The sequence below is a fragment of the Sebastes fasciatus genome, chromosome 8 (assembly GCF_043250625.1).
Source record: "Sebastes fasciatus isolate fSebFas1 chromosome 8, fSebFas1.pri, whole genome shotgun sequence".
Lineage (NCBI taxonomy): Eukaryota > Metazoa > Chordata > Actinopteri > Perciformes > Sebastidae > Sebastes > Sebastes fasciatus.
The window spans coordinates 28,719,216-28,791,304 of NC_133802.1; the positions used below are offsets into that span (position 1 = coordinate 28,719,216).

The 72,089-nt window shown below is 40.9% G+C and overlaps 1 protein-coding gene across 2 annotated transcripts; it reads right to left on the bottom strand.

The window, feature by feature from the left end:
- Positions 1 to 9,498: 9,498 nt before the first annotated feature.
- Positions 9,499 to 57,670, bottom strand: LOC141773128 (PDZ domain-containing protein 4-like). Of its 2 annotated transcripts, XM_074644820.1 has the most exons (18): positions 56,659 to 57,670; positions 49,972 to 50,209; positions 38,237 to 38,290; positions 36,968 to 37,070; positions 35,690 to 35,942; positions 34,308 to 34,392; positions 31,666 to 31,764; positions 29,794 to 29,856; positions 26,674 to 26,775; positions 22,952 to 23,448; positions 22,042 to 22,234; positions 19,511 to 19,940; positions 18,413 to 18,833; positions 18,229 to 18,299; positions 17,643 to 17,989; positions 16,496 to 16,636; positions 13,806 to 13,918; positions 9,499 to 11,925 (listed from the first exon to the last, which is right to left on the bottom strand). In XM_074644820.1, exons 3-18 carry the CDS (start codon positions 38,258 to 38,260, stop codon positions 11,682 to 11,684), a joined length of 3,186 nt encoding a protein of 1,061 aa, XP_074500921.1. In that variant the 5' UTR covers positions 38,261 to 38,290; positions 49,972 to 50,209; positions 56,659 to 57,670; the 3' UTR covers positions 9,499 to 11,681. The 2 variants fall into 2 exon arrangements, with proteins under 2 accessions (XP_074500921.1, XP_074500920.1); XM_074644819.1 differs by lacking the exon at positions 49,972 to 50,209.
- Between the last annotated feature and the right edge of the window lie 14,419 nt (positions 57,671 to 72,089).

Sequence of the window (72,089 nt, forward strand, 5' to 3'; positions counted from 1 at the left end):
ATCATCATCATATTGTGGGTGCAGCTAAAGCTTCAAGCATAAAGAGAGAGATAGAGGAAGTAAATGTTAAATTAAAAGCACCTTCCTGACTGACTGACAGACAGATAGTGGAAGGAGTGAAGTGATAGAGGCTGTTCTCCTGCAGATTTGTGATTTTTCTCCATCAGGATCAAATTCAGAATGAATATCCACCATGTTCTGTCCTTCTGCTTCTTCTCAGGTGAGGACTGATCTGAAAATGTTAAAAGATGTTAAAGGACAATAAAAGTGAGACAGGAATTATCTCTGCTATTGGCGATGTTCAACCTGGTGCTATGAGCAGCTCACAGCCTCTTTCATTTTGTTAAATTAGCTCTCAGAGGAAAAAAGGTTGGGGACCCCTGGTCCAAATGGTCAATGTTTTTCACTTACTGTATCTTTATTCAGATGTCCTGTTTAGGGCTTTTAATCGATTTAAATATGTAATTGTCATTAATCGCATGATTGTCCGTAGTTAATCACAAATAATTGCAAATTAGTCACACGTTTTTTATCTGTTCAGAAATGTACCTTAAAGGGAGATTTGTCAAGTATTTAATACTCTTATCAACATGGGAGCGGGCAAATATGCTGTTGTATGCAACTGTATGTATATATGTATTACTGGAAATCAATTAACAACACAAAACAATGAGAAATATTGTCCAGAAACCCTCACAGGTACTGCATTTAGCATGAAAAATATGCTCAAATCATAACATGGTAAACTGCAGCCCAACAGGCAACAACAGCTGTCAGTGTGTCAGTGTGCTGACTTGACTATGACTTGCCCCAAACTGCATGTGATTATCATAAAGTGTGCATGTCAGTAAAGGGGAGACTCGTGGGTACCCATAAAACCCATGTTCATTCACGTATCTTGAGGTCAGAGGTCAATGGACCCCTTTGAAAATGGCCATGCCAGTTTTTCCTCGCCAACATTTTGCGTACATTTTGACCGTTATTTAACCTCCTTCTTGACAAGCTAGTATGACATGATTGGTACCAATGGATTCCTTAGGTTTACTAGTTTCATATGATACCAGTATCTTGACTCTAGCTTTAAATCCTACAACCTAAAAATTGCAAGTTAATGCGTTAAAGAAATTAGTGGCGTTAAAACAAATTTACGTTAACACCTTATTATCGCGTTAACTTTGACAGCCTTAGTCCTGTTCTCTGATATATTCTGTTACTAGTTTCTGCTGCAGCGTTTCCACAATCTATTCTAGTATTGCATTGAAATCAAATGTGTGTCACGACTGGTGTGTGCAGCGTAACAGGGATAGGACTCATACGCAGACAATGCAAGCTGACTGGTAGGGTACAGTGATTTACTGCTGGCAAGAGAGTCTGAGTGCATCTAATGGATGGTTCAGGGATGGGAGGTGTTCAGCGTGTTGCCTATTTTATCCGTGTGACGTGCGCAGTTCTCAGCAAAAATAGACATTGAAAATGATCTGTTGATAGTCGCATTGACATCATACCAGCAACATTACACATTTCACATTTTCACTGTCTATATCTGTAGAATATGTCACACACATGAATTTTTTTTTTTAACCCTTTAACGCTTTCTGTTTCAAATTCTTAACCTTTTCTGTCTAAAATAATTATTGTGCCATTATCAGAGACAAACTCAAGCAACGCTGTCTGTGTGGACGCCACACGCGTGCGAGCTGCAACAGTTCAGTGATGGTACGTGTCCAAAGAAGCGTTTTTTTATCACGAGGGATCGCCTCGCTTCCCAGCATTGGACGCTTGATGGGCTGCCACTAGAAACAAGGCACTCGGCACCTGATTGGATGAACACTTTACCTCGTGGGCTGCAGCTCCCAACTTTCAAACCAGAACCAACATGGCGGCTCTTTCTTCTCTTATATCACAAAAATAGTTCACCAAAATGTGTTTCTGAAAACATTTTATAAATAGGCCATGCAGTTGCTAAATCTGTCTGTGTTTTAGATCGACAACAGTTAGTTTAAAAGTTTCTAGGGAGTTTCCAGTGACAGCGAGTCGCACTGTACGCCCCTGATTAGCATAAAGTAAACTAGACCTCAACTTAATACAATGAGGAGCGACCAACGTGATGCTCCGTCTCTCGCCACGCTGCCAGAACGCATTGCACGGCTGCTTCCATAGACAATGAATGGGAAGCGTGGAAAGGACGGAGTCTGCACCATGAGCCGTCACACACAGGTAAAGATAGACGTGTGGCCTTGGCCTTATAGAGGAGAGAACATGGCCTGCTGAAGTGAGCAGGGGCGTCCGAGAATCAGGTCAGGCAAAACAACCAAACAAATAAGAAAGTCCTCATAACAGAAAGAACTGACCATCAGTGTTCTCTGTTCTTATTTTCAACAGCACTGTGTGGTGGAAACACTCGGCTCGTCAGCGCAAAAGTCAAGATTTACACAGGAGCTGAAGGAGGAACTGGTTTACTTAAATGCCACTTCTCTTCATATAGAAGCAGGAAGTTCTTCTGTAAGAACGAATGTGAAGCAGAAGATCTTCTTATTAAAACAGATGATGTCAGAGCTCAGAGTGACAGATTCAGCATTGAATACACAAACAAACCGTCAGGAGGAGGAGATCTGTCTGTGACCATCACACATCTGAACAAGTCTGACGCAGGACGGTACAGGTATGGTTTGGGCAAAACTTTGGTTCCAGAGTCGTACTCTGACTTTGAGGTCAGAATTTCAGATGGTGAGTTTCTACTGAAAGTCTTTTAACCTGATATATTTAGTGTGTTCACCATATTTAGTGAGGAAAGAATGGAATCAAATGAAATTGTGGGAAGAATATGGGTTATTTCAATTATTATAATTATTACCTCTGCCGGCGTTGGTTTGTCTGTCTGTCTGTTAGCAGGATTACTCCAAACGTTTGTGATGGATTTGAATTCTTTGGAGGGGTGGGGTTTGGCACAATGAACAATCCATTCAATTTTGGTGGCGATCTGGATCATGATCTGGATTCAGGAATTTGTTTAAGGATTCCGATCAGTCTGAGCATTAAGACCACAGAGTATAAAACAGGCGTAGTGTAACTGATGACAAGTTGATGCGTTGATGACGAGATGCTGGAGCTGCTGTCCGTCTGCGGTGAGAAAGAAAAAAGCGGTAGATGACGGGATGAGAGACAACGTGGTGTAACGTTATACAGACATAACAAGGCTGATGAATGAGAGAGGCATCCGCCGATACGTTACACGAAACACACCGTGTTAATAACAAGCCGACCACCTCACGGTACCGCCAACTGAGAGCTGTGATCTGTTTTTAAAGTGAGGCACCTTGGCGGAGGTATGCGCTCTCCAAGTGCCATTCTAGTTATTATTTTTATTTAGTCCAAAATGCAGCTCCTCGGCTTTTAACTAGAAATAACAGGAGATCACATATCACCCCTATTTCATCCTCTCTGCACTGGCTTCCCATTAAATGTTGCATCCATTTTAAAACACTGGTGCTAACCTTTAGAGCCTTGCATGGTCAAACACCCCAGTATATTACTGACCTCCTCCTCCCTTACACACCAAATCGGGCTCTTAGGTCTTCTGACCAAAAACTACTGGCAGTCCCCCAAACCCGCTATAAAACCAGAGGTGACCGTGCCTTTCAAGCTGTCGCACCCAATTTATGGAATGCCGTCCCCCTATCGCTGCGATCTCTAGACTCTTGTGACATTTTTATGAAGCAGCTAAAAACGTTTTTATTCAGATAGGCTTTTGTTAATCTGTCAGAATAACTGCTCCACTTTACTAATTGCTTTTATTGGCTGTGTTTGGAACTTTGACTTGTTTATGTGTCTCTGTCCTCATTTGTTTGTTTTGTTGTGATTTTAGCTTGACAGCACTGCGCTTGTCATCGCTACTTTTAATATTGACTTGATGTGTTATTTTTATTAAAGTAAAGCACTTTGTGTTTTTGTGTCTGTGAAAGGTGCTAAGTAAATAAACTTTACTTACTTAGTTATTTGTGATGTATGAACTCTAAATATATTAATGTAGCAAATGATTACCCCACTAGTCACGGACTGTGGCTGAACTGGGCAGCTCCCAGTGTGTCTCTGTGGATCTGTGTCAATCTGAAGCAAGAAATATTGTGATCAGACTGCAGAAGTTCAGACGGTAACTTTGATTGTTCATCTTTTCAGGAGCACTGTTGCCTGAAAAATCAAGTTTCTTCCGTACAGAAACTGAAGGAGGAGAACTCACTTGGGGATGCAACCCTACCGTCTACGGAAGGCAGAAGTTCTTCTGTAAGAACGAATGTAAAAAACAAGAAGACATTCTCATCGAAACAGAAGGCAACCAAACTCAGAGTGACAGATACAGCATTGAATATATAGAAGGATCTGTATATGGACTGTATGTGACCATCACACAGGTGACCAAGTCAGATACAGGATCGTACAGATGTGGTTACGGCAGAGCTTCGTCTCCAGATTCATACCGGGATCGTTTCGTCATTGTCACATATGGTGAGTTTGTTTTATTCAAATATTTCTTCATAATCCACATACAGTACCTTCAGTTCAGTGCACAGACTGATAATGAAAAGCTGTTTTATTGTCATTTAAAATCCCCCAATATTGACAATGTGGAACATCTTTTCTCTCTTTTTTTCTGCAAATGTTTTTTTTTAAATGACCTTACAGCAGCAGAAATTAAAATATGACCAGTTGTTTCTTTTTGTTTTTTTTATCATCAGGATTTCTGTGTATCAGTATTGATTCAGGGTCTGATTGTTTCATTGTGTTTTCATTGATCGCTGCTCCAACCACTTCAAACCCAAACTGGACTCTCTGATCCTTTTCAGGATCAGTCCCATCAGCCTCCACACCAACACCAACAACAACTCAGAGTCAAAGCCCAACATTTTTGATATTTTATAATGTCAAAAGAAGATTTTCTCATTTTTATTAAAGGTGCCGTGTGGAGTTTTCTTGAAAACAAAGTTTCTGTTTACATTCCGTGCTACTCACTAAAACACACTGTGTGTATCCTTGAGGTTTAACAATTGTTATGAATGCAGTTCCCTCCTCATAAAGGTTTTAAAACCTGAATCAAAGAACGTATATTGATAAGAAGTGAAAGTTTCTTCCATTACAACATCAGCACCCAGCAGCAGAGCTATGCTTCCACCGTCTGGTTCCTACTTCTAACAAGGCTTATGAGCCAATAGTAAATCAACGATGGTATCATGTGGTATCACTGGGTCGTCAGTTAGTGTGGAAAAAAACGATAAATGGCTGAGTTTGACAGTAAATGCTTGGAAATTAAAATATGACCAGTTATTTCTTTGAGTTTTTTAGGTTGGGGAAACTTAATATATTTGTTTTGAAACCAAGAAACTTGGTTATTTGATTATATGATTTGTGCAAAAAAAGACTGCTGGTTTTAGGTGTTTGGCCAAAAGAACCAGGTGGATGTGCACCTTAACCCCTAAGACACTGGGTCTTATTTATATATATATTAGGGATTATCTAGGGATTTATTTATCTGTCTATCTATCAACAGCATCTAATTGTTATCATCAGGATTTCTGTGTATCAGTATTGATTCAGTGTCTGATTGTTTCATTGTGTTTTCATTGATCGCTGCTCCAACCACTTCAAACCCAAACTGGACTCTCTGATCCTTTTCAGCATCAGTCCTATCAGCCTCCACACCAACACCAATAACAACTCAGAGTCAAAGCTCCAGTTCAGGAAGTTTCACACCATCAGTTTCCCCTGAAACCACCAACCAGCTTACAGGTACAGTTCATAGACTGTTTGTCGTCCTGCTGGTCAGTGCCTCAACTTCATCATTCATCTGAATGTTATCAATGTTATCAATAGCACCTTTAAAGGATATCTTTTTTATTTAGTAGCAGTTTTACGACTATATATCACTGCTTATTTTCATTTTGGTTTTAGTTTACTATACTAACCCTGCTCCCATGTCCCCCAGGTTACTTCCTGCCTCTGGTTGTCGGTGTGACTTGTGTTTTTGTTCTGCTGGCTGTTTTTCTGCTGCTCCTCTACAAATGGAAGACAAGGAGGAACTTTGGTTTGAACACCGGAGGAAATACAGACGACATACACATGGAGGTGACTTTTCTTTGATTGCTGTATGGTGTTTCATTTTTTTTTTTTGCAATTTCAGACAAATTTGATTTCATTTATTGTCCACCAGGGTGGAAATTTGTCTTCGGCTCACCAAACACAAGAAACAACATTAAAAAGCAGACAGCAGCTAGTAAAAAACAGATACATAGACAGGTCATGTTACACATTAAAACAGTTCATGTCAGTGTCTGTGGCTCAGATCTGCTCAGTCACTTTGTTGAGGTAAGAATATTGATGGCACTAGATGGGATGATGGACTTTTAAACACATTTTTAGTTGCCAGAGGGACTCTATAGCGCCTGGCTGAAGAGAGGATGGGAGCCATCTGCCAGGATGCTCTTCGCTTTCCTTTTCGTCCTTGCTGTAAAAAGTTGAGTCAAGGACTTTTGGGGTTTACTAACTACTTTGCTTGCTACTGACACAATCCTAGAGAGTTTATTCTTATATCTACAGTTTAGGTGATCGTACCAGGCAGGAAGGTGAAAGGTTAAAACACTCTCAACAATAGTTTTATACACTTATTCTAAAATCTGCTGACTGACACCGAGGCCACTAAGTTTCCTTAAAAGATAAAGTCGCTGTGAGCGTCTCTTGAAAATATACTCTGTATTTTCTGAGAAGCTCACCTGGGAGTCCAGAACTGTACCGAGGTATTTAAAGTTTTCCACAGTTTCAACATGTTGGCCATCCAGTGAACCTGGCTCTGTGTCTGGATGTTGTTTTGTGCTGCACATGATTAATTTACAAGCTTTAATGTTCAAAAAACACTTTATTTTTCTCATACCAACTGTGCTGCAGCACCGCTGAGCTCCTGTTACTCTGGCTACTGCTTTATTTCAGGTTTGATGCTTTTCCTGTTTCAGGCATCTGTCACCTATGAGAACTTGGCTCCAGTCTCCACATGTGAAGAGTCCATCTACCAGACCCTCCAACCAGCCAGCACAGATCAGGACCAAACCTACTCTACACTGACAGCAAACAAATGTTAATGTTTAAATCTGGATTTTGTGCAGCTTATAATATTCTGCAAGGTTCCATTTTGTTCCTTTACTGTTGGCAGATATTATGTAAGGGACAATGTACAGCCAGCTGGTCATTGTTGTGAAAGAATCCCCAACAGGGTGATGCTGCACCCCGATGCGAAGCCCTGAAGGGGATTCTTTCACTACAATGACCCGCTGGCTGTACATTATCCCGCTTATTACACGGCTAACAGTCTGTTATACATAGCAACGGCCTGTTATACATAGCAACGGTCTTTTATACAGAAATTACAGACCACTGAACGCTGTGATTGACCAATCAGAATTGAGTATTCAACACAGTCGTGTAATAACTGTAAATATATTTGTATCACTTCTGATGATGCTGATGATACACAGCTGACCATTTCTCTGAGGGTGTAAATCACCTTGATCATTCTGACATGTCCCATCTGTCTTCTGTCTTATTCGTCCTCTAAACTCTGAGCAATAGATCAGGAAATGAGTCCAGTTGTTCAATAAGTCAGACCAAGTTGCATTTTGTAATGAAAGTCAAGAGAAGCAATTATGAAATCATTTTATTTGTCATACTTAATATTTTATTGAGTTTCTTCAAATTAGTGAAACAGTGCCCCTCTAGATTATAATGGCTGGTAAATGTCAGTTCATCTGTGTGGTGAAAGATGTTACTGCACTCTTACATTAAAGACAGAAAATACCACAGCGAGACAACATCATGCAAATGAAACACCTGGGAGAGGTTGCTAGTTCTTTGTTACTAATGTCCTGCTTCTTTGTGTATGAACGTTTGGTGCATTTGTTGATTTGGTTATTGCCCAAATTTAATGTGGATTTCCAACACGTTCTCATCCCAACTCGTCACATACCGCCCCGTGGTGTCACGCCTCTTGGTGTCACGCTATTTCCGGCATCAAAACCACGATAGTTAGGTGTAGGAAAGATGGTTTGGGTTAAAACTACATTTATACAGTGGAAATGATAACGGGTGCCTTGTGTAGCGGTACCAAACGCCGACGGCCGTGACAAAGCTTCGTTATTTGACGCCCTGGGAATGAGAACAGACTGGGATTTCTTATGGTTTTTGGATTCTATGTATATTTGAAGAAAGGTTCAATTTCAACCATTTCACATCAGTCATTTATCCTGTTTATTGTGAGATTCACGATTGTTTGTTTTTTGCGTGCAGGGGGTCTGCTAGTTGCTTGTTGAATTTGTCATCTTTGTTTTTTGTTGTATTTTAGAAATGAATAGCTTTAATTAATAACTATGTATCCAACTTCATATGTAACTTTTGTTGTCTGCCACTATACTAGATGTGAGTATTGATGCATTTGTATGTAATTGTACATTTTTAAAGTTGTGTGTTTTGTTATATTCCACGATCACATTTGCTCTTCATATCTGAGTATAGGTGATAAGCTTTGCTTATGCTGTGTATAATGTAGATGAAACCTGTTTAAGTCTGTATTATCTGTGCATAGTTTATTTTTGATCAAATGTAAGTTCACAATGATCAAACATTTTGTTTTATCCCAATTTAATGTTACATTTGCTAATGTTTTGTTAATTTAAAACACATAAGGCTGATAAGGGAATGTGGAAAAACACATTTCAGCATGAACAGATGGAAATACAGATATAAAAAAACATATTACATTGATGTTTATCAGATGTGCAGAGGAAGTGATATCTGCGGTCTTCAGCAGAACTGTAACAGGAAAAGAAGATACAACGCCATTTTGTCCAAGCAACTCGTCCAACTAGTTTTTCTCAGTTTTCAGCCTGTTGACATTCACTGAACATTTGCTTTGCTTCCTTAAACTTTAAATAATCAATTTGATGAACATGTGCAAATTAATTTATCAATGAATATATATGCGTTATTTCTAAATTAAAATTATATTTAACCTGCTGACTATATATTAAAATGCAATTTGTATTGTGAAAGCTAGGTGTCACTCTCACTACATGTGTGCTGGTGCTTCACTTGAGACGTACCTACCTAAGAGGCTTTGCCAGCACTGGACATGGCAGCAGAAGCAAGAAAAGGAAAAGTGGGCGGTGAATGCAGGAGATTCCAGAGGTGCTTTTCATTATGCTAACAATGAGACATCCTTACCTTGAAAAAGTCTCACTAGAAAAGATTTGTTCGCTCAAAGTTTGTTTGCAGTGAATATTTTAGACTTTTTCTGCAGGTAAAGTTACCCATCATCTGCAAAGAAATTAGCATTAGTGCCTCTAGATGATTACCGTTTAATATATTTTACTTCTCTCGCCTGCTCTCAGACAACCGGACATGTGCTGACTCACTTGTTCCTTGTGACTCAAAGAACAACCAGAAAACATGTGATACAGCTGTTCTCACTCCATTTTAATTTAATTTACTCAGCATTTGTTGCACTTTCACTACTAAAAATGTCTGCACAAGGCTTTGTACACTACAGCACTTTAGATTCAAGAATTATGTCCAATAATCCACAACATTCAATACTTAATTCATGCATTTCATTACTCAATATTAATATCTCATTTTACACAGGTCCAACACAACCAGCGTCTGAAGCCCCAACCACACCGTGAACCATCCTGCTGCTAAAACCCCCCGAATGAGCAACACAAATGTGTAGGCTTAATATGAACAATTTAACATATTAAAAAAAAACATTGTGGTCATACAGGAAGAAATCCTCAGAGAAGAGACAGCAGCAGAAAATAGTAAAAAATGTAAGGTGTCCCTGTTCCCCTCAGGAGTCTCAAAAGGCATTCTGGGAAAGTAATTTACAAATGATGCATCTGTAAATTAAAAGGCAAGTGAGCAAAATTGTCACAAAATCGCAACAAATCAATGAGATCTGACAGTCAGATATAAAAGTGGGGATTCTTCCCTTAATGCTCATAGTGGTTGAATACTGACTGTTGGTCTGTACAATCTCCCACTGTGTGTATCAATAATACTTTATGGCTATTTTGTCAATATGTTTCTGCATCAGCGTCACCACCATACATTTCTGTACATTTATTGTCGTTGGAGAATAAAGTCACTTCGATTCTGAGACATGAACCGAAAATCTGCAAAAGAAAGATCACTCGACCTTCTCTGAATCCTCTGAAACGTTTCTTTTATATGAAAACAAAATACATAAAATTTTCCTCTCAAAGGCTGTCATCCTATCTACATATTCTGTTGAGCATCTTAATGTCCGTACTCGTATCACACTACCATTAATGAGGAGTTTTAACCAGAGGAGGCAGCGGCGAGGATTTCATTGCCCTGCTCAAAGTTTCTTCAGACAGAAAGTCAAGCATTAAACTAGGTTAGCTGTGAGCTAACCAGCTAATGTAGTTTATATCTCAGAAGCCACCAGGAACTCCATTTCATATTTCCTCCGGTCTCCCTCCGTTTGCCCTCTCTGTACATTTATGAGCAAGATCGATCATAATGTCCCGGGATTAGCATACATTTTTTGCTCGAGCATAAACATTTTTAACTCACAGAGACTCGTCTTCACCTCAGTTTGCGCCAATTTGTGTCTCTTTCCTTTTGCAATATGTAAAATTCACCTTGCATTCTGCCTGAACGCATTAGAAGTGACTTGACTTCTCGCACAGTTTTTCAGGACAAGTGTATCGCTTGTAACTACGAGAACTTTCATTTTGTGTTGATTTTGGCGGTCCCTGTGGATAAAAGCGGTAGTGTTTCTGAGCACCAGATTCCCTTTAGAAAACCTCTCATCTCCCGTGCCTCCCTTCCCTCCAGCGGGTCCAGCAATACGGCCTGGGCCTCCAGCAGCGAGGTGTCGGTGTTGGCTCCCAGCGGGGTCCGGCGGAGCAGCGAGGAAAAACTCTGCTCCTGGCCGGAGGAGGAGCCGCTGCTGCCGGTGCGGCGCTCTCCACCTCCTGCCGGAGCTCCGACTGCAGGTTGAAGGCGGCAGCGAAGACGGATCTGGGTTCGTCTGCGGTGGGCTGGTCGCTGCTGGAGGCCCCGCTGAAGTCGGAGCTGAAGGAGGTTCTGATGAACCTGCAGGATTTCATCCGATTTTGCATGGAATCGGACCCGGTTGCACAGATGACAAGCATTAAGAATAACTATATAGAAATAGCAAATCTTCTCGCTGATGATCTTGTTTACTTATGTAGGTCATATAGAGGCATCAGTATAGAGTTGAGACTGTTTCATAATTAGTTAAAAGTTTCTCACAGTAACTTTAGTTCCTTTCAGAGACTTTTTCAGGCCTTTTCTGTGACATTTTCAGCCATCTCCTACGTTTTCTTTACCTGTATCTTCCTCTTTCTCCCCTTTGTCATCCCACTTGTACTTACTATCAGAGACAGTTCAGGGGACAGATTCAAGCAGATCTTTGCCATACACCAAAATGATTCAAGTTTTAAATCTTTCCTCTTTTCATCCACCCTTGCCAAGTCTTTACTCTCTTTTCAACAAGTTTCTATCGTCTGCCCAACTCAAACAAATCTGAAACTGTGATCTTGTACTTCCTGTTTCTTCCCTGTTTTCTCCTCTTCCTCCTCCTCTCTGTCCTCAGGTCACACCGTGGTCACAGAGAGCAGAGGGTTGTATATTTTCTTTCCGTCCGGCGACCTCGAGCCGTGAGCCAGCAGCTCCTGGATGGTGATCCAGTTGTCGAGGATGCGACGATTCCTCTTCTTCATGATCTTCTTCTGGCTCAGTAACAGGATGTTGTTGCTGGGGGAGTCCTGTCGGGGTGGAAACTGGGCGGTCTGAGATGAACGGGGGTCTTCAACGCCTCCAGTTGATGATGAAGTGTCCCTGGATATAAAACCAAAAAATAATACTGATTTAGACCACCGTCTGAATTTTACCTGGTGTGGTTTTACATGGGTTATAGCCTCCGAAGTCCTGAGAGATGATTTATTTAAACATGTGTGGACAAGATGTGCCCCCTAAGGCCTTAAACCCTGAACCCTCGGGGATTTGCCTGACGTCACCTGGTAAATGGTTGAGTGTGAGAGGCTGCAAGGACTTGAAATGGTATAAATATGAATGGGACAGCACTTTGCGGCGACATATCACGTTACCTTGACGACGCCAATTGTGTTGGGTTTTTTTGACGTTTTTTACTGCCTATTTGAACGTCTACCAGGCTCTTGCCTTACGAGACTAGAGGCAACTGTCAAAAACTCCATTTACTTGTTTTTGTCAAACTTCATTAGGCAAAAATAAAAGAACTGGTTGATGAATAAACCAGGTTTCCAGATTTCATGTGCATCGTTGAGCAAAAAATTCCACAATAACTTTTCAGCATATTGTAATTCAAGTGTTCTGAGAGATAACTAGACTTCTGCACCTCCTCATGGCTCTGTTTTCAGGCTTTAAAAAATCTAGCCTGTGACGGGAGACTTTGACCAATCACAGGTCATTTCAGAGAGAGAGAGCGTTCCTATTGGCTGTGCTACGGCTGGTGGGCGGTGCTTGGTATTTCCTCAACTTGATCTCAACATGGCAAACTTTCTCATTTTACAGCTAAACAGTACACTACAAGATGTTTCTGAAAACATCTGAGGAGAGAAATAGGCATTATAGTAACAGAATATTGATTCATATTGGATCAGCATTGCCTAGTTTGACCATTTGATCGGACTTCGCGAGTGATTGACAGCTGCTCAGAGATGGCAGACTCCAGATCAGCTCTGACTGCTTGTTTTCCTCTGGTGTGTGAAAGCAACGAAGGACACCGAAGGCACATGATTTTTTTTTCAGATCACCTGTCTCATGCACTGCTGTCAAGATATAGCGACCGTTTTATATTTATTCCAATCTCGCCTACTGCTGCTTTAAGGCGTTAGTGGGGGACATTGGGATTGAGCCTTAGATGACTGTCTGAGAAACTCAGCCAGTGACCTGCAGGCTTTCTGTGCACAAAAGAAGAAGAAAGAAAATCAGCCTCAAGCTTGTGGGTTTGACTCTCTGACAGCACAGCTTGTAAAATGCCTTCCAGCACCCAGTGAACGACTTCATGCAAGCTTCAGGTTTCATCTTGCACCCTCAGATAAAAAGTAAATAAAGTTTTGAATCAACATGTCACTTAGTAAAGTACAGTGTTGTTCCTCATTTGGAGCCCCGGCCCTTTAAGCTCTGCACTCACAGGTGATGGTAATGATGCTGATTAAGGTCTAGGGTGCACACTGGGTCAACCACCAACAGATGAAAGATGAATCATTGCTTGTTTCAGTATCAGTGTTTCAGAAACTGGGATTTCCATAAATTAAAGTTGACTGACGGATTATTGGTTTGGATCAACGAGGAGTTTGTCGTCGGGATTTTCACGCTGCATGGCATCCTATCCGCAGGGGAAGGTAAGAGGATTTAGTTGTTGACATTAATCTTCAGGATGTGGTGGTGAACACAGAGATGGTAAACTCTGAGCTCTTGAGTGACAAACCACAAAGAAAACAATTTAAAAGCAATAGAAATGTGTTAAACATGTCCTAATAACCCCTCAGCTCTACCAACACCCCTTTGTGTGAATCAAGAGTGACTGGAAATACATTTCAAATATTCCATGACTCACTAATGAAATTTAAAAAAATGTCACTAAAGTTAAGACAATTAACTGTGACTCCATAAAACAAACTGTAAGGATAAATTGGGCCCTATCTTCTGGGTAAAAGTGGACTTTGGTACTGTACTTGTCTCCTTTGAGGTAGTCCAGGCGGCTCTGCATCATGAACTCTCTTCTCCGTCTGTATTCTCTGGCTCTCAGCAGCTGCTGCTTCCTCTCCTCTTTGCTCCAGTATCGGCCCTGTTGGACCAGTTTCACAGACGGTTATCGCTGGTTTCATGAGCAGTTTGTCACCACGTGTAAATAAAAGGTTAAGGAAAAAATAATAATGATGAAGTGAGATGTTAGTAGTTAAATAAGGAACTCACATAGCGAGTGAAATAATCTACATAATATCAGAGGTGAAGTCACACAGAATACCGCTTTAGTGTGTTTATGCAACACCCAAAGTCTGTAAATTGCAGTTGTAGCTGTTTTACTTGGATCATTGTTGAGGTTTACTAATATTTGGGGTTATTCATTTTAAAGGAATCTATTTTATTTTAAAGAGATCTAATTTTATTTGAGCACCTTATTTCTTTGGTTAAATTAAAATAATTTAGGGTATTCTAAAAATTAAAAAAAAATGATTTTCCTTTTACATCATTTTCTGGGGTCAGTTATTTAACCCTCTGAGACTCGATCGACTTTACGGTCTTTCAGAGGCTCTAGCAGTTTCAGTTTTAGGGCTAGAGTGAAGATACTGGTATCATATGAAACTACCAACCATGCTAGCAGTCATACTAGCTTGTCAGGAAGGCGGCTAAATAACGCTCCAAATGTAAATGGGCTCTATGGGTATATATTTCTGCATACTGGGGTCCCTAAACAGTCTTGGAATTACATAAATTGGGTATCACTGTAAAGCTGAGACTCTTGTGGATCCAATGAGCCTAACTGTATTCATGTGTGATGATGTTAGTCCCCATAGTAGCCGTTTCATTGTAGTGAGACCTTTTTTTTTGTAATTTGACCTCACTGTATAAAATGACCTGTGGTGACCTGTAGGATAATCACAGCCTCATGAAACAGGATATAAAGGAGTTAAAATGCAATTAACACACTAATTCAGCAGTAATATTAATCCAGAAACATCAGATTTAATAGTAAAACACTGACAGGGAACATTTTAGTGACACATCAGTACTTTACTTTAACGACTTTAAGTACATTTTGCTAACAATACTTTTACTTAAAGGTCACATATTATGCTCATTTCCAGGTTCATAGATGTATTTTAATGTTGCACTAGAACATGTTTACATGCTGCAATGTTCAAAAAACCCTTTATTCTTCTCATACTGCAGCCTGAGTCTGCCTGCCTCAGAGCCTAATTCAGCCTCTGTCTGAAAACCACTGATTCACAGCCTGTCTCCTCCCACTCTGCTCTGATTGGTCAGCGTTTTCTGTCAATCAAACTTCCTCAACAACAACAGCGTCACCCTCCCCCTCCCTCCCGGAGCAGCTCTCTCTCTCTCTCTTTCTCTCTCTGAGAGAGAGAGAGAGAGAGAGAGAGAGACGAGTGGAGAGATAGCAGCTAGAATAAAGTTTATAAACCACTTTAAAGTTTATAAACCAGAAACTTCACCCAGCGCACGTTACCGGAGGAATCTGATCAGAAATCGGCGACACATGATGAACATCTGCGGTCCAGATTCCAGGTTTTCCTGACGGTTTCTCTCAGGTAAATAATACTATTTATATCTCTGTTAGTTAGCTCAGTGTTTACCTCATGCATCAACTCTGTAAACCGTAAACATACACTCTGTTTTACGTCTGTCTTTACAGATCCATCTGTGAGAAATGACCGACAGAATCATCCCAGAGGAGAGCAGACAGCTGAAAGCAGATGGGAGATACAGAGCTAACCCGTTAGCATGTAGCTACATGCTAACGGGTTAGCTACATGCTACCGCTATGACACGGTGTGTAAACACAGCGACCATCAGGGTGGAAAATAGAAGATGTGAAACAGTAGTCAGTTCATTATTTCTGCTAAAAGATAAATGTATGGAAGATCAGAGTAATGGTATATTATTTACAGTAGTAGCTGTCTCTGTGTTACCATGACTACAGACCACCGGAGCTTAGCTTACCATAGTTTACCAGAGCTGAAGACTTTCTCCTGTACCATGTTAACATAACTGCAGGTGAGATGATTACAAATGCTGTGAATAATTAATATTGTCATCTGTCAACTCAAATAAAGTTTGACTGTGAAACAGAAATGTGTTGTGTTGCTTACAAGTCACTATTTACTACCTGTAATCTGCTACATGCATGACATCAAATATATATAATATATAAATATCATCTGTTTAAACAGTGTAATTACATAAAGCCTTTGTGAAAGAACATGTTATATTTAGATGATGGGAGTACATGAAGACGGTTCTGCTGGTTCTTGGAGACTAACAGAAGGGGCTACTTTGGTCAAGTTCGGTTGTGGATGACACAGAGTGACGCTCTGTGGGGCGGGGTCAGCTAGCTGCGCGTTCTCTAGTTCAACCAACCCATCGCTTGCAATTCTCTAATGACGTCAGAAGAGAAAGGAAAAGCTGCAAAGTGATTTTCGACACCCATTTCCGGACAAACGGAGCAGGAGAAAAAGAGAGAGGATGGTCTTTTATGACACTATGGTGACCTGTAGACACACTGAGGACAGATATTGATGTTTAAAAGACATGGAAAAGTGCATTTTGCATAATAGGTGACCTTTAAGTAAGGATTAGAATCCTTGTTCCCGCTCTGCTGCTGTGATTACTGAGCAGACTCTACCTGTTTCATTTCACTGGCTGCGTCGTCGTCGGTCGTCATGCCGCTGCGTTCCTCTCTGATCTTCATGGCTCTGGCCTTCAGGAGACGATCCCTGACCGGCCGCTTGGCCACATAGCGAGTGCCGTCGCTCCGAATCTTTACCTGGATGCAAAGAGGACAAATCAGTTCCCGGTTGTCCAAAGTGATGCTGGAAGCGAGCGTTTGATTGGGCTTCATGAAGTCATTTCTTCTTCAGCTGCTTCTTGCCCTCAGATTTTTAACTCCCTTAAGTCTTGGAAAGTCCTTTGTGGCAAAAATATGTATTAGTAGAAGTAATATAAATAGTGACAAAGTGAATGCAGGTAGTAGGTTCCAGTGTATGAATGGGTCAAACTCAGGACTATCATCTAGGAGACTGGGGTTTAAATCCTGTGAGAAGTTTATTTTTACACCTTGTTGACTTATTTTCAGTTTTTATTGTTATGAATTTTCAGTCACAGTATGGTTAGGTTTAGGCAACAAAGCTACTAGATTAAAGGCAGGGTTGACAATGTTATCCAGTATACACTATTTGTTATATTGGTACTCTGAAAAAGGGCCGGAAAAGAGCCCTCATCTGTAGCTGCTGTAATCCTGTAAAAACGTCTACCAATCACTGCCTCGCGGTCCGCTTGGAAAGAACCGATTAGACGCCACCCTGCTCGTATTCTACCCTTGGCGTGCACCAGCCTGAACTCAAAGTGCATTGCCACCGCACGTTTACTCAGCCCTGCAGTAGCACTGCCGCAGTTACTTGTCATGAGGTAGCGTTGTTGAGTTGAGGTCCTCTCTCCGCTCTGTGTCTGTGAAGTAGTTACGATGCGGCGGTGCTCGTGCATGTGTGTGGGGGGGCGTTGCCTTGCAAGGAGCCCCGAGGGGAGGGGATTGGTTTAGACAGAGCTCCTGAGGCGATGCTACTTTAAAAATCATGCTACCTTTCCAACATCGTCGACCCTATCTTTAAGTTTAGGATCTTTCATTGGAGAACAGTTGGCCACATTGGGCTGTTTTTTTTAGATTGAATCATATTTAAAAATCTGGTGCAATCTTTCCAGTTTCTCAAGATCACCTACCGTGCCTTTTAATGGGAGAACTGGAGATGAAACGCCTTGCTAACTTCACCGTTTACCTTCCACTCCATGCGTTGTGTTGAGGCAGTTGGTGATGAGTGTGTCATCCCGAGCGGTAAGGCCAGTCCTAACCGCGAGGCGCCTCTATGGTGTTCCTCCAGACCACAGGGGGCGCTGTTCACACTCCTGGGGCTGGCTGGGCCGCTGCTGCCTGTGCCCATCCCCCTCTCCTCGCCCTCGGCCCTCGCTCGGTCTCTGACTCGATCCAGTGGGTCCACCAGGCCCTCGGAGGGCAAGGTCATGCAGCTCTGGTAGCGCTCTAATGGTTGATTGTGGCTGTGGTGTCTTCTAGTGAAATAGGGACTGGACTCTGCACTTCCACCTACGGGCCTGTCGGTGGCGCCACCTGCAATAATAACAATAGTTATAATAATAATAATAATAATAATATAGTTGTCAAAAAGTACCATGAAAATCACATTTAAAGGTACAAATTTGGAGGAACACAGTCATCTTTATAGTCTGTGTTTGTCTCCAAGAAGCATTGGGTAAATCCTTTAGGTCTAGCAAATGTTGTTGCATTTCCTTCCTCATAAAATACTTGTAAAGCCGATTTTTAAACACTAGAGGAACTTTTGCATGTACCTGCTCTGGAGCCCCGGCCTCCATCAGCCACACCTCTTCTTGAAGATGACCCCGCCTCTCTGGTCAGAGACCTGATGATGGCAACAAACCCAGCAATATCCAGTATTATTTCAAATATGTACATGCAGTTTTACAAAGTTGAAATTAACAGACACTGTGTTGAAAACAAAACCATGAAGAAGACCTGAATTTGGAGGGTGTAGAGGGGGTGGAGCTTGAGCCGTGTGCCACATTTCCATTGGCTGTTTCGTACTTCCTGTATGTACCCGGGGAGAATGAGCAGCTGAGGTTGGAGTGGCGTCTCTCTCTGTCCCGCCCGTGACGCCGCGGGGTGAGGGGAGAGTTCAGAGGGGGGAAGTGACTGAGGGTGAGGAGAGGAGGCGGAGACATCAGTCGTCTCCCTCCCTCGTCTTCTTCTTCCTGGAGAGGCGGGATCTGCTCGGTGCTGACCAATGGCGTGCTCCGGCAGCTCTCCCCGCCTGTGTTGTAGGCGCTGGTGCTGTCTTTGTCGTCGGATCGCTCTCGCTCCGGGAGCTCATTGATGGCCGACAACTCGTGACGATGAGGGTCGTTATCTGCGTTATCCTCGTTATCATTATCCATACCTACAAGTAAAGAATTGTTTTCATTTCCAAGGTCAAAGGAACTGACAAATGATTTTGACTAATTAGTCCGTACAAAAAAAAGAGTAAAAAAAGACAGGTTGTGGTTTTACGGGAGGTTATGTGACTATTTCTTGGTCTAGAGCCATGACTATCTGGAGCCTCTACTGGTTGCATGGCAACTTCACAGTGACGACAAGACAAACTATTCCCCTAAAGATGGGGACACACCAAGTCGACATCAAAGAATTAGCGGCGACAAAGGCCACCCGTTGAGTCGCCTCACGTTGCCTTTGTCTTGGTCAAAAAGTTGCGCTCAAACACACCACAAAGATGACAGCCAACGGCCAGTTAGCAACGATTTAACATGCCGAATCGGCGGAAAAACTTCCAACGGTGGCAGACAAGAGCCGACAGGGCGAGACACATCGCAAAAACTCGACCGACGGAAGCTCACCGACGGCCCCAAACTGTCCGACGGCCAACCGTTGGCTTGGTGAGTCAGGGCCTTGAGTCATAAGTTAGAATGAAATGGCATTTCTCAACTTTTGAAAAAATCTTTTTTTAAAAATAGTCCAGGCTGTAATTCACATTTCCACAGATACTAAACAGATCAGACACACTTGGGACTGGGGACTTGGGACTTTCTTTCATACTGTGTCAGTTGTTGTCATGGTTACCTGCTTCAGGGCCTGGTCGCCCCACTCCGGCTGCCACCGTCTCCTCCTCCATCATCCAGGCTTTCAGACATCTCTCTCTGAGCTGCTGCATCTTCTGTGCTCGGAGAATGTTGCGGCACTTGAACTCCAGGTGGCGTAACTCCTCCTCGATCAGCGCCATCTCGTGCTCACTTAAAGTCGCGTTGCGATTCACGTCCACCACCACCACCACCGAAGAAGGAGAAGAAGAAGCTTCCTCCTCTGCCTCTTCTCTCTCTTCCTGGTCTTTCACCTCTGCTTCGACGCTCGACGCTTCTCTTCGTTGTTTTTCGTTGCGTTTCTCGTACTGGCACTTGATCTCCAGCAGCTCCTGGTACCGCTGGCACTCCTCCTCCGTCAGACCCGGCATCATCATCGTCAGAGGGGGCTGGTAGGGATGGTGGTGGTAGAGCTGCAGGTCAGAGGTCAGACGTGAGCAGACGGAAACCAACATCAGGCCAGAAGTCCTGCATAGCTCCCAGTAATCATAAGAATTTAAATCTTATTTTTTTACTGTTGTATTTGACCTTGACATTGATCGTGTTGCAATAATATGAGGATGACTATTTGTGCTTTCAGAAGATATCTATGTAAAATATTTTTTTAAGAATCAGCTGAAACAATCTAATAAGATCATTTTGTGTAATGTTTAAACTTTAGAATTAATATTATAGGTAACACTATAATAACCATCATTTATAGCATTACTAATAGTTAGTAAACATTATTAATTATCATTTCATTGTTTGTTAACAGTAAAATAACTTGACTAAGTTTAATTTACAATCAATTTACCATTTATAAATGATGGTTATTATATATTATAGCAACCAAACTCCCATATTTTGTTTTCAAAACATCCCCTCGGATCACAATCTGTCCTTCCTATTTGTCTTCGAGCTAAAAGTACTGATTATATTCATCACAGAATAATCTACTGATAACATTTTTGGTGTGTTTAATGCCACATACAAGTTACTAGAGAATCCAACCGTTGTCTAAATACAGTTACAGATCTTGGAAATTAGGTTTGCTAGCGGTGTGGCTTTAGGTATTACAATGTCCGTCTGTCAGATGGTCCACCACTTTGCTCCAGACTGAAATATCTAAACAACTATTTGATGGATCCCCTCAGGATGAATTGTAATAACATTAAGCTGATCACCTGACTTTTCATCTTGCGTCATCATCAGCTCAACTTTTAAATGTATCTAATACTTTGGTTTATGACCACATATGGTATCTGCAGAGCTAATAACATTCCCACAGCTCAGTAGGGTACAGCCTCACAGAGTGGCTAGCAGGACTGTAAAGTCTCAGTCTTGTTTCATAACATAAAGTCCAAATCTCTTAATAAAGACCAATGCTGTATAACAAAGTGTCCAAACATTAGTTTTGAAAGGCATTTTCACCCTGCAGTAGGGATTTTATCTCTTTTTATCAAGCAGCACTAAACACAGTGGAAGCTCTGGTCACAGCTCCTGTTGCTATGAGACGACTGACAGCCCGACTGAAGTGCACCACTCTAGATAATAGTCTAAAGGGTTTTTTTCTCAGTGCTGCAGCACATGAGACCACACAGTACATCAACCTGGAAGCCCATCTGAGTCATTTAGAGTTATATCAGTTGTTCAAACAATAAGTTAAGAGTCTATATTTTTGTTCTTGTCCACAAATCCCATGAAAAACCCTAAATCAACAACGTGATAGTGCCTCTCTCAATACTTCCCTCCGTCTGTGCCCCTCAGCCCATTAGTTCCTTCTGAAGACGTATAGTTTCATTTAAAAAAAAAAAAAAAAGTATCACTAATTTTCTAAAACAGCTGCTCACTGTAGTTTTTATCAAACAAACAGGAGAAAATAGTGCATTTGCTGGGGACTATTTTCAGTGGCGGATTAATCCACATGTGGTGCTCTAGTGAGTATTAGTGTCAGCAGGACGGTGTATGTGGGATTGAGTCAGAATAAACTACAGTGTGTGTTCACGGTGATGAAGGAAGATGTCACCCAATGACACAGTGAGGCTCATTGATGTGTTTTACAGATTTTACTAATAATTTTTAGATATTTTTTCAAATTTTTGGGATATTTTACAAATATATATATACATATATATTGTTATTTGGGGACATGCTTCACGAATATTTTTCAAATATTTTACTAATCATTTTCAAATATTATTCGGACATTTTTCGCATATATTTCAATACTTTTTTTTCACATATTTTATTGTGAAAATATAAATATTAGTAAAATGTGAAAAATGTCCCAAAAATATAAAATATGTGAAAGAAAATTGTGAAAAAAGTCCGAAAAATATGTGAAAAGGACAACAATGGAGCTCTATGGCACAGAGGAAGAAGAGAGATCAGGCTGTGATACACAGAAAATACCTGTTAGGTGATACATTCACTGCTGGATTGGCTCTTTTTATGGTAGTTGATGACAATAAGTACAATATAGGATAAAACCAGCCTTATCCTTTAACAAGCCCTCATTTTAATATACACTACCTTGTGGTGGTGGTGGTGGTGGTGGTGGGGGCTGTACGCTGCTCCTCCTGTTCCTCCTCCAGCTGCCCAGTCCAGGCCGGGGAGGGAGTCGGAGCTGAGCTGGAGGTCTCTCAGGTGGAGGAAAGGAGGGGTGGTGTCTCCTCGGCCGTGCCCGGGGCTGGGTCCGAGTCCGGGGCTGGGTCTAGGACTGGGCCTGGGTACAGGAGACACAGAGGGGGTTTGTGATATAATGGTATACTAAAACTGAGTATAATTAGATTATTAGACTTCCTCACAATATTTGTACATTCCTCATGGCTGAAGTCATTTAAAAAAAAAAAAAAAAAAAGGATATCTTGCTGATTACATAATGGAAATTCAGTCAGAACCACTTTAATCAAAGAAAAACTTTATTTCCATTCGCAGTATTATATATTTGTTGGGATGGCTCTGTTCGGGGACCTCCCTGCCCTTCCACATGCATACGTGGATACACGTGCATACATGGAAAGCGTAAGGCAAGAAGAGCACACCTCCTCCTTGCTCTTCCATGTCTTCCATATAAGGAAAGCCAAAGGCAGGGAGAGCAGCAGCAAAGACCCCCCTGGGTGCAGAACAGAGCCGGCATCAATGACAACAGGAATGACATTGATTAAGTCAGACACAGTATTAAAAGGAGGAGCTGGGTTGAAGGTTGGTTGCGAACGGCTTGTAGAGGACGCAGCAAGGGTAGGCAGGCTGAAGCAGCTTAAATAAGGCATTCCAATTGAATGCAAAGAGGGGAATCAGCTGATTGGGCTGTGATATGAGCAGAGCCTGACCTCGTGACCTGCCTGAACTAACGCTACGCTCAATTTTGGAAAAATACTTCTGTACAAATGGACTTCTGACACGACTGGATTTCGATATCTGCCTTTTGTACCGGTCCTACCTGGGGCTGGGTACCGGTCTGAACTTCCTGGTGCTGCCCGGTGTGTTGGTGGTGTTGGTGTTACAGGCACTGGTCTGATCACCCAGCAAGTCGTGTTCAGACGACTCCTCGTAGCGGGTGCTGTCGTCGGTACGGCCCACTCCGCTGTCCAGCTCCTGGCTGTTGGACAGCAGAGGAGCCAGGCTCAGCAGAGGAGGGAGGGGGACAGGAGGGTCTCTGTCCTCCTTCTCTCCTCTCTCTCCTTCCTCCCCATCCTCATCCTCTTCCTCCTCCACGTCCACATCGCCCGCTGCACCTTCTCTACCTCCTGCTTCCCCCGGGCAGGCTAGGCCTCCTCCTCGTCCTTCTCCTCCTCCTCCTCCTCCCCGGCAGAGGCGGTAATAGCCGGAGGGATGAGCGGAAGTGAGGGAGCAGGAGGAGGCTTTAGGGTTTGGTTGGAAGCCTCCTCCTTCCAAAGTCAGCTCCATGTCCTCCTCTGGAACAGCAGGGTTGTCATTCTGGAAGGACGCAGAGAAAATTAATGTGAAAATGAAGATAAACGGAACAATTTTTCTGCTCATTTTCAAATTATTCGGTTTCTAAATGGCTGAAATCCTATAAATGATCATTTTTACCAAAACTAAGGAGACCTCAAAAGTCCATCAAGCAACACCAGTAGCATGGCCACTATGGGGGATCGATACAATACGTCCTTCGCGTCCTCCTTTTGTAAAATAGTTTGTGAAAGTGTTGTTGTGAATGTATTTGTTGTGTATCGGTACTTGTGTGATGTGTGTGTGTGTGTCCTTGACTAAAGAAACCAGGTCACATGGGATAAATATCTTCTCCTCTCTTCATCCATCATCGCTCCATCCCCTCACTACTTCATCTATCTCTGACACCGTTACCTCTCCCCCTCCGTCTCTTTTCAGTCTGTCTGCCGCTATAAATATTCCATTTTACCTCCTGGTTGCACTGATTTTACTGGGTTTAACCATTTATTTTTCACATGTTGATAAATCGACCAACACTGTTATTGGTTAGACAAAAATAAAATTTTAACTCAAGATCCACTTGGTGGCTGAAATTGTAATAATACAATAAAAAAAAAAAACTCATTTAGAACGCCATTCTGAATGCTTTAGCTTTCTCTCTCTATTTCATCACAGCTCCTCCCCTGTCACTTCCCAATTTATTATTTGCTTAGTCGATAAAACATCCATCATCTCCTGTTCTCTCATTACGAGGAGATCTGACTGGCTGAAGTGTCAGAGGTGTCTGAACACTGATTGGCCGGCTGAGTGACGGCTCGTTCATCTCGTTGTCATGTGACTGTATGCACACACTGTGTGCACATTCATCAGTGAATATGTGTGTGTATGTGTTTTAACTGACGTGTATAAATACGTCCTGTAGTTCCTCCTCTGTCAGCAGATGTGGACACACACACACACACACACACACACACACACTGGGACCTGCTGTCATAGTAGGGACATTTATCATGGCTGTGAGTGTATACTAACACACAGAGAGTACACACCCAACCATGAATGTATATGACGTTTATGTAAGGGATAATGTACAGCGAGCCGGTCATTGTTGTGAAAGAAACCCTGACAGGGCGATGCCGCACCCCGACGCGAAGGTGGAAACAGTAGGGATTATACACCCTGTACAGTTCCAGAAACAGGCTAGGATAACGAAAAGGAAAAAAAACTGTGAAATTTGCCATAAATCGGGAGAAATACGGGTGAATTGTGACACATGGAGAAAACAGAGAGAGGGCGATGAAAACCGGGAGTCTGCCGGGAAAATCGAGAGGGTTGGCAAGTATGTGTTCGAGGGTTTTACATGATGATCCTTTTACTTAGAGCCATGATCAGAAATTTTTAAATACTAAGATCCAACATATAACATGATGCATAACATCATTTTTCAACGTGCAGGGTAGTCAGAAATACTTCAACATGTGGTTCAATTTGTGAATTCAAACAAAATTACTTTGTTAGGGTTAAGAAAAGATCATGGTTTGGGTTAAGTACGTTTGTTATGTAACTCAAATTACGTACGCAAGTTAAATTAAGTCAACGTTGACTTTTTGGTTTCACACGGGACATGAACAGCAGTCTCCTGGTTTAAAGTCCTGTGTATGTTTGACCCATCCATCCACCCCGACTTCCTGCCTACAAGGACTTTGTCGCTCTTCATACTACGTCTACTGACTTCCTCTTTTACTCCCGTCATAATTACTACAGCCACTAGAAGCAGCCCTGCATGTGCAAAACTAACGCTAGAGGGGTGCGTAGAGTGTCATAGTTCGACGCGCAGGACCACTGACCAAGCTGCCGTACTTAACGAGTTGGGGGTGAGAACGCGTCGTGAGTTCCTGAGATCTCGCACCCTGACCCCTCCACTCCCCCACGACCAGCAAAAAAGTTAGAAGACCATGACAAAAATGTATGCATTAGGTGATGGGCAGATGAGTAAATAACAGAATAAGGTTTGGCCTGAAGGTGGTATTTAGAGAAATATCACGAGGTCACCACAGTCAATATTCAGAGTGTGAATTCAGCAAACGCTGCATGTTTACAGCTATCGGGTCAGGAGATTCAATCATCTGAAAATGTTAAGTTAGGTAGTGCTAGAGGAAAGGTCAGCGGGTCTCCAAAATCGATCAATATTAGAGGCGAGGAAACAAACTTCCTGCCAAACCAGCTGTTAGTTCATATACAGTATGTTACAGATATAAGAAAAGGATAACATCCAGCACTGCGACCACACTGAGAACCAAACTGTGGCTGTTAATGAGTCTTTCCTCTCCTGTCGACCAGCAGCAGCAGCAGCAGTGACACAAGGAGAAAGTAGGTTAGTAAAGTAGGCTGCAGCAGGCGAGCTGAGTGATGAAACATGAGAGACACTGTTAGACCTGAAGTTATGGATGTGGGGACTATTTCTGGACCTGGAAATGAAGAGATCCATTATCCCAGAAAACAAGTCACTCACTTTAAACGAGTGGTGAAGTGATTGTTAGATTAATCTGTTAATATACTGACAGCTATTAAGACAATCCATTTTTTTTTTTAAATCTATTATATAAGGGATGTAAAGCTAGCGGGTCATAGTTGTGAAATAAACCCCGACAGGGTCATCGCCCTGAAGGGGTTTATTTCACAACAATGACCCGCTAGCTGTACATTATCCCGCTTATTACACGGCTACGTACTTAAAGCCCCCCTCCAGTGTATTTTGGCTTTTCTATGATATTTCATATTTATTTGAGTCATTTCCTGACTAAGTCGATTATCCATTTTTTTTTGGACAAATAATAATTTGTGCTCAAAGTAAAAAAAAAAAAAGAAGGTTGTTGGTAAAATGTGAATATGACGTATGACTATAGTAGAAGCTGCAGGTCATACGTCATCCTCCAAGCTGCAGGTTCACTCAAGCTCGTTTGAGTCTGCCAGGAGGCCGCCTCGCCAGGTGGAGACGGTAAACAAGACAGCGAGTGAGAGAGATTTGGTGTGTTGCGCTAATTCTTGTCTCATTTGTGGTCTCATACCAAAAAACGGGAAGTAAAACTGGCTGGAAAAACTGACACGCCGTCCCTGACACGTCCAAAACTGATGCTAGAGGGGTACGTAGAGCGTCATAGCTTGAAGCGTAGGGCCACTGACCAAGCGTCGGTGTCCGACGAGTTGGGATTGATTTATGTGATGGTGTGTTGTGTCGTGTGACGTCACCTCTATGTCAGGCCTGGCCAGCAGAAGTGAGAAGTTGATGCTGTCCTCTCGGGTCAAAATGGCCACCGCTTCCTCTCTGTTCTGAATATCCACGCCGTTGATCTGGAGGGGACGAGGGGAGGTCAAGAGATCAGTAATCACATATATCAAATGTGAAACTCGTAGCTGTAGATAGAATAAGAAATAGAAACCCCTCCCTGGTGTCTCATTAGTTGTTTTAAGTCTTCACTCTTTTTATCCACTATAAATGGGACCAAAAACACAGTATTTTTTGTGTTTTACCCAATTAATGTCACATAATCATAAAACACATACAAACCTGTCACAGGTATATATGATATTTTGTGGTTGTACTGTGTGAAAGGACAGGCATGCTCTCCAGACTTGCAGGGAGACACCACAGCTGTCCAAAAGGCCTTTATCTCTGTGGTGACGGCTGTCATGGGAACCGGTGCTGACATCATTCATCCACTGCCCGGTAACCATGGCGATGCCAGGTGCCGCCGATCTATTCTCATCCCATTCCACAACTTTACTTTTTTCCCTGACACTGTTGTGGCGAGGTGGTCAGTCGGAGGGTCAGAGAATAATGAGCAAAGTAATGCCACAGAGAGAAATTTACTCACACTCGTTTTTCACCGTCAAACTCTCTTAGAAAGAGCAGTCAACGCCAAACAAAAACATTGATTGAGGACAGCTGTTGTTGCCTGTTGGGCTGCAGTTTGCCATGTTATGATTTGAGCATATTGTTTTATGCTAAATGTAGTACCTGTGAGGGTTTCTGGACAATAGTTGTCATTGTTTTGTGTTGTTAATTGATTTACAATAATAAATATATACATACATTTGCATAAAACAGCATATTTGTCCACTCCCATGTTGATAAGAGTATTAAATACTTGACAAATCTCCCTTTTAAGGTACATTTTGAACAGATAAGAAATTACCTAATTATTATTAATTTGCGATTAATAGCAATTACCTATTTTAATCGATTGACAGCCCTACTTACTAACCGACACTCGCTTTTGCAGCGACAATTTATTTAAGAAAAATCCTTTTGGAATAGTTGAAATTCTATTTTGTAACTTGAAAAGTGTGATATATTGTAAGCAGGGGGAATGTGCAGTTTTAGTTTCTTTTATTGTTTTCTTTTCTGTGGTCATTTCCTGGAGGCTGCAGGATATTTGCTATATTAATATTTGCTATGTCATTCTTGAGATTCTGAGCTCTCTCTCTCTCTCTCTCTCTCTCTCTCTCTCTCTCTCTCTCTCTCTGTCTCTCTCTCTCTCTCTCTCTCTCTCTCTCTCTGGACTGTGATTGGTCACCGGCATCAATTTGAGTTGACATCATTGCGGCGGCCCAATCAGAGAGCTGTAGTGTCTCACCCTCGCTCTGTCTCAGAGTTTAGGATGTAAGGTGTATGTTGTGTGGACATGAGCTCCATCACTGCTGAGTTAGATTAATATATATTGATGAAAATACTGAATGACTTTATTAACCACTGATAAATATCTAATGGTTTCTATTGTCTGACGAACAGAGCTGAGCGGTGTGGTGGTAACACCCTCCATCTCTCTCTGTCTATTTTTAGGACAGCAGTAACTGGGCTGCTGACAGTTCTCTCTGATTGGACAAGACTGTCCCCGTGCTTCCAGGTACACATTTACATAGTTTGATTTGATACTATTTCTTAACCCTCATAGAGACAGTTTATTTAGCAGAGGACAAGTTTGTATTTTCAGTCTGGAGAAAATTAATTTATCCTGAAGGTCAACAGTCAATATTTATGAACATTTACTGTCAACATTTAGTGGCTTAAATGGATTGTGGTGCTTTAGAGGAACTCAAATGTGTAAAGTTTGTCCTGAGGGTGAAGCTAAAGTAGAAGTCACGGGGTCATTACAATCAAAAGGTTTGGAAGTCTGGGGAACATGAGTCTGTGTGACAAAGAGGAAAAACTAGCCTTGTTACTTGTTTATTTACAAGTTAACTCTACAGACACTTTTAATCCTCTGAGAACGCGATCCCGACCGACTTTACTGTCTTTCAGAGGCTCTAGCAGGTTCGCTTTTAGGGCCACAGACATCATATGATACTAGAAAAACCTAAGGAATCCATTGGTACCAACCACGTCATACTAGCTTGTCGGGAAGGACGCTAAATAACGCTCAAAACTTAAGCTTCATTTTGGCGAGGAAAAACTGTCATGGCCATTTCGAAAGGGGTCACTTTGACCTCTGACCTCAAGATATGTGAATGAAAATGGGTTCTATGGGTACCCACGAGTCTCCCCTTTACAGACATGCCCACTTTATGATAATCACATGCAGTTTTGGGCAAAAAAATAAATAAAAGCAGTATAAATGTGTTATTCTTGCCTATTCTAACATGATGTGTTTGAATAGTTCTGCAGACTGTGGTCCCTAAACAGTCTTGAAATAGCTTAAATTGGGTATCACTGTAAAGCTGAGACTCTTGTGGATCCAATGAGTATACTCACATGCATGTGACCGTGGTGTAGCTCGTTTATAGCTAACGTTAGCTATTTACTTCTGGCGATTGCATTCACACTTCAAAAATCATAAAGTGGTGTTCATTTGAGATTATTTTACTGAACAGAAATGATCATAAAAATGTGTTTGCCACAGAGATTATTTTCTGCAATAATCCAGAACCCAATGGAAAAATCCCATTGGGTTTTTTGCCGAAGGAACCAGGGCGAAGCTAACTTCCTGGTTGGCCTACAAAAATACGTCATCCCTGGAGCGCTCTATAGATTATGCAAGAACAACTGAGCCAACTCCACTCGCTGGGGAAGATTAGTGGTTAAAAAAGCTAGTAAGTAGACCTTGAGTTAACTTTTTATTTTGCTGACAAACAACATTAATGGTTTGAATAGTGGCAGTCTATTAGTAGTTTTAATTAAACTGAGCAGGAATAGCATTACCAGAGTCTGAGATGTTTCTCCCACCAAACCATAATCCAAGTACAATGCTTACTGCAGGTAAGGAACACTTTAACACTTAAGTGAAATGTTAACTTTTATGAGTTTTTGATGCAATAAAAAACAGACAAAAGTTGTCAAATGTTCAGATGTCTGCTTGTGTGTGTGTGTACCTGTAGGATTCGGTCACCCTCTCTGATGCGTCCGTTCTTGGCTGCTATGCTGTTTGGATTAACCTAAAGTTAAAGTGGGAGAAAGATGAAGATAAACAAAGCAATTGAGGAATAGACAGATAAATAAACGACCTCATGAATTAAGAAACAGATGATTAATAATGACTGACTGAATGGATCCATCAATGAATAAATCGGTATAAGCTGGCCGAATGAAGGAGAGAACGGAGGAGTGAGTAGTAATTGGTTGAATGAATGATTCAAAGGATAAGATAATGAATAAAGTGATTAATGGATGGATGTAATAAATAAATTAATAGGTAAGAAAGAGAAGGATGAATAAATGGAGCAAGCAGGAGTATCACCTTTATGAGCTGTATTAATGCATCAGACTTTTCTGCATTTTTTCCAAATAAATGAGTAAACAGATGCAGCCCAGTCACCAGAGAAAAATGTTGGTCTTTTACATTTCTGCAAACCACGGATACGTTGAATGATTTAGCATTCGGTCAGTGAATGACACCATAATGTCAAGGCAAAAAGAGTAATGAGAACGCCATTCCTGCTTTAGGCGTGTCATTTTCAAGCCACATAGTCTGTACTGACAGCAATGTAAATGCATCTGCGTGAATATGCTACGGTCGGAGCTAGTGATGTAAAATAAAAAAAGAGAGAGAGACTGCTTATAGGGGAGGTGGATGGGTCCAACAAACACAGGACTTTCAATCAGGAGCTGTTTTGTTTTATAAGTTACGGTATGTTCGTGACATGTGTTTTTAGTGACGTTTGTGACGTGTTTTCTGTGTTTCTGTAGTTTCTGTATGTATTTTACTTAGTTTACGTTCTTAATTCAGCCCAACCATGAGATTTTTCCGAAATCTAAGTAAGTGGTTTTGTTGCCTAAACATAGAAACCATTGTTATGTTATTTTAACATAAACCATGATCTTTTTTTCTAACCATAACCAAGTAGTGATGTTGCCTAACGCTGGGCATTAACTGTACAATTTTAGCCCGTTTCTGGCCCAAATTTTGAGCCGCACGACTCATTTTAGAGTCGGACCGAATTCCAGCTTCGACGGGCGTCGGTTGCCGTGCAGTGTACAGGGGGGACCGAGGGCCGACTAACTCGGTTCGGGAGGAGTTAATCAGTCCTCGGATGAACTTCAGAATATGTCAGAAAATTTGGTTGGCCGTCCACAGGCTCTTGCACAGTTGAAGCAGAGCCACCAGCACATTTCCCAACGTCAGCACCTTTTTTCTACTTTATTTTACAGTAATCAGAGCGTCAAGATAACAATGTAGGCTACAATAGATATAGTAAACCGTAGCTAGCTCACCTCCAATTCTCTCTGAAAAATGGATAAGCCATACTATCCATGTCTTCCTAGCCACCTGCAAGTCCATATATGCCGGCAAATTCTTTATTGACAAAACGGTTTCACGTGATTTTTTTTCTCTATTTTACACGTACAGTGTGAGCACTCAGGTCGTGGCTAACGATCAGACCGTACAATGTGAGCACATAAATCGTGAGCTTTGGCTTTACATCGCAAACGATCTACTCCTACAGTAGGAGTAGGAGTTACAATAACATTTCTAAAATCGTACAGTGTATGCCCAGCTTAACCAATCATTTCACAACATTAACCACGTGGCATCGTGTGTTTCTGAAAGTGTGATACAAGGCTGATATGGAATGTATTCTGGGTTCAGAGGCATCCACATTCAACGTATCCAATGTTTACAGAAATGTACAATGCCAATGTTTTTAAAGATACATGAGCCTGTTATGAGTTAAATAAATGAGTGAATGAACTCTGGGAAGAAGGAAGAGTATAGAATAAAGGGATGAAGAGTAGATGAGTGTCACCTCTCCAACGTAAATCCCAAGATCCTCCTCGTCCTCCGTCCGGTAGCAGACTGTCAGACCCAGCTTCTCCTGCTGACTGGATTTGTACAGCTCCACCTCCTGGAGGAAAAGGGGAAGATGGTCTGAACTGGTTTGGTCTTTAAGCGGTCTTCAGACCAGAAAGTGGCAGAGAAAAGTTCACCTTGTGAAATAGTAGTATAAAAATAATCTGGTTGTGTGGTTGGTCCAGTTTTCGTATAGGTTTGACTAGTCGTCAGGTTTGTCCCAAACTTTAGAACAAAGACTGTCTTAACCTCTTAAGCCCTATAGGGTACTGGAAGGTGTGGTTCGCCTAGACAGACATACCCAACGTAAATCAAGAATAGCTCCTCAACTACCAGGTTTATATGCATGATGTTGGTCTCTATGGATAGGTAAGACCTCAGAGAATTCCTCCCAAGTGTAAGTAACATTGTTTTACAATTTTTTTTCTAGAATTAGACAGTGGATAACACCATTACAGCAATGATGCCATGCACAGAGATGCCACTGAATTCATTCAGCAGCTCCTTGCCTACAACTGTGCCAAAGCAGATATAAATACACAAAGCACATAGAGTCTACAAAGGTTTTTAGTAAAGATAGGACCAGGCGAACTCTCCATTTGGAATACTTGGCTACCCAAAGTGTGCCAAATGGGTTTTCTACCTCTTGAAAGGGAATATGGCTCTAAAATACTACTGATATCCACTACAGGAGGATATGTGCACACAATGGAGCCTTGGGCCAGGACATTTACCCTGTGCATCATCACATTCTACCATTGTGCACAGTATAAAATCAATAAAAAAAAAACCCTAATTGTATAATTTTGACTTCAAATGGAGTAGTTTTATTATAATAATAAAGTAAAACTGAGATAATAACAAATAAGATCAATAACAATGTAAATAATATAACAAAAAATAATCAGTCAAGAATGTACATTCAATAAAAAAACGGAAAAAAATATTATAAAGCAAAAATAAAAATTGTGTGCGTTTATATATATCTAAAATATTGAAATCATTGCCAAACAAACATTGTTTGGACAAAGGTGTTGTTTTAGTAGCGTTAAGGCCTCGTCTTTTAGAAACAATTTTGAAAAAAGACCACAGCAGCATTTTATGACGTTTTTAAAGGCATTGTTTTAACACACAGCTCAGCCGAAAAGTGGTACCGGGACCGTCGGGTAAAAGAGGTTAAGAAATCAGAGACCTTAGACCATCAGTGGTCAGCTGGAACTACCAGTTAGGACCAACAACCCTATCTGGTTTTACCTAGAGGGCATCGACAGAGGGAAGAGGTGATTTAAGAAGGAAATGAAGGATGTAATCAAGAATAAAAGAGAGTAGGACATTAAGAAGTAATTTAGGGGGATATAATGATGGTGGAGATTAGGAGAATGAATGAGGATGGAGAGAGAGAGAGAGAGAGCAGAGGAACGAATGAACATGGCTTAGAAAAGGCAGAGGGGGAGTAGAACAGGAAGTGTCTTTGGTACACGAGCCAGAAAGAACGAGACTGTTTCCACTTTGCTGACTTCTTTAATGACCAAACAGGCGTTTGTCTCAAACAGCTCTGAACCAGCGGAGCAGAAACGGAGACAAAGTGCCATTCAGCTAAACACAGTGGTCCATTAGGCCTGCGTAAACTGAACTAAGAGCCTCTTTTTGAAGGTTAAGACCAGTCTGACCATCACTCATCTCGATTTTCTCCGCCAAACACGACAGCTTGTAGAAGTCAACTGGTTCCAGTAACATTTCTGGAGGCTGTGGATGGTTTTGCAGCACAAGCAGAAAATGTCTGTATTTCCGTTTTCCATCCTCCAGGTCTCATTTCATCGATTCTTTCCTTTGTCTGTGTTTCCTCCCTGTCTTCTCATTCATCACTCACTTTTTCTTTCCCTTTGTCCTCATATCCTCCTTTTCTTTTATACCTCTTCATTCATTTTTACACTTGATTATTTATCTCCTCTTCCTTTTTCTTCTCTCACTCCTCCTCCTCCTCTGCTTTCCATTTCTTTTTCCTCCCCCTTCTTACCTTTAACCTTCCCTTCTGTTTTTTACTTTCTTATTCACTCTCATCCCCTCATCCACCCCTACCTCCACCCTCCTCTCGTCTTTCCTTCCAGACTCAAAATCTTGTCTTCTCTAAGTAACAGTAATAGTGATAAGTTGCCCTTAAGCAAGGCACTGAACCCTAAACTGTTTGTTATACATAGCAACGGTCTGCTATAAAGAAATAACAGACTGTAGAACACCGTGATTAACCAATTAGAATTGAGTATTCAACAACGCCGTACTGAATTACTGAATTGCGTCTCCCTATCTTCATGTTTTATGAGTTAGAGAACCCTGAAAATAGCTCATCAAACTGATAATAAAGGAGTCTTTCCTCTGTTCTCATACAGCAAGTGAAGAGCCACAGCTGGCTGGTCTGCTCAGTTCATCATATTCCAGATGTTCATATATTCATCAGGCTGTATGACTTTATACTTTTCATGGAGTCACAAATGTGCAGCGGGGATACCAGTAGTTTCTGAGGGGGGGGGGGCTCAGCCACTGTGTTGTTGAATGAATTCAAGACATTTAGTTTTTTAGTAATACAGCAGCAGTTCTCACCTCGTACTCCAGGTCATCCTGCCTGTCCACCTCATGGTTGGAGACATCAAAGTAGTCATCGGGGTCGTTGTACTCAAACACACAGCTGGAGGGAGGAGGGAGAGATAAAATCAACCCCCATCGTATCTAACTTTATATGGCAAGCCATTTTAACATTTAATAGCTAGACAGGAGATTCATTAGAGATATCTGCAACGTCATTTTGCCTCGTCAAAACTCTAATTCAAGATATCCATAATTCTATTTTGACTAGGCAAAAATCGAATTTTAGATATCCGTAATTAGATTTTGACTTGTACGATTCAAACTACTTTTGCCACTCATGTGTATGGGGTTTCTCACTACAGATATCCACAATGCAGTTGTGGATATCCGCAACTGAATTATGACTAGTTGTAGTTCCAGTTTCAGATATCTACAATTTAATTCTGACTAGTCAGAATTCCAGCTCAAGATATCTTCAATTCCCCTCAATTGAAGATATCTACATTGTCCTTTTTAGATATCTAGAATACAATTTTGACTAGTTATAATGACGGGGTTTTGACGAGGTGAAAAGACGTTGCAGATATCTGTAACTACGTCAGAAGGGGGCGGGATGGGACGGGAGGCGGAAGCTATTGAAACATACTATGGTGCTGCACTGCAGCCGTATGGGTTTATAAAGTGTGTCTGGAGACAATAAATCTACAACACGTTGTAAATTTCACCACAACTCTCTAGAGAACAAAGCTCTCGTTGGCCACAGATTCCTTGATGATGAGCTCCTTCTATTTCATGTCCGTTTCTAACTATCTGATCCACAGCGGTCCCTGAACCACTCGTCTCACAGCCGGCTGCGCATAGAGACCGATGTTATGTGTCCAGCTCGGAGGACGGCCCATTTTGATTCAAATGAGGTTGTAGCTCGTTGTCTACCTCACTACAGTTACAAAGAGCTGTCGTTTGTGTTTTAACAACTTATGAGTTATTGATCCGGGAAGTTTGAATCTGTGAATATTTTTCCAACTTTACCGAACTATCCAAGTTTGCAAAAGCTTCTGCTGACACTGTTCAGATGCTTTGTTGGGCCGATTTCCAGTGGGAAGCCTTGATGAGCAACATCATGCACAACAATTCTGACTAGTCAGAATGAGGTTTGAGATATCTGTAACTGTTATTTAGGATAGTCAGAACTGAATTACAGATACCTCTAACTGTCGTTTTGACTAGTCACAATGACGTTATAGATATCTTGAATAAGAATTCAGACTAGTCAAAATGCAGTTGTGAATATCTCTAATGTTAATTCAGGATAGTCAAGCTTAGCTATTAAATGTTAAAACGGCTTGCCATAAACATTATAGATTTTTCACATGTGGAGACAACAGGTCAGGACGTACAACTCATTGATCCCATACGGTCCCACGAGGTGAGGGAGGGGAGGAGAGGGTGGAGGTGGTGGAGGGGAGGAGGAGCCGCCTCCCCGGTGGTGGTGGTGGTGGTGGTGGTGACCTCTGCCCTTCCCCAGCGGCACGATGTTCTGGAAGCTGATGTCCGTCTGCGTGGCGTTGTCTACGCAGTCTGGGATCGCCACCATGGCAACGGAGTAGATGGAGCTGCTGCCGGTACCGTTACCGCTGCACACTAACGTACCTGAGAGGAGGAGGAGGAGGAGGATGAGGGTCAGGTTAACAACACAGAGCTAACCTGAGTTTACACTGAAACTGTGAAGACACAGTAAAATTAGTTTTCCATCTTCTAATCTTTACTCCCCTCATCCAATTTGGCGACTTTAATAGGCATAATTTCTAACTCGTCTTATCCAGCAAGTTTACAGTATTTGAGCTTTATCTAATGTGAGTTAGAGGAGCTGCTGATGACTTATTATAGGTTCCAGTATGATGAGGTTTTAGTCTTCATTTCATTTAAATGTGCTCCACTTTGAAATATAGTTCATTCATTTCGAGGACATCATGAAGACCCGGGCGAGATGAGATCAGACAAGTGAATTATGTGGAATATAAAAGACACCTTATACCCATATTTATGACCATCACCAAATCAAAGTAAATGGAAGCCATGAAGCTTAAGAAGAATCTTTATTTACTGCCTGTTTTTATCTTGTCAACTGTTTGCTTGTATAAATTAGGAAAAAAATAAATAATAATAAATACGAGGTGGGAGATGATACAGATGGTGTGTGACTGATATTGAAACAGATAAGCAGAAATGATAAAACGCTGCGGTAACATCAGAAAAGATGGTAAAAGTCAAGTGATAACACAAAATGATTTAATATTTACAAAGATGAGAGGAAAAAGATGAGAGGAAATGTCAGGAGATAAGAGGGGAAAAGATAGAAGAGATGAGAAAATGTGACAAGGAAGAGGAACATCAGCTGAAACTAAATGGGACGAAGAGAAATGGGATACGATGAGATGTAATGAGGCAAGAACGTGGGAAAGACAAGTAAGAGGATAAAGTGAGGTTTGGGTTAGAACTAATGAAGGGAGATGATATTAAGAGATGAGATGAAAAAGAGACAAGACAGATTTTCGTCTGACAGCAGCTCAAAACTTCAAAGAGAGCACAAACGAAAGAAAGAAAGAAGGTCAAAGCACTGACTGAATGATAAAGAATGTGCTCATGTTTGTGTCTGTTAGTGGGATGAGGTGTACCTTTCCTCCTGTGACTCTTGCGGGCCGACCCGGGTTGGTGCAAAGGCTCCTGGGAGTTTTGTGGCCTGTCTAGTGGGAGCTGAGAGAGCCTCCGTCCTCTGACCTGGAGACAGGGATCAGATTCACAGCATGTCATTTATGAAGCAGAATTTATACACAGGCAATGAGCAAATACAGAATAAACTTTTGTCACTTTTGGTTGCAAAAAAACAAGATGATGTTATCCAAAAAAACAAGATGGCCTCGGCCAAAAAATAAAGATGGCCACGGCCAAAAAATAAAGATGGCCACGGCCAAAAACCAAGATGGCAACCGCCAAAAACCAAGATGGAGAAAGCCGAAAACCAAGATGGCGACCGTCAAAAATCAAGATTGCAACCGCCAAAAACCAAGATGGCAACCACCAACAACCAAGATGGCGACCGTCAAAACCAAGATGGAGACAGCCAAAAATCAAGATGGCGACCGTCAAAAACCAAGATGGCAACCGCCGAAAACCAATATGGGACGGCCAAAAACCAAGATGGCAACCGCCAAAAACCAAGATGGCGACCGCCAAAAACCAAGATGGCAACCGCCAACAACCAAGATGGAGACAGCTGAAAAATAAAGATAGCAACCGCCAAAAACCAGGATGGGACGGCCAAAAACCAATATGGAGACGGCAAAAAAAACAATAAGATGGCCAAAAAACAAGATGACAAACGCCAAAAACCAAGATGGAGTAAGAGTAACTTTGAGTACTCAACTAGTTTACATCCAAGTTGTATTTTGTACTGCAACTCTAATATGAACTATACTACAAGTAAACTGACAGGTATACTGTTATAGTTTACTAGTAATATACTTGTAACCCACTTTTTAGTTTATGAAAGTACACTTTTAAGTATACTCTCAGTAAACTACTAGTTTAAAAAGAATTACTGTTGGTGAGTGTTGATATATTTTAGTCAAGAGGCAACTACAGAGACATCAAGCAAGTATAGAGAGCGCTAACTGTAGATGTGAATATATGAAAGAGAATCGTCAAAAAGACTTTGCACACTCATCAAACCTTCCTCACATCAATCAATGATTAAAGGCTGTATAGGTGACAGTCTGGGAGGAAATCTTCTCTATCTATCATCTGCTTTATGGGAGTGGAACCTTATTAAAGATGACTGATAGGAGGCGGATGGAGGGATGAGGAGTCAGTGAAGAGGAAGAGAAGTCAGACATGGAGGAGGATCATTGAGAGCTGATGGATGGCAACATCCGAGTGTGTTCTACCTTTACGTTTCCATGTCTGTCCATCGGCCGCAGGGAGTCACTCCAGCCTTTTTGCTAATGAGAGAGAGGGAGACAGAGACAGATTGTGTTACTGAGGATGGGAGGAGAGATAAAAACACATAAACGAGAGACTTGAACATTAAAGACAAGATATCTTCTTGTATTTGTTTGCTTGGCGAAAAGCATAGTTAATATAGAACATCCATAATGTTGGTGTGTGGTTGTCTTTATAATATTTTTATAATAATTTCTGATATTGTTCGTTATCTTGGTTGTAATTTAGTGTGTTTAAAGGCTCCACAGAGTCATGGTCAATGTGCACCTCCATAGATGGCGAATCGAATATTTGCTCCAACGTTTTCGGAGTTTAGAAGCTCCACAAACGGCTAGCGCCTGCCGGGGTCGCTACCTCGCCAGCCGGGCAGTCACTCTCACAGACCGCTATGAGCCTGCTGGAGCTCTCTAGAGACCGGTCTGTAGACAAGAGGCTTTTATTTCCTTGTTGACGGATGATTTTGTTTAAATATCGCAACACAAATGTCCATTATAAATTAACAAGAACCTGTGATTATCTGCATTTTTAGAGTTGAAAAGCTCCACAATGGCCCGCGGGCGTAGCTCGCTGGAGAGCCGGCCAATGACGCTCACAGAGCGGCTACAGAGCAGCAGAGTGGCGAGGGAAGAGGAGAGGGAAAGAGCAGCCTCTGACGGGGCAGAGATAACCTGCTGAGACAACATGATCATTTTTAACATGACTCTAATATCTGTAGGGAGATCAGTCCACTGTTTTGTTTCTGTAACTGAAAAAGCAGTTTGAGTAAATGGCCCATCTTACGTCCCCATGAGCTGTTGGAATAAATAGTGTTGTATTAAGTAAGCTGTATTTTTTGATTATATTGCAATAGTGGTACGAGTTTGTTTTATTGTCCAGTGCTTTAAGAGCTTGTTTAAAGGCTAAATCCTGGTCTAGCACACTGCAAAATATGTTTGCTTTAACTGTTTCATACTACTGAGGAACGCAGTATGTACTGTATACTGCGTCCGTCAGTAGTATGGTTTTCGAACACAGCTATGTTATTGCTTTTTAAATCATACCATCAGATTTTAAATTGACTCTCGCTCAGACTTCAGGTGCCATGTTACCAAGAGACGAGAGGGGCACGTCAAAGGAAACCCCCCCTAGTGGTCTGCTCAAGGGCACATACTGTAGGCAGAACAGATGCTAATTTACAGGGCAGTCAGTAACCCCTGGTTCACTCCCACCTCAATCAACAGCTCATAATAACTGGCTTCCACACAACCAGCCGCCAGCCACACACACACATTAGCATAAATGATACAGCTGTAAGCACAACCGTGTACGGGCGTCACTCAGGGGGCAGTATGAAAGGAAACACCTGCTTGCAAATGAACATGGAGGTAATTATTTATGCGTTCAGCGTGTTTGTGTGTGTGTGTGCGTGTGCGTGCGTGCGCGTGCGCATGTGTGTGTGAACTGTAATAATGAAAGTACTGTGTGTGTCGTTTTATTAGATTGTCAAGCGTGCAGGAATCGTCACGTGCAAAGTTAATGCCTGAAGACACACTCGCATCAAACTAATGCCTGAAGACACACATGCAGAAGAAGGCCTCTGATGCACACGCTAACATGCTACTTCCAGGTGAGACACACACACACACACGCACACACACACAAACCAGCTCATGAATACTTGCATGGTTGCACACAGACACACACACCTCTCCTCCTCCCTGCCTTTGTTTCAGAGCTGATTGTTATGCATTACATGGCCTCTGCAGGTTGTCTGTGTGTGTGTGTGTGTGTGTGTGTGTGTGTGTGTGTGTGTGTGTGTGTGTGTGTGTATGTCAGTGAACATAAGGCCAGTCAATACTCACTCAATACCCACAATCATCTATCAGGCCTGTTGTGGTCCGGTCAGTGATTGTGTTTCATCTGCCATTAAGTAGGTCGGCCGGGAATTTCCACCCTGACATAACACATTTCTCTGGGAGACAACAGTGTGTGTGTGTGTGTGTGTGTGTGTGTGTTTGTGTTTGTTCTTCAGTGTGTGGTTATATGGAGAACATGCTTCACTTGGTTCCAGACCTGTTCTGGTTTGTTGGCCATTTGAAACGGGCAGGCGAATGGCTGCTTCTTCCTGGTCGAAAAACAACTCAGCCAATCAGAGCCTTTGAAGTTAAACTCATTCAGTCATCTCTTTTATTTCAAATTCATGATCTTTTTAAACTAATCGATTAAAATATTTAATAGTTAATTTTGACTAATCGCAAATTAATTATACATTTTTGTATCTGTTCAAAATGTACCTTAAAGCGAGATTCGTCAAGTATTTAATACGCTTATCAACATGGGAGTGGACAAACGTGCTGCTTTATGCAAATGCATGTATATATGTATTATTGGAAATCAATTAACACAAAACAATGATCAATATTGTCCAGAAACCCTCACAGGTACTGCATTTAGCATAAAACAATATGCTCAAATCATAACATGGCAAACTGCAGCCCAACAGGCAACAACAGCTGTCAGTGTGTCAGTGTGCTGACTTGACTATGACTTGCCCCAAACTGCATGTGATTATCATAAAGTGGGCATGTCTGTAAAGGGGAGACTCGTGGGTACCCATAGAACCCATTTTCATTCACATATCTTGAGGTCATGGCCATGACAGTTTTTTCTCAACAAAATTTAGAGTTAGTTTGGAGCGTTAAATATCGCAAGTGGCGTAAAAGAAATTAGTGGCGTTAAAACAAATTTGCGTTAATGTGTTATTATCGTGTGAACTTTGACAACCCCATTTTAAACATTTTTCAGTTTAAAATGTTTCACGTGTCGATTTAATCTGTTTTTTGGTTCCCCTCATCGTAATTAATTTTAATCTATGGTAATAAAAGTCTGTGGTTGGATCTGTGTGTAGCTGATGGACAGGCAGGTGGATGGATTAATGGACAGGACTGGTAACAGTAACATTGTCTTTGTTCGTCTGTGTGGACTCTGGGCGGTCGACTGTGAGTGTGTGATGATAATGACAACATTTCCCCGGCAGCCCGCGGCGCTCCCGCTCATTATACTGGTGTGTATGTGTGTGTGCTTACAGGGACGGTAACAATACGAGTCCCGACTGGGCTCTGCCACATTAGCCCGACAGAAATCACAGCTAAGTGAAGTGTGAAATTAATAACTGAACGGGACAAAAGAGCTGACTGTTGTCTTCTGTTGGAAATAACCTGCTATCTTCCATACAAGAGCTGGCTTTCATCTAATGGACCTTTCTGTTTCTAGCTGGACAGGATGGATCTCAATCAGGAGCCTGTTGTGTTTTATCAATATGGGTTATTGATCATTTTCAATAGAAGCACTCAATAATTCTTGTGAAAACAAGAAACGTGCGGCTCAAAAAGCGAACTGCCGATGTATGGATGCGTTTGGGCAAAACATAGAGATGTTTATTGTTAAGGTTTAGAAAGAAATAATATGAAAACTGTAGACTACCTCTCAGCCTTGGTAACGTGTCCCACATTGTCCCACACAAACATACTCTTTGTCCCACATTTAGCTTGTTGGGATCTGGTCACCTTACATATAACTCTGTGTTATTTGACCAACCAAGAGGCTTCTTAGTGATTTGCTTTGACTTTTAGATTATGGAGACTTCATTACTGGCTGAGTACTGATTGTTATACAGACAAGTACCAAGCAGCATTATCATTCTGGGCCTTCATTGAATACTTCAGTCAGTATTGACTAGTTGTCCCAGAGGATTGATTTCTAATCTCTGCAGTCTCAGTGTGTCAGAGAGAAGGGACTGAAGTCAAATATGTTAATGAAACATTTTCTTTATTACCTATTATAGCCCTGTAGGTGCTGGGAGCCTGTTAATTCACCCGATTCGACTGTTATCAGGCCATTAAATAGGCGTTATCGGTCACTATAAGCACCATAGATGTGGGTCATTAGGGGCCTGCTACGCCTACTACTACGTTGTAAAAGTGAAACTGACATAAAACCGCGGCCGTTATGAATCGCCATCATGAATCTCCCAGAGAACCTGATATGGAGAGGGCAGAGAAGAGTACCGGTATGCAAGAAAAAGTCACGGTACGCCAAGGAGTATAATGAAGAAGTGCCGGTACTGCGTCTGGTGCGTACCGGCCCACTTCGAGCACTGCTTTTATTAACTAAAAAATGGGTCAGTTTAGTCCCAAAATGTATTGAAGTAGTACACTTACAAGTATACTACTACTACATTGATATTAGTATATTTACAACATGAAGTATACTTGAGGAAACTTGAGTATACTTCATAAAATAAACTTGAAGTACACTATGTTTCCATAAGGGTTGCTGTTGACCAATGTGTTGACAGTCACCACCACCGGAGCCTCACAGCTAGCTCAAAATGAGACTTGACATGTAAACAGGCAGCAGAAGTGATTAAAATGAAAAGTATTGACAAGTAAAAAGCCCGACTGAAACACAAAGCGTGTCTTCAGCTTACAGGCCCACTGGGTTTGTAAATACGACTCACAGGCGTCAGCTTTAAACCGTTCTGATCAGCGCAACGCGTTAACATATGGAGTTGATGGTGATTACTTTTATTGTCCTGTATTGTTGTCGCCATGTGTTCAGTATGTCGGAGTCTCCGTCAATATCACCTCCTGGGGCTTCGGCACGCTTCTCCTCCCTGCTCATTAACTATTTACTGATTCCATCAACACACACTTCCACCACATTTATCAACACACACACACACACAGAAATAGTTCCACATCAACACACTTTGCTCCGGCATTTATCTCTTTCACCAACGCACTCCCTGCAGTGCATGTACGCGTACACACACACACACACACACACACACACACACACACACACACATACACTGTGGAGAAAGAGATGGGACGAGGGATCCATTTTTCATTCCCAGCATGCCGAGGGGAAAGCAGAGATACTATAATCATACCCAAGAGAGGGGGAGCTAAAGGAGGAGACGGAGAGCGGTCAGAGAGAAAGAGATGAAGGTTGAATCCAGACGGATGAAATCTGAAGAAACGGGGAGAAATGGAAAAAAAAAAAAGGAAGAAAAAGGGAGGTGGGGTGAAAATGCAAAACACCAGACAGGGAAGATGAAAGAGGGAGAAAAGAAGAGAGAAGGAATCTCAACCATTAGAGAGAGATTTCTACTTTCAGGCTCTCTTTCACCCCTCACCTCTATCAATCCTCTGGACTTTCAGAGTCTAATGGAAGTCAAGTTGAGGATTGAGGCCGTGAAGATTACTGAAAACTACAAAACCCAGACAGCCCCGGTGGACTTAATTCAGTACGTGTCAGAAGATACACCATATCAGCTCATCTACCGTCCTTTGAGAAGGAAGATATCCTGATATCTGAACAGACTATGGGTACAGTGGAGAATTAAGAAAAGCTGAAATATTGCAAAAAAAATCTAAGAGAGAGAAGATGCAAGAAAGACTGAAAGAGATTGTTTTGAACTAGGGCTGTCAAAGTTAATGCGTTAATAACTTTATAATAGCCATACACATAATGTGTATAGATGGTTTACAAACCAATTATTAACCATTAACAAAGTATTAAATATCTATCTAAATGGTGTTTATAGATGCTTTACAAAGTATTTATCAACCATTTAACAAGGTATTATAATCATCAGTTGCATCTTTATAATAGCATCCAAATAATGTTTATAGATGGATTACAAACCAATTATTACCATTAACAAGTGTAATAAAAATATATATCTATATATATATAATGTTTATAGATTTTTTTTTACAAAAAAATGTTCAAAGGTTTACAAATAATTTGATAATCATTAACAAATACGTATAATATATAGTATATTAAATGTAATGATGTGTGCAACAATAAACTGTTAAAATAATAATTATTAGTAAACATTATTAATTATCATTTCATTGTTTGTCAACCGTAAAATAACTATTAATGTTCAATTAACTATCAATTTACCATTTATAAATGATGGTTATTATAAAGTCTTAACAAACATAAATGTCAGTTGATAAATCAGTGGATTTCTGCTAACACAGATAAGAAATATGAAGATATTAAAAAAACAAATCATGATGAGAGAGACAATGAAACTGAAGATGGAATTGAGCCAACTGAGAATCATTAAATCTCATAAACTGTGTTTTTGTCACCTGGCTGTCATCAGAAACCGGCCGAGAATACGATGTACTCAGGCCAACATGGTCCAATCAGTCATTACGCTCAATTATAATAATTATAATCAATCCTCTAGATAATAACTCCAAAAAGGCATCAGCATCCCAATAAACAGGGCTGTTTTCTTAATTTCTAAAAATGCATTTTGAAGATGGAAGATTTTCAACACCGTGAAGGGAGAGAAAACAGAGAGAAGAAGAACGCAAACACCTCAACACACATCCACCTGCTCAGAGGAGAAACACGTCTGCTATGTTTTAGATTTTAGACGCTCCTGGAAACCTCCAGTGTTTCCTCAAAACACTTAATTATGATTCATAATCCAAACACATTTACATTTTACCTTCCAGGGATTTCACTGATGCTTCTGTCAAAGCAACAATAATCTACAACATTTCCTCCCACATAAACGTTGGTTCCTGTTTCTGTCTGGTGTGTGTAGCTCTACACCACACACTGTTGCAGTCATACTTGCCAACCTTGAAACATTTCTCTCGACGAAAATAGTCTGAAAATATGTTTTTCTTTTTTTTTGTACAATCTGTCCATCAAACATTGATATCACTCCAATTTAGCTCCGCACATGCAGCTTGTCACTCAGAAACATTTGCCGCCCTCTTGGCCATAACATAATACGAGTGATTACCATTTCATTTCTTGAAAAAGAAAACAAAACATGTAAATATGAACACATAACTCATTTAAAGTGCGTAATATTGGCTTTCAGCTGTATGAGAGGGGCACAGAAAGATATTACAGAACACATTTATTCCTCGGGTTATTACAGTCATGATCCTATTATGTAAAACCACAGAGTATAAAAATGTATCACTGCCATAATGGGTTTCATAAAAATCATGTATTAACTTTACAGTAACACAGAACGGTTCAGTGCCTTGCTCATGGGCAGGATTTAGAGTAGTGTTTCAACTTTCCACATCTAGTCACAGAATATTTTCGTGCGTGGGCTGAGCGAATGTATTGTCGAGATAGCATTAAAACTGTTGTCATTAAGTTAAACACACGGCTGTTTCTTCATTAATTCCTGCATTGTTGCAACACAGTCTCACGTTAGTTTGTAAAATAGTCACAAGATTTAATCTACTTTTATTCACGTACATAGTTAGGTTTAGGAATAGATTGACTTGGTTAGGTTTAGGCAACAAAACTACTTAGTTAGGTTTAGGAAAAGATCACGCTCACAACAAGCACAGATTTTTCACACGAAAATGTATAAAAATGATTTTATGGGTTCTTATGAAAGACAAAAATGAAACACGGCAATGCAGCTAATTTGCACCCGACCTCAGCAACATGTCTATCCGTCCTCCAGTGCGCTGTGGCTGGCGTGCGGCGGTGCGGCTCCTCAGTGCAGCAGCAGCCAGACGGCCGCCTCACCAGGAGGAGACGGTGAAGAAGAGAACGAGTGAGAGAGAGTCGGTGTTTTGCGCTAATTCTTGTGTCATTTGTGGTCTCATAAACAGTAAATTCATCTAAACTGGGTTGAAAAACGATGAAATCTGGTTGCCATGATAATGAAATACATCTGACTATTAACCACACCCCCAATCTCAGTTTGAGAAAGAACATTTATTCAAAAAGCACGAAGTAAAACTGACTGTTTTTTGACCCACCCATCCACCCATCCGTTCGCCGCTCTTTATATTTCCCGGTTTACAGTTACGTGGATAACATACAAATTGATTTTATGAAAAAAAATGCAAAATTCGTGTCTTTGAACATGAATTAATACATACAATTTTTTGACTATTTCACAAACTGCTGTGCGACTGGGCTGATTGTTCACATCATGGTGATGCATCCCAACTGCATCCATACATGGTTATAATCCGTATGTTGTGCTAGACATGTTTCCACGCTCTGCTTGATACTGTATCTGCATAAAGACGGCAGTGTAACACACGCTGCGCCGCTCCAAGTTTAAGTCACACAGATTACCTCCCTCTTGTGTGTTTAAGATTCAGAACTGCACAGCAAACACATCAGTGATCCATGCCATCATTTCCCTCCTGATGATCTGAACTACCGTTACAGATGATGGAGTCTGGCAGCGTCTCATTCTCAACAAAATGGTTGTTATGACATGTTTATGGACACATTTCCTCCTATAGCATTCCTATATAAATATATATTATATGATCCGTTAGCAGTGCATGACAAAGACTTCAGACAGGGAAAGCGGTGCGGTGAGATGATGGCGAATACCATTATTAACACATCCGCCAAGTATACGCTGATCCTGTGCAGGGTTGTGGGTGACTTTCATATAGACGATTTTCATATAGAGCAGGTCTAGACTGTAATCAAAAGTAAAAGTTGAAATAAATGTATATAAATATGACTTATGCCAATGTTAGAATATAACATTGGATTATTATTATCGATGCATAAACAACATTTTAATGTAGATGGGGCTAATTTTAACTACTTTATATTCCTTTGGGTGGTTTAAATTATGAAATAAACATATTTTATGAGATGATCATATATTTCTATGTAAAACTATTTACCAAAGTAAATAGAATAAAAGCAGTGAGGTGAAACGTGCAATATCTCTCTCTGAAATGTTGGAAAGTAGAAGTATAAAGTAGTACCTCGTAATTGTACTTAAGCACAGTACTTGAGTAAATGTACATTCCACCACTGGATAAATTATCGGTGTATAAATATACATTTTAGGAAATACAGTTGTTGATATTTGAGTTCCATCACTGAATAATAATAAAGAGCTGCCAAGATATCAGTGTAAACTACTGACATAGCCTGATATTACCTTTAGAGAAGACGGCCTTAGGGCTGCAACACCTGGGTATTTATATTAACATTTGATCTGTTGATTCGTTTTTCAACTAATCATGAAAAATACACCATGATTTATTTATTTTTTTGTCTGACAAACAGCTCAAAACTCAAAGACCTTCAGTTCACTGTGATATAAAACAGAGAAAAGCAGCAAATCCTCACATTTAGGAAGCTGGATTTACAGGATATTTACAGCATTTTGACGTGATAAATTAATTTTAATCAATCAAAGCTTCAGCAATATTTTTAATCCTAAAAAAACTGGCTAGCTAGAAATCAGCTGCTGAAGTTACTTTCAGCACTCTGTCTTCGACTTTGGACTATATGTCTTCAGTATATCGTCCTCTGGATGCAGCAGCAGTGCATCATGGGATTGGTATCAACATGTTACCACCTGGCGTTCAGCTCAGAACCACGGCTGAATACAAACGAGCTGATTGTGTCTCCAGAGTGTTTCTTCTCTCTGCTGCTGATGGCCTAATGAGCCGACAGCCCATTAAGACTAATGCAGTTTAGACAACTAAACAAGAGAATGAGTCCTTAAAGAAAAACACCCAGACGACGTGAGAGGATGGATCCATTCTTTACTCTCTCTCTGTCAAAGAGTAATGGTTGTCACTTTTCTGTACTAATATCACATTGTTTCCGTATGTGTTTTACTTAGTTTACATACTTATTTTAAGCCCAACCATGACGTAAGTGGTTTTGATGTCATTCTTGGACAAGGTGAATAAGCACACTAAAGAGAATAGTGTCTTGTTTGTTATACTTTGTCATTGAAACCCTTGTTTGGAAAAACCTGTGTAACAGCGCTTGTTTAGTTTTCAGTTTTGACTCTAAACAGCTGAATAAACCTTCAGCTCTGATGAACAAATGTCGCCGTCTTTTTCATCTCTTGCCCTCTCTCTCTCTCTGTAAAGGATGCCGCCGAAAAAGTAAAGTCGCTTAGAAAAGCAGCTGCTGGGGTTTTCTCTCTGTCTTGGTGTGTGTGTGTGTGCGTGCGTGCGTGTGTGCATGTGTGTGTGTGCGCTCATTACAGCAAATCTGCCAGCTCCAGTATGAGAGAGCATAAATACAGCTTCCCTAATGACCCTGGTTACCGCGGCAACAGCATCCCATTGAGACAAATCTGACAGCAAAGTGAGGAGGAGGAGAAGAGGTGACTGAGATGGAGGGAGGAGCTGGGGGCGGGGGTGGGGGAGAACTAGAGGGGGAGGAAGAGGAAAAAGAGTAAGGAGGTGTATATTTAGGACACAAGCAAGAAGAGGGTGAGAGGGTAGATTGATGGACAGAAATAGAAAGAATGGAGGGAAACGAAAGAGAGGATAAGTTAGAGAGGAAGAGACTAGATGAGAGGGACAGGAGGAGTGAGAGAAATAAAAGAGTGAGAGGCAAGATGAGAAGACACATGATGAGCATCTACATTAATAATAACACTGTATTGTCCATAAAGCCTGTAGAATCTGTTACCTGTTATCATGTCCAGTTTTAAAGCAGCAGTAGGCAAGTTTGGAGCAACCATGATTAAAAAAAGTTTTTTTATTTTTATAAAACGGTCACTATCCTAAAAAAAATCATGTTCCTCTGTGTCCTCCGGTGCTCCTCATGGCATCTGCAAGATTTCACAGACCCGAGGAAAACAAGCAGTCAGAGCTCATCTGGAGCCTGCCGTCTCTGAGCAGCTGTCAATCACTCACAAACTCCGATCAAACGATCAAACTAGGCAGCGCTGATCAAATATGAATCAATATTCTGTTACTGTAATGCCTATTTCTCACCTCAAATGTTTTCAGAAACATCTTGTAGTGTACTGTTTAACTGTAAAATGAGAAAGTTTGTGACCCGGCAGCCATGTTGAGATCAGTTGAGGAAATACCAAGCACCACCCACCAGCCGGAGCACAGCCAATAGCAACGCTCTCTCTCTGAAATGACCAGTGATTGGTCACAGTAACCCGGCTATATTTTTTAAAGCCTGAAAACAGAGCCATGAGGAGGTGCAAAAGTCTAGTTTTCTCTCAGAACACTTGAATTACAATATGCTGAAAGGATATTATGGATTTTTTGCCCAATGATGCCACAAAATATTCTGCCTACTGAAGCTTTAAAGCAAAATCCCAAAAACCAACACCAAAGAGAGGAGGGGAGATACTGGAAGGGAGAGAGTGGAAGAGACGCTGTAGATCAGGTGAACAGAAGAATGGTGAGGTGGGGGAGGGAGAGGAGAAATGAAAGTAGAGGAAATGGGGGAGGAAGAGAAAGAGGACAAGGAAGGTGGAGAGGGAGAAAGATTGAAGGACATAAACTGAAAGAATAGAGAAGAAAAGAGAGAAAAAACAGGTAGATTGATGGACAGAAAAAGAGGAGGAAGAGAAAATGGGAAAAAATAGATGAAGCAAAACATTCAGACAGAAAGAGAGAGACAGACAGAGCAGAGATAAAAATGGATGGAGAGAAAATATGAAGAATGAAAGAGAAGAAGAAAGAGGAGAGTGGGATTTCACGAGCATTTACTGTGCTTTTACACAACTGTGAGCGTGTTTTGTGTGTAGTAGGACGAGGTGTGTGATGTCCAAACAGGCCCGGGCAGCGAGGAAATCAAATGGAATGAAATAAGCCATGCACACACACACACACACACACACACACACACACACACACACACACACACACACACACACTTCTTTGATTTGCTCGGTTTGATTCCTGACGTTTGATTTTCTCTTCAGATGTTGAGGTTTTCTTTGCCTCCCAGCAGCCGTTTAGTTTGACTCAGACAGACGGAGCCTGAAGCCTCCAGAGAGGCGTTCAGGTGCTCCGAGGCAGCCAGGAAGAAAAAAAAATCAAGAGACTTCCAAATCACTGTAATCTGTACTGTAGCTGTTTCCTCTAGTCTTTCACTGTTGTGTCTAAAAGGACCTTCAGTGAGTGAGAGAAGGAGAGAGAAATTGAGAGAACAAAGAGAAAGAAATACTCAAGCAGGAGCAAAAATAAATGAAAACTGATGAATATTAGTTAATGTCAGAGATTCACACACCAGGTTCACACCAGAGGGGAAAGATATTCAGTTTTCTTTCCTGGGAGTTAAAGGTAGAATCAAAATGTTAACATAAAAATGCTGTTACAGTGTACTTATTATTGAGATATTTTCACTTATTTAAACTCACCAGAATGCAGGAAATATAGTCTCTGAAACACATATTTTTCTCGGGGAGGCACGTCGCTTTTACGCTATGTAATATTTTACATTCTGTGTGGAAGTATTCATGACAAAACCAACAGAATACATATGTTGATGTGCGAATTAATAGCCCCCAGTGTGTAATGGCTTTGACTCCGACTTTATGGCTCCCTACTCCTCTGCAGCAAACCCACAACACGTCTGCATCCAATCACATCTTTCTATTGATTCTGAGAGCAGTATGCAACACCACGTCTAAAATTAGCTTCACGTTCAGACTGAATTAACCTGTGTGTGCGTGTGCGTGTGTGTGTGCGTGTGCGTGTGCGCGCGTGCGTGCGTGATTGCTTATCATCTCCTCTTCAAATCTCATGAGGTCATCAGAATCCATTACAGACCTCATTAATCACACACACAAACACACACACACACACACACACACACACACCTCCTCTGAGGTTTTGGTTTCCACACTGGATTGTTAGACATCATTACCATCTACACTAGGTCACCTCGGGAGAAACACACACACACACACACACACACACACACTCTCTCTCTCTCTCTGATAGTGAAACCCTCTCATACGTAGCCAAGGTGACAGGGGGCATTCAGTGTGTGTGTGTGTGTGTGTGTGCTACTAGAAAGGTGATTTAGCTTTATTTAAGTTGGTTGTTGGTGTAAAATGTTCTGTTCTGTGAGGAAGAAAGTTTACAGGTGTAACGGAGATTGAAGTGTGTTTTATGTATGAGAGGAGCTCAAGCCTGCAGCTCCTCCATAAACATGTGCAGTTGGAGGTTTAACACATTTCTACATTGTTTCTAGACACATTTCCTGAACTCGACACACTGAGCAGTTTCAGCCTGTTTGAAAAATCAAGCTCAGCCTCAGTAACCACAAAAAAATTATGTAAAGTTTGTTATAATAATACATTGACTCAATTTATTCAGAAAGAGTTGAGCTTCCTGCTCTTTTTACAGCAACACTCTGCTTAACAATACAGTATGCAGTTTCACACGGTTACACAGGGAGTCTGTCTCAAACGCACCTCAACAGCTGCTGAGAGGCTTTAAAGTAGTTTCTCTACTTAATGGACATCCAGAGCATGTGCATGTATTACACATTAATATAAAATCATATAAAAAGGGGGGAGAATATATTGCAAATATTCTGTTTAGCCTTATGCTATAAAATAAAAATAAAAATAAAATAAAGAGCAGTCTAAGTTAACAACTGAGCTAGCCAATTTATCAACATTATACGTAAAACTCCAACCTCCTCAGATGAAAGTTTTCCTGTTAGAATAGTGCTTTAGACAAGATCTAGATAGATGAGTGTATTGTGTATTTATATTATGTATTAATACTTCTGTTGTTGAATAAGTAATGATGTATTTATTTGGTCCAACAAACCAAAATGATCGTAGTTTAAATGAGATCTGAAGCAGACGTGACACACTTAGTGTTCAATGGGAAAGTATGAGAACACCAGTTAGACTTGTCTCAGCACCATGGACAGCTCCACCAGTCTCAGTATAGTAAGGAGTGAAGGTCAATTGTTTGTTCCATTGCAAAGTCAGCGCCCAGCAGTAAAGATACGCGTCCGCCATTTTGGACTGAAAACGACTACCAAATGCCAGTAAAACATCCGCCTACAAAGTCCCGTAAAAAAGTTAAACAAACTTATTTCTGTTCTATTGTCATATTCTACTGAAATGGCCTGGGTTAAACAATACAAATATTATAAATATAATAAGAGTTTTCAATCCAAAATGGCGGCATCGGCTGTTGTCCAAAAAAGACTGGAGTTTTGCCTCTTTGGTCAGACGGTTTCAAACCAGAGTTCAGCACCATGGACGGCTCCATCTGCTACGGTAAAGAACAGTGTAGTCAGACTACACTTTCATACCAGAGTTCAGCACCATGGACAGCTCTGCCTTTTACAGTAAAGAACAGTGTATTCAGTCCACAACAACAAACCAGATTCCAGCACTATGGACAGCTCCACCTGCTAGAGTAAGGAACAGTGTAGTCAGACTACAACAAACAAGAGCTCAGCACCATTGACAGCTCCATCTGCTACAGTAAAGAACAGTGTATTCAGTCCACAACAACAAACCAGAGTTCATCACCATGGACAGCTCTGCCTTTTACAGTAAAGAACAGTGTATTCAGTCCACAACAACAAACCAGAGTTCAGCACCATGGACAGCTCCATCTGCTACAGTTAAGAACAGTGTATTGAGTCTACAACAACAAACCAGAGTTCAGCACCATGGACAGCTCCATCTGCTACAGTAAAGAACAGTGTAGTCAGTTCACAACAAACCAGAGTTCAGCACCATGGACAGATCTGCCTTTTACAGTAAAGAACAGTGTATTCAGTCTACAACAACAAACCAGAGTTCAGCGCCATGAACGAGCTGTTCATGGTTCATGGTCCACTGTGGTCTTCATAACCATGACCGCAGACTGTACATAAAAATGGACGCCGCGTCTCCACTTCCTCCCACTGTACATAAGTGAAGCCAAAATATCCCCGATACGGGAGCTGCCATCTTGATATTTTCAGATCCAGATGTTTTGGCTTTCACTTTTGGGGAGCTGCCATGTCGTCCATCTTTATATACAATCTATGTTAGAAACCTACAGGGAGGAGGTAGGGGTGGTTTGAGGGGTCAACGAACCATGGGACTTTGCAATGGGATTATTTGATGAATGACTATTAAGATTATTGGTAATAACATGATCTGTGAATTAACAATCACTTTGCATTTATGATTTTCTTTAAGAAAGACCTACGCTGATATCAGAAATCATGTTGTGAGTAATAGATTAAAGGCTACTCTACAACACACTGAATCATACTGAATGAGAAGATCAGAGTTGGCAATTGGTAAAATATTTTATTGCAGATGTAGATTTTGGTTGTACTTTATTCATCCGATCGAAGGAGAAGCTGGAATTAATCATAGTAAAATAAATGTAAATATATGTACAGTATGCAGATTGAAATGTATTACAACAGCAAAGAATATGGCTATTCTTTTTTTTACTGAAGCGTTGCACATTAATGCATGGAGGCATGAGCATCCATGCACATACACACTACCACACATACACACACATACACACACTCACACACTCACACAATCACACTGCTTTCCATGAACGAGCAGGAGGGGTGTGAGCAGGATTTCTGTCCTCTGTGACTTTCAGCCTCCACTGGAAAAAAAATCCCAGCAGAATAACACGATGACCTTTACAGAAAGTAACTAGACCAACCTGAAGTGATGAATGGTACAGTAGTTTCCTCTACAATATTACACAGACTCTAGCATGGCCATTTTCAAAGGTGTCCCTTGACCTCTGACCTCAAGACTAGTGAATGAAAATGGGTTCTCTGGGTACCCACGAGTCTCCCCTTTACAGACATGCCCATCTGCTACAGTAAAGAACAGTGTATTCAGTCCACAACAACAAACCAGAGTTCAGCACCATGGACAGCTCCATCTGCTACAGTTAAGAACAGTGTATTGAGTCTACAACAACAAACCAGAGTTCAGCACCATGGACAGCTCCATTTGCTACAGTAAAGAACAGTGTAGTCAGTTCACAACAAACCAGAGTTCAGCATCATGGACAGCTCCATCTGCTACAGTAAAGAACGGTGTATTCAGTCTACAACAACAAACCAGAGTTCAGCGCTATGAACGAGCTGTTCATGGTTCATGGTCCACTGTGGTCTTCATAACCATGACCGCAGACTGTACATAAAGATGGACGCCGCGTCTCCACTTCCTCCCACTGTACATAAGTGAAGCCAAAATATCCCCGATACGGGAGCTGCCATCTTGATATATTCAGATCCAGATGTTTTGGCTTTCACTTTTGGGGAGCTGCCATGTCGTCCATCTTTATATACAATCTATGTTAGAAACCTACAGGGAGGAGGTAGGGGTGGTTTGAGGGGTCAACGAACCATGGGACTTTGCAATGGGATTATTTGATGAATGACTATTAAGATTATTGGTAATAACATGATCTGTGAATTAACAATCACTTTGCATTTATGATTTTCTTTAAGAAAGACCTACACTAATATCAGAAATCATGTTGTGAGTAATAGATTAAAGGCTACTCTACAACACACTGAATCATACTGAATGAGAAGATCAGAGTTGGCAATTGGTAAAATATTTTATTGCAGATGTAGATTTTGGTTGTACTTTATTCATCCGATCGAAGGAGAAGCTGGAATTAATCATAGTAAAATAAATGTAAATATATGTACAGTATGCAGATTGAAATGTGTTACAACAGCAAAGAATATGGCTATTCTTTTTTTTACTGAAGCGTTGCACATTAATGCATGGAGGCATGAGCATCCATGCACATACACACTACCACACTACCACACACATACACACACTCACACACTCACACAATCACACTGCTTTCCATGAACGAGCAGGAGGGGTGTGAGCAGGATTTCTGTCCTCTGTGACTTTCAGCCTCCACTGGAAAAAAAATCCCAGCAGAATAACACGATGACCTTTACAGAAAGTAACTAGACCAACCTGAAGTGATGAATGGTACAGTAGTTTCCTCTACAATATTACACAGACTCTAGCATGGCCATTTTCAAAGGTGTCCCTTGACCTCTGACCTCAAGACTAGTGAATGAAAATGGGTTCTCTGGGTACCCACGAGTCTCCCCTTTACAGACATGCCCACTTTATGATAATCACATGCAGTTTGGGGCAAGTCATAGTTAAGTCAGCACACTGACACACTGACAGCTGTTATTGCCTGTTGCGCTGCAGTTTACCATGTTATGATTTGAACATGTTTTTAATGCTAAATGCAGTACCTGTGAGGGTTTCTGGACAAAATGTGTCATTGTTTTGTGTTGTTAATTGATTTTTAATAATAAATATATATATACATTTGCATAAAGCAGCATATTTTTTCCACTCCCAATTTTGATAAGAGTATTAAATATTTGACAAATCAAATAAATCAATAACGCTTAAATTTTACTGTAAGTATAAGATTTCACTTTGCTAGGTGTAATATACATTTTAAATTAATTCAGATTCTCACAAACCGTCGATTTGGTCACATGAGGTTGGTACGGGTTACCATGGTTACACGTCTCCAACCGGCAAGGAGGCTCTCAGGAAGTGACGACATAAATTACAGTTCAGTGCGTCCAAAAAGATACAAACTACTGTTTATTCACACAAAAGTATGTTGAACGATAGTACACTTATTGGGTATGTATATAGTGCATAGTAGGCCATTTCGGACGAAGCCTTAATGTTCTTTGTACAGTTAATTATATATTTTTACAGTTAATTATATTTTATAAATTCCACTTCACGAGAAGAGATGGGCGGACTCCAAACCGAATTATGAACATGTTTTATCAAGAACTGCAACAATATGGCACCACGATAAGAAACATTAAGAATAAGAATGAGGTTGTAGCTCGTTGTCTACCTCACTACGATTAGAAAGAGCCATCGTTTGTGTTTTAACAACGTTTTGCTTATGAGTTATTGATCCGGGAAGTTTGAATCTGTGAATATCTTTCCTACTTTACACACATGTTCTTCCTTCCAGGTTGCTGTTTTACTTCCTTTTCTGTGGCTTTAAACTTGTATTATTATTGTGTGCAGATGAAACCAGAAGCTGTTATGAAAAGTCTGTGTTGGTGCTTGAGATTTAAGAGCTTTTAATGCTTGTTTTTGTAGCCTCTATGTTTGCTCCATGCAGACAAAGCCTTCAGGGGCCTGAGGAGTCCAGGTCTTGTGTCTGGTTAATACTGTGTGCACCTCTGAGGTACATTATAAACTGAAAGGACAGAAGCCCGAGGCAACGCCTGCTTTAATACCTCATCTCCAGGCCCTGTTTTGTAGAGTTCCCCTGAGTTAAGATCTAGTTTTAAAGGACCAGTGTGTAAATCTTCTAGTTTCTGGTCTCAAGATGACTTTTACAGAAATGATATGAAACCAGTTGCTGCCTGAAAGGAACGAAATCAATGTAAATGCTGATAGAATGATTTAGGAAATGGTTGGAGACAGTATGAAATGTTGACGGACTTAAGGTGTGGTTTATTTTAGGTGTGATCCTTTCCTTTAATCTAACACATTTGATTGGTCAGAAGGCCAGCAGCGTCTTACCTGGAACATGATCCTGTATTGCTCCTCCGGACGTTTGACCACACACATGTTGCAGCCCATGATGGCGTCCTGACACTCGTCCTCTTATCTCCGTCTCTGCTTTCTCCTCGTCTTTTAATCTCTGCGTCCTCTGTCCTCTGTCTCTGCAGGCCCCTCAGAAGACGTTCCGTATCGATAATCCAGCTCGTCCGTCTGACCTTTAACCTCAAAATCCGACGTCCTCGGGTGTGTCTTTGCTTTCTGTTTTCTCCTCTTGTTCGCCCTTTTTCAAAGCGAAGATAAATTCGCCAGATTTCAGACAACTTTTTGAGTCAGAATGAAGTGTTGGTGAAATCATTAATGATCCCTGCTACAAAGATCCATTATGTAGGATAAGTTGTGCTTGTTTTCTTTGTAAACCATAAATCTTCAGAGAAATCAGTCCAAGTAGTTCATATAGAAGTTTCAGTGAGATTCAACCGTCTTCTGTTGTTTTCCAGGATTATCTATTTAGCTTCAGAAAAACCCTTATGAAAGTGAATTTTCAGTCAGTTCGTAGTGTTTTTCAGCAAATATACACAAAGGTGGGGAAGCCGCTTCATCTAAAAATCCCCCAAATGTGCTTCATTGAGTTTATTGAAAGCTTTTATCAGTCAAACTTCTTCAACAAAGACATCAAAGTGTCACTTGTGATAAAAAACCCAGCTGAGTTCACTTCCTGTTGTCGTTTCTCCTCTGCTCTGTCACTCTGAAGACAAAAGCTCTGTACCCACCTCTCAACCACTGATGAAACAGAGGACAAAAGAAGGAGGAGGACATTGTTCAGCTTTGTTTAGTTGTTGTTTTTTTCATGAAGAAGACGAGTTGTGTTTCTCTAACTGCTCCTCACAGTAAACAGCTTTTATCTGCTGTCCCGCGGGCGGCGAGACGCTGCGTCTTTTCATCACGGTGAAAAATTAATTTTTATTCATGCGCGGCAGATTGTTTCAGCCCTGCAGGGGAGAAGGAGGATGAGGAGGAGGGGGAGGAAGAGGCAAAAGCTCTTCAGTTTGTGCTTCAAACTGTTCAAATGTAGAAAATTCAGTTTAGTTTGTGGGCGTCCTAGAAAATAGGGATTGATGTAGGTGATGAAGGAGGATGAAGGAGGAGGAGTGTTTGATTTAAGTTCCACCTACACACTGTTCACACTGACCTCTCAGTGAGTGTGTTTGGTTTCAGTTTGTCCTTTGTGTGCACAGTTACATTTGTGTTCATAGCATCACAGTCGCACACAAACGCACATTATGTGGAGCAAAGTCTGTCAGTTTGTTGGAAGTGTACAGCTCAAATGGCCAAAGAAAGGTGAAGGAAAGATAATTTAAAAGGGATTATTAAACCTCAGTGACCAGATTTAGCCTTCTGGTTGCCTGGTTTTAATACATTTGCTCTTAAAGTGAGAATATAACAAAAATATGTCCAAGTTGTGGTGCTTATAAAACGCCTCCCTGCAGATATGAAACTGTAAAAATGTTGTGCTCTCGCCTTCTGTTTCCAGTAAAAGTAACACCTACTAAGTCACAGATACATAAATGAATGTATTATTTCTATTTGAGCTCTTAAATGACGAAAAGAGGTCTTTAATTTCCCTGTCAGTATTTGTAGTTTTTCCTCCACTGAGATCTGCTCAGTTTGAATCAAAGTGCCACCTCCTCTTCTAAAACTGGTTAAAGCTAAAGTAAAAACCAACCATGGTGCTTTTTCAAGGCTGTAATGTCTCACATATCTTTACAAACCACTTAGCCAAATGTTTAGTTATCTGTCTCCTGAGGTTTGTTTCGAGCCGCAGTGGAAACGAGGCCAGTGACGATTAATAAGACATGAAGAAGAAGAAAAACTCGTAAAGAGTTCCAGCAGTTTTTCTCTTCAGTTCAATAATTCATCTGAACACCAGCGAGTGATTAAAGCAACTTCCTTTATCCCCAAATTGACAAGAGGATCCACAGCAAACCTTCAATAGTGAATCTGAACAGTTGGATTTCTGCTTCTGGATCAGGACGAGGAGAGGCTCTGAAGAACTTCAGTCAAATATTGAAGTATTGCTACCAGAGCTCGCCTCAATAATTCATCTAACTCGAGTTTTAACAAATCTGAACCCAGCAGCTCAAAACACAGAAACATCTGTGTTGTCTGCTTCCTGCTCTGCTTTAAACATCCTGATTTTGTCTTTTCCGTAAAATATTTGAAACATGATATGAAATTGTTTCTCAAACCAGTGTAAACAGTGTTGTGTGCATTTTTATGGCTGAATTATTTATATTTGTTTGTGCTTTGAATTGATACAAAAATGTCTTTGAAATCATAAAATAATCATACACAAAATGCACTTTTTAGCACCTGAATATTTATGTCAAAGTGACAAACTGTTAATGATCTGAACACAGCTTGTGCTCACTGGTTCAAACTAGTTGTTTAACCTCATAAAAAGCAGAACTATACTTTCAGCACGTGGATATCTGTTTGAATATCTGTCGTACTTTGTGCTTAAAAGGTATCAAATCCAGAGCAGCTGGAGTTTTTTTCATTTGAGAGATAAAAACAGTTTGTGCTTTGTGTTTTTGACAAAGGTTTAGTATAATTTTTCGCTCCTAAATGTGGGCTCTTTCGGACAAAAAGTCTATTTGTGCTTAAAGAACAGGACACATTTGAAATCTATAGTCCATGTGGTGTTTATGCTTTGAGCAGCAGCATATTTCCTTTCAGTCTTGTCTGTCTAAACTTCATCTAAGAAACACTGATGATGTTTTTGTGGCCTCACAGGTCCTGCGGTGTTGGTATCACAAGTTTCAAAGGAGGTTTTGTGCAGGTACATTTGTGTTGGTATACACATCAATTAACGTGTAGTTTGGCTTTTTCTTTCCAACTGTTACCTCAGAACCTTTTTCTATCAGCTCACACTCCTTTTGTGTGTACAGTTTATAACTGTGTGCATCAATCAGTGTTAAGGGTGGATCAACCACTGTGCTTATTCCTGAAGTCTTATTTTTACATTTGAAAGCACTTTACTGTTGCTTCAAAGATAAATCTCTGAGCTCCACGTTCATCTGATATTTAGATCATTTCTAACAGGCTGTTACTGTCACTCCAAAGAGGCATTAGTATATAAAAATGTGTAAAGGTTGGTACGAGATCACTGCTGTTGAGTCACACAAGTGATGTTCAGGCTCTGCAGAGTAGAGCGGTTTTATAATCGCCGGTCCTTGAGATGGTATTAGCCTGCAGAAAGATGACGGACGGCGCCAACGCTCTGCACATTCAGCCTGTATTACCTGCTGCTCCTGTCACTGAACATGACTTATCTGGTTTTATGAGTCTACCTCTGCCTCTCTGCAGCTGTTATCTGTCAGCAACACCTGCTTTACACACCAGGCAGACGGAAAAGAGGCAACATATAAAAGGTGCATGAAGAGAAAAGGCAAATGTGTCCAAAGAAAAACTAGAAAATGAGATGGAGACGGGAAGGATGAAGAGGGAACTTCAGGAACGTCCTTAAAATCCCTTTCCTTCAAGCGGTAAAGGTGAAATTAAAGACGTTTCTTGCAGCCAGATGGATCTAATTTGGCTAAATTCAATGACCAAGATGGACAATTCTGGTCTGTTCTTCTATCCAAAGATATCCAGTAAAGACTCAAAACAGGCTGGTGGATTTGGGGACACCAGTTCCCTGAGGGAATATCTCAGGTTCTTTCTCGTGTTTCAGGCTCTCACATTGAATTCCAGGTGTCTTTAAATCCTTTTGCTGAACAGAAAAAAAACTCTTCAATCCCCCAAATCCTCCTTCAGTACTGCTAATCCAAAGAGGTGAAGACCGCTTTTGTTTCAGCAAACTTCATCGTCTGCGAAGAAACTGGCTTTATTCTCCATGTAATTCCCCAAAACTCCTCCTTCTCTCCCTCCTCTCCCAGGAGGAGTGGAAGGCAGACTGAGGTGGATCCTGTTGTTATCTGAGAAGATCTAGGTCCTCTGACCGTCAAGCCTTTTCTCATCCTCTCTCCTTCCCTTCATCCCTCGATTTCCTCCGCTGCTCCGTCATTTCTCTACAAAGGTTAAATCCGGCTTAGTTTCGCTCCTGGACACAGAAAAACAGAGAGAGAGACAGAGAGAGAGATTCTTACTGGATTTACACACTGATTGGATGAAGGACATGAACACACAGGCTTGTTAGTTTGGGGGTTTTATTTTTTTTTTACCCTCCGAATTTCAACGTTTGTGCTCGAGGTGTGTTCGATCACCTCTCAGTAGGAAGGAAGAAGTCTCGAAATTGATTTCACAAGCCAGAATTTGTTGTCCGGCAACAAGAATCTCTTGGCTTTTACTCAAATTTCACAGATTTTCACTCCAGCTGCTGTTTGTCAGTGAAGATGATCCATCACACACAAAACCTCACAAAATCTCTGTTTCATCAAGTCATTTCTGTCTATAATCAGGTCCTAAACATCTTTCATTCTTAAAACAGGTGAAAGGATCTGCCAGAGCGGGGATAACACCTCAACCTTTTTCCAATAGAAATCAACACATTTTAAATATCAGGACGTTAAAGCAGAGAAAACAAATTTCTACTACACCAAATTCTGTGAAATATTCAAGACTTTCTTTTGCAAGTTACCAGGTAGTTTTAAGCATTTATAGTATTTTAAAAATGATTCAAACAAAACAAAATCCCTCTTTGGCCTGTTTTAAGCCATAAAGGTTGGGAACCACTGGATTAGTTGATCAACAGAAAATTAATCAGAAACAATTTAGATTTATTTATTTTTTAGCAAAAATGCCAAACACTGTGTAGTTCCAGTTTCTCAGTTTTGAGGATTTGCTGCCTTTCTTTGTACAATTAATTCTGTTGGACGGACAAAACAAGCAACTGAAATGCATCATTTTGAATTTTAATGAGCAAATGTGACTATTTTCTGACATTTTGATCGATCAAGAGAATAATTTGCAGATTAATAAATAATGAAAGAAAATGGTTCGATGCAGCCCAACTTGTTATGATCGTCTGTGTCTTAGAACAAGACAGAGAAAGGCAGCTTGCTGCACTAGAATCACATATTAGAAAATACAATTGACTCGTCCCAGATACAAGTTAAAATGTTCTCACTGCAGTTGCACCTTTTTTACACACAAGAGAATATCACTTTAAATTACAGACAGAAATGACCAGATGAGAAGGAGGGTTTTTGCACTACACATGTAGAAGTAGAAATATAAAGTCCAGACCCGTCAGCCTTCCTGTTGCTGCTGAAGTGATTTGATTTTAAATCTCTTTCAAAGATCCAAGTTGCACCTTTCCAGATGTTTAAGGGACCATCCACTCCTTGATTTCCCCAGGGGAATCAGCCCACAGAAGGTGATCTTCGTCTGGGCAAAGCTTCCTTACCGGAGTCCCTCCTCCTCCTCTTCCTCCTCCTCTTTCTCTGCTTTCCTTCCCTCCTTCAGAATAATGACACAGATGCGGTGTTCCCTCCCGGTTTGAGCAGCTCTGCAGATGTATGATGGGACGGTTAAAGGAGTGGATCAGGAATCAGATCTGCAGCTCTCTGCTCGCTGCTCTCTCTTCTTCTGCAGCATCCTCCCGGCACTGGAACAACAGCAGCCTCCGCGGCAGCACAGCCAGCCAATAACCTGCAGCCGGCAATTAATTTTCCTCTCCGCGATGGCTTTCCCTCCTCCTCCTCCTCCTCTTCCTCCTCCTCCTCCTCCTCTTCCTCCTCCTCCTCCTCTTCCTCCTCCTCCTCCTCTGCTTCTCCCTCCCACATGCTCTGAGTCCCTGCTCGTCCCCTCCCCTCTCCTCCTTTCCTTTTGCATCTCTTTCCTCTTATTGTTCTTTACCTGTTCATTCATCTCTGAGACACACTCAGATAGTCCTCGACTTTCACACGTGTAAACATGTTTTTGTGTCTTCTTCACGGCTCAGAGCCCAGCACACTTTTATCTACGTGTGCACATCACGGTTGTCAGGAGGAATCCTCTCATCTTCAAAATGTCAACTTTAACAGTTTAAACCTGCGGGACTGTTTCAGTTCCTCTGCTCGGATTCCTCCTCCTGCAGAGGAAGGTGAACATGTCAGCTTTACAGAGAGGACAACATGCATGATGGGATTATTCTTGTTTTCCTGTTCATGAGTCTAAATCTTCCCATCAGTGCACTGTTAAGAATTTCCCAGTAAAATAACAGTAAAGAACTGATGGCAGCAGGTTTGCCTTTATGTTACTGTAAAATTAACATTATTATACTGTCGCTGAAATTTACAGCTTTGTACTGTTAATGAAAAATACAGTTTGAACTGTTTTTTTTATTAATTTCACAGTATTTTACAGTTAATTTACTGTTTAAAGATACATTATATAGCTGTTTTTCACCTTTCTTTTACATTATCTTACTGATTTGTTTTAATGCACTATTTATTTTTTACATACATTTTAATAAACATTATTTTGTGCCTAGATGAATAGACTTAGCAGGTTACAGACATAGGAAAAGTCACACTAAATACAATTAAAGGCACTTGTTAGGAAAAAGTCTAAAATAGACTTGTTGACACTTTTCCCAAAATGTGTGTCTGTAGCTGGCTAAAAGCACAGAATGCAAACCAGAACAACATGTGAGTGAAGAACAGAGCTAATTCACTGATTTTACAATTATGTACAATGTACAAGCCTCACATGTGCAGATCAGGTCCCAGAATTAAAAAAATACATCATGAAACTGTTACTGATGATACTTTAGACAGTTGACCAGCAGTAAAGTGATGTTTTTTAAGAATGCATTATAGTTCAGTTAAAAAACAACCTATGAGCGTAATTTAACAGGTTTTCTTTTATATTAACAGTAAAGCACTGTTTTTAGCAATAACAGGTTAATACTGTTGAAATCCTGCTGTAAATTAACAGCAATTGTTTACAGTGCATGTTTTTGTGTCTTCTTCACGGCTCAGAGCCCAGCACACTTGTATCTACGTGTGCACATCACGGTTGTCAGGAGGAATCCTCTCATCTTCAAAATGTCAACTTTAACAGTTTAAACCAGCGGGACTGTTTCAGTTCCTCTGCTCGGATTCCTCCTCCTGCAGAGGAAGGTGACCATGTCAGCTTTTACACTCAGTCTGCAGAAGTGCAGTAGAGAGGACAACATGCATGATGGGATTATTCTTGTTTTCCTGTTCATGAGTCTAAATCTTCCCATCAGTGCAGGCAGTCAGCCTCTAACAGACACGTGTTGTGTAGAAGCTGTTCCTGTTTCTCAGGTTACATTTTTCTTTAGTTCTTATCCAGCAGCTCTCTAACTGAGCTACACCACATATCTAGGGATGCTAATTTAGAAAAAAAATTCTAACCGATAACCAACCCTTAACCGTTAACCGATTATTAACCGTTAACCGACAACGTTAGTGCGTGGCATGCAGCGGTGCGGCAGCTGCAGTGTAGGAGCACAACAGACGACTGAGTCCCACAGTTCAACCGTCCGGGAGAGTTACAGTATCAACTGGGTATCAAACCTCATTGTGGTGCAGACAGAAATGTGCACACAATACCAACGACTATCAGAAATGTGTCTTTTTGTGATACTCTTCTTCTTTACTTACTCTGTGATCACTATCTGAGTAAGTAAGTTTCTGCTTTTAATCCTAATTTTGGTAATTTTAGACTGTATAAGACTGTATGTTCAACTGTTAATTTAGACAAACTCTTCTATTGCCGCTTGTGTTCAGACAAGATTTAACATCTCTTAAATTAAAAAAGGGTTTTGAAGAAGAACATTGTTGTTTTGCTCAGCTTTTTAATTAATTATTAATATTTCTTTTAACCGTCTAACCGATAGCGTTAATCGGTTAAACTTCTTAATGTCGGTTAACGGTTAAACGATTCAGTATTAACATCCCTAGTTTAAAGTAATGAAAGCTAAATATTGTGAAGCTTCAAGGCGTTTTCCACTCCGAAGACATTAATGTCTCTCTCTGTTACCTGGACAAACTCCTCGTCTGTAGATGCCACATTATTACACAGACACGCAGTCATGCGTGTGTGTGTGTGTGTGTGTGTGTGTGCGTGTGTGTGTGTGTGTGTGTGTGTGTGTGTTTTCCAAAACCAATTTGTCTCCTGGTAAATGAACTCTGCTGACGTTTATATGAATCTAATTTAATTTAATTTAATCCTCCCTGTATAACACTCACACCAATAGAAAACAAACATATTCATGAATAATTTACACACTAACATACATGAACACACTAAAATGAAAATTACAGCTTGATGACTGTGTTTTTTTAATGACCTTAATGATAATAAACGTCCACCATCCTGTTATAGAAACTAAGCATGGAGCACGTGATGGTTTGTGTGACGGAGAGGAGAGAGACTCCACCAGGACAAATCAACACTCTGATCTTATTACAGAGCTACAACAGCAACTATTGATTTTTGATTCATGTGATTACCAGTTGGAGCTGATCACGCTGCTGAGGCAGGAGGCCCAGGAAGCGTCTCTCTGCTGTTGCTAGGCAACTGCAAAAATAGCTGCTGTCCATCACCTAGCTAGCATACAGCAACTAACTAATGGAGTTAGATAAATAAAGAATAACAACGTTGCAGACATTGAATGAGCTTCAGGGAGCTAACAACCAAACTCCATAAATCCACAGCCTCACTGTTTCACTGTTTCTCTTTATACATCCATGGTCAGCTCCATCGGGGCCGTTTGAATGCATTTAACATAAATGTCAGTATATGGGTGCTCTACAGTTGTAGCGTCGGCCCATTTGACCACGGAGATGATAGTGACAGCCGGCTTTACCGCACGTTACCCCGATACGATAATGTTTCCTGTCCATGACTGAGTTAGCATGCAGCTTTAGCCGTGATGTCTAGCTCTGCTTTTCCTGCAATGTGTGAAACCCAAAGTGTTTCCATACTTTACTGGATGTGTAGTGTTTACCACTTTGGATTTAACATGTGAGGGTGCAGGTCGTATCCACGCAGACCCTCCGCCGTTTTCTACTTTCTCGTTTCGGCTCGTGGCGTCCGGCTGGTTTGTTTTGGTTGAAGGATACGGAACGGATATGACGTCACGTTATTCGTTACACAATAAAAGCGGTGACTTCCTTCTACCTCCGCATAGACTCAAATATATCATTCTGGCGTTAAAAAATCTATTTCAGCATCTAAAAACAACAAAGACTACTCACTAATTAAATTTGGTACAATTTGGTAAAATTGGCACGGCGGTTTGTTTTGGTTGACGGATACGGAACAGATATGACGTCACGTTACTTAGACTAAAACAATAAAAGCGGTAACTTCCTTCTACCTAGAATAGACTCCAATGAAGCAAATATATTGATTCTGGCATTAAAACATCGATTTCAAAATCGTTAAAAATTGCAATACATAGGTGAATCGATTGATTTTCTCACCCCTACCAATTAGTATGTTAGCATTCTGGTGTTAGCATTTAGCTCAAAGCACAGTGTCACAGCCTCACAAAGCTGCTAGCATGGTTCTTAGTCTCTTAGTCTTGTTTGTTGTTGTTTTTTTATAGTTTGTTATATGAAAAAGTAAAGTGAATAATGCAGCTGATGACGTGAGCACACAGGTCAGCTGGGATGGTGTGTGTGTGTGTGTGTGTGTGTGGGTGCTTGTGGGTGCTTGTGTGCGTGTGTGTGTGTGTGTGTGTGTTTATGGCATGACTGCAGCTCTATCCAAATGAAATACATCCCTGCTGTCAGAGTACTGAATCAATACACCTCCCCTCTACTCTCCATCCTTTTATTCTTCTTCTTCGCCCCTCCTCTTCCCGTCTTTCTCTCACCTCCTCCTCCATATTTACCTCTCATCTCCCCCTCCACCCAACTCAAACCCTTTGTCTTTCCGCACAGCCTTCTCCCCCTCTCTCCTCCATCCATCCACCCTTCACTGTAACACCCTCCTCCTCCTCCTCTCTTCACCCTTTTCTTCTCCTCTTTCTGCCTCTTTGTGATCTCCTCGTCCTCCTCTGCTCATTTGTTGTATTGCCCTTTTATTTCCTCCCTCTATCTCTTTATCTTCTCCATCCTCTATCCATCCACCTCTCCACCTCCTGCTCCTCCCATCTTCCTCTGCTGCTCTTCCTCCTCCCTGCTGACGGTGAGTCCTGTGAGAGCAGTTTATCAGCACAACACAGTAATTACATCGACAGAGAGAGAGAGATACCTCTGCAATGTCAACACTCTGTCACGCCCGCCTGCCACACACACACAAACAGCCAGGTGTGTGTTTGTGTGTGTGCTTTTTTACTGAAACTCTGTTGATGTGTGTGCTGAAGCGAATCTGCTGCCCAAACATCTATTTATCTCTGTCACTTTAGCATACACGCTGTCTGAGCGCGTGTGTGTGTGATGTTCCCGTAAGCATCCATCATATATAAAACACATGTACTAGTCTGCATACAAGCAGTCTCTATTGTCTGCACTGCACAATGAAAATGGGTTCTATGGGTACCCACGAGTCTCCCCTTCACAGACATGCCCACTTTATGATAATCACATGCAGTTTGGGGCAAGTCATAGTCAAGTCAGCACACTGACACACTGACAGCTGTTGTTGCCTGTTGGGCTGCAGTTTACCATGTTATGATTTGAGCATGTTTTTATGCTAAATGCAGTACCTGTGAGGGTTTCTGGACAATATTTGTCCTCGTTTTGTGTTGTTAATTGATTTTCTAATAATAAATATACACATACATTTGCATAAAACAGCATATTTGTCCACTCCCATGTCTATAAGAGTATTAAATACTTGACAAATCTCCCTTAAAGGTACATTTTGAACGGATAAAAAATGTGCGATTAATTTGTAAGTAATCACGATTAACTATGGGCAATAATGCGATTAATTATGATTAAATACTTGAATCAATTGACAGCCCTAATGCAAGAGGATTTAAGTCAGATCTTTAGTACGGCAGTGAGACAGTTTTAACTGACCAGTGTTTCCGTTGCTATCAACACTGAGGCTGCACCACATCGACAGACATTTTCATGTTGCTCTTCTTTATTCATTCTTTTCATTTGAAATCCATCTTCTGCCTTCTGTTGAAGGAGTCCCGAGGCTCTTAATGTAGAGAGACAAATTAGAGTGAGCATGTTCTGTAGGGAAAAGAGAGAGAGTGAGGGTGGAAGTGGTAGTCGTGTGTATGTGTGTGTCAGGGGACACATTAATGGTTGTGCAGAACATACACAGGCTGCAATCTTCACATGCTGACAGTTTGAAAGCTTCAACAATCAACAGCTCAGTACACACTCTGGAGGTTAGAGGTCACACACATACACACACACACACACATACAGTGTAGACATTATCATCAAATACACACATGGACTACATAGTATACACACACACGCACACAATCATACAGAGACACAGCAGGGGGTTCGATGTGACAGCGTGACGGTTCAGCAGCAGATTGGAGTGTCAGCCTTTAAATCACACACACACACACACACACACACACACACACACACACACACACACACAGACAGACAGAGGCTGTGGGTTTTGACAAGCTATTACAGAGATGTGAAGTGAAGACCAGAGTAGAGGAAGTCAGACCAGCATCATTTAAAACAGCCACATTTCTGACCAGATCAATTCATTTCAACTGTGATCATTGGCAAAGTAAAGCACAATTCTCATGTAGAGCTCAGTTTTGGTGCATTTTGATTCTCTGATTCATACTACTGACAAATTAAAAACTATGTTCAAATCATACTTGCCTACCCTCACAATTTTCCCAGCAGACTCCCGTTTTTCATCGCCCTCTCTCGGTTTCCTCCCGGGCTCACAATTTTCCCATATTTCTCCTGATTTATGACAAATCTTCACACTTTTTTTTTAATTTTTTACTTTTCGTTATCTTAGCCTGTTTCTGGAACTGAACAGTGTGTATAATTTCTACTGTTTCCACCTGGACGAAATGGAGAGAACTAAGAGAAGAAATATTCAAGCAGGAGCAAAAATAAATAAAAACTGAATAATATTAGACAAAACAGTAAATTCATCTAAACTAGGTTGAAAAACGATGCAATCTGGTTGCCATGGTAATGAATTATGTCTGACTATTAACCACAGCCCCATTCTCTGTTTGAGAAAGAACGTTAACCAAAAAAAAAACAGGAAGTAAAACTGACTGGAGGGGGGCTTTAAACATTTAAACATTTAAACATGACCCGAGGTTTGCAGAATTGTCCAATATCTGCTTCCTGGTGATAACGTTGCTTCCAGCACCTTCTTTTCATGAGGAGTAAATACATTTTGCTGTGCCGCTTTACAAAAAAAGCGCCAACAGAGAAAGAGAACGATGGGATGAGATGAAAAGAAATGTGAGGAAGAGAGACCAGATGAGGAAGAAATCATGTGTCAGAGGGATGACGGAGGTGAAGAGGAGAAAGAGATGAGAGTATGAGGCTGAAGGAGTAAAAAGAGGGAAGAGCAGATAAATATACAGAGAAAGGAGGTGAAAGAAGCTTCTGTATCCTTCATATCACCTCAGCTCATCTTCTTATTTCTATTTTTATTATGAGAGACATTCATTCAATCAACCACAGCCTATATTATTATTATATATACCATATTATATGTGAGGTCTTCAATAAGCCAGATAACAGTTTTCCATATTCAAATCTGATTTCTCTCTCACGTCTTCACCTTCTATTCAATTCAACTAATCTTTTTTTGATTTATTTTCCAAATAAAAAGCATTCAGTTTAACTTATACACTTGTTGATTTATTCAAAAACAAAATTAAAAGATAAATCGGAATGATACAAAAAAAAATCTATTTTGTCCATCATGTCACGTGAAGAATATTGTTTAGGACGTTTCTCTTCTCTCACCGCTCTCTGTGTTTGTCTGTCAGTGAGTCTTTGTCCAAAGAGTGAAGACATTAATGGAAAGTCAGGAGGGTGTGACAATGTTTTTAGTATTTTTCAGGACATTTTTTGAAGCTGAAGAGGTTGTTTTAAAGTGAATTGTACGTCCCTCATTTCTTGAAAGGACTGTTTGAGGTCATACGAGTGCAGAGAAACTGAAAGAAAAAAGAAACTTTGTTCCACCAGAATAAATATAATGCACTGAGTGAGATATTTCATGTGACTAAAGATCAACCTTTTGGCATATTTCATTTGCAAATTTGAACCCTTTCGTTTTTTGCTATTTTTTAAGTGATTTTTTTAATTCAATTCAGTTCAATTCAATTTATTATAGCCCCGCGACGATGTAGTCGAGAGCAAATAGCTCCCCGCGTGTCCATCCTTCCGTCTGTTCACATGTCACACTTCCGTTTCCGGAGCAGAACTCGAAAACTATTTCACTTAGGAACTTCAAATTTGGTTTGATGGTTGACAGTGTGGTCTAGTTGTGCCTTTTGGGGGTCAGCCTTCTACTGACTTTATCCTGAGGAAGGTGAGCTAGTAACAAGCTAGATTGTGGTCAGTAGACCAATTCCATTAGTTCCGAAAGGGCAAAACCTTTGGCCCTACTTTAGTAAGGGTCAAGCAGTGAGCGGGGGGAAGTGTGAGCCATGCTCACTTTTGCCTTGTTTTCATATAGCGTCAAATCAAAACAGAAGTTCTTTTGAGATGCTTTTCATAGAGAGCACGTCTAAACTGTACTATAATTAAGAGACCCAACAAGAGATCCCCCATGAGCATGCATTGTTAAAACTCCCCTTTAACGGGTAGAAACCTTGGACAGAACCCGGCTCGGGGTGGGCGGCCATCTGCCTCGACTGGTTGGGTCGATTGATTTTGTTAAGGAAATCAAAATCAGCACAACCTCTGCTATCCAGTGATGTCACAAAATAAGATGCACTTTATCTTGGGACCGATTCGTCGTGGATTTTTTAAGGCCGATATAGTAACGATAGTTTGGAGCAGGAAAAAGATGATAGCAGATTAATCTGCCGATATCTTCTTTACTTCTGCAGTAGCGTAGTCGTCTACTTTTGCATACGCCATTTTTAATAAATAATTTTTTTGTGACTCAGAATTTAATAATTTGTAAGAGAATATGTTGCGGTGTGATTTGGTGGATTAAGTCATTAAAAAATGTTCTATTTATTTCCGATGGGCTGTTCTGTGGCTTACAGTTTGACTGGCCAGGAGTACTTCTGTTGCGCGTCTCGTACATTGTTAAATGCCTACTTCATTACTGATGGTTTTATTTTAATATATCCAACTGTTGTTTTAATGTGTTGTATTGTATGATATAGATGTTTGATATCTTGTAAATGATGTAGTTATGAATATTTCCATGTAGTCAAGTCTACATCTCAATCTCAATTTCCTTTAACTGACGACCTGATTAAATAAACGTCCAGTGGTCTTTGAGCAGGAAACACAGATTGGCTTTAATTCTTCTTTTTGTGCTTATAGACTCGTCTTCAAAAAGAGTCCTGCTGGTTGTTTTTAAGAGAAATGTGATGGCTGTATTCATGTCAGGAGAAAAATTCTCTCTGAGCCCATAATGAGAGCGAGAGAGAGAGAGTCAATGGGCTTTAAGGCTGGAAGGAGTAAATCTTGTTAATTGTCCCCCTGGTAACTGCAGATCTATATCCTCTGAAAATGAAAGAGGTGTCGCAGAGAGAGAGACAGAGAGAGACAGAGAGAGATTACTAGAAAGATGGAAATGCTGTAAAATATATACATATATTTGTAGAGGAAAAAAATAAACAGCTGCTCCCTGTAGTTTTTTATCAAACAAACAAGAGAAAATAGTGCATTTGTTGGGGACTTTTTCAACATGAAAATCTACATGGTGCTCTAGTGAGTATTTGTGTAAGCAAGACGTTGTATGTGGGATTGAGCTAAAAATAAATGCTTCAACAGCCGGCTCACCTGTGAGGAGATGAGAGGATTAATTATCTTGCTGGACAGAAAGCAGTGGCTGCTCTGCTGATAGTTTAACCTGAGGTTAATGACTGTGTGATTGATGAGGAGAGAGGAGAGGAGACAATCGACTGAGTGTTAATGGCCGAGGAGGAGAGCGTGGGTTGAAGAAGGTGGCCTTTCTAAAGGACAATCCACACCGGCTGCATTGTTTGAAATGTTTTTTATGGTTAACCTCTTTATGGTGGTGCTGGAAGGTGTGGTTCGCCTACACAGATATACCCAAAATAAATCCAGGATAGCTTCACAACTACTAGGTCTATATGCATGATCTTGGTCTCTATGGATAGGTAAGACCTCAGAGAATTCATCATTAGTGAAAGTAACACTGTGACTTTTACTATGCCTGAGCAGATTGTGATGAACCAAAGAAAAGATTTACATTTTTATCCTCACCTAAAATGTTTTCTAGATTAGACAGTGGATGACACCATTATAGCAATGATGCCATGCACAGAGATATGCTACCATATTCATTCAGCAACTCCTTGACTACAACTA

Bases quoted from the DNA above. Each gene is read 5' to 3' on its own strand.
- LOC141773128 (XM_074644819.1), bottom strand. From the start codon at position 56,718: ATGGGCTGCAACATGTGTGTGGTCAAACGTCCGGAGGAGCAATACAGG. The intron at 22,235-22,951 runs GTAGGACCGGTA...TCCTGTACCCAG, and splicing joins AGACCGGTACCCAGCCCCAG to GCCCAGTCCTAGACCCAGCC. The intron at 18,300-18,412 runs GTCTTCTTCATG...TGCCATCATCAG, and splicing joins TCTACACCCTCCAAATTCAG to GTCTCTGACCAGAGAGGCGG.